At 43.0% G+C, this 52,570-nt stretch overlaps 1 protein-coding gene across 1 annotated transcript; it reads left to right on the forward strand.

Moving 5' to 3' along the window:
- Positions 1 to 13,033: 13,033 nt before the first annotated feature.
- On the forward strand, positions 13,034 to 41,754 carry LOC311108292 (potassium channel subfamily K member 10-like; the record flags this gene model as incomplete). The annotated part of the gene is made up of 7 exons (XM_084150920.1): positions 13,034 to 13,088; positions 15,423 to 15,808; positions 28,627 to 28,744; positions 31,728 to 31,888; positions 38,922 to 39,114; positions 40,593 to 40,735; positions 41,077 to 41,754. The coding sequence occupies 7 exons, from the start codon at positions 13,034 to 13,036 to the stop codon at positions 41,752 to 41,754; spliced, it is 1,734 nt and encodes a 577-aa protein (XP_084007046.1).
- Positions 41,755 to 52,570: the final 10,816 nt, after the last annotated feature.

The following is a 52,570-nucleotide window of genomic DNA, read 5'->3' on the forward strand; positions in this document are numbered from 1 at the left end:
ACAATTCCTGACATTTAATCCTAGTAAAAATTCCCTGTCTTAGGTCATTTAGGATCGCCACTTTATTTTAAGAATGTGAAATGCCAGAATAATAGTAGAGAGAATGATATATTTCAGCTTTTATTTCTTTCATCACATTCCCAGTGGGTCAGAAGTTTACATACACTCAATTGGTATTTGGTAGCATTGCCTTTAAATTGTTTAACTTGGGTCAAACGTTTCGGGTAGCCTTCCACAAGCTTCCCACAATAAGTTGTGTGAATTTTGGCCCATTCCTCCTGACAGAGCTGGTGTAACTGAGTCAGGTTTATAGGCCTCCTTGCTCGCACACACTTTTTCAGTTCTGCCCACATATTTTCTATAGGCTTGAGGTCAGGGCTTTCTGATGGCCACTCCAATACCTTGACTTTGTTGTCCTTAAGCCATTTCTCCACAACTTTGGAAGTATGCTTGGGGTCATTGTCCATTTGGAAGACCCATTTGCAAACAAGCTTTAACTTCCTGACTGATGTCTTGAGATGTTGCTTCAATATATCCACATAATTTTCCTTCCTCATGATGTCATCTATTTTGTGAATTGCACCAGTCCCTCCTGCAGCAAAGCACCCCCACAGCATGATGCTGCCACCCCCGTGCTGCACGATTGGGATGGTGTTCTTCGGCTTGCAAGTGACCCCCTTTTTCCTCCAAACATAACGATGGTCATTATAGCCAAACAGTTCTATTTTTGTTTCATCAGACCAGAGGACATTTCTCCAAAAAGTACGATCTTTGTCCCCATGTGCAGTTGCAAGCCGTAGTCTGGCTTTTTTATGCCAGTTTTGGAGCAGTGGCTTCTTCCTTGCTGAGAGGCCTTTCAGGTCATGTTGATATAGGACTCGTTTTACTGTGGATATAGATAATTTTGTACCTGTTTCCTCCAGCATCTTCACAAGGTCCTTTGCTGTTGTTCTGGGATTGATTTGCACTTTTCGCACCAAAGTACGTTCATCTCTAGGAGACATAACGCGTCTCCTTCCTGAGCGGTATGACGGCTGCGTGGTCCCATGGTGTTTATACTTGCGTACTATTGTTTGTACAGATGAACGTGGTACCTTCAGTTGTTTAGGAATTGCTCCCAAGGAAGAACCAGACGTGTGGAGGTCTTGTTTTTCTGAGGTCTTGGCTGATTTATTTTGATTTTTCCATGATGTCAAGCAAAGAGGCACTGAGTTTGAAGGTAGGCCTTGAAATACATCCACAGGTACACCTCCAATTGACTCAAATGATTTTCTGGAATTTTCCAAGCTAAAGGGACAGTCAACCTAGTGTATGTAAACTTCTGACCCACTGGAATTGTGATACAGTGAATTATAAGTGAAATAATCTGTCTGTAAACAATTGTTGGAAAAATTACTTGTGTCATCCACAAAGTAGATGTCCTAACCGACTTGCCAAAACTATAGTTTGTTAACCAGAAATGTGTGGAGTGGTTGAAAAATGAGTTTTAATGACTCCAACCTAAGTGTATGTAAACTTCCGACTTCAACTGTATATGTATGCATGCATATTTTTCTGCAGGGAGAAAGAAATAGCAAATTATAACTAGCAATAATGAATTTACATGCACACATAATTAGGTTATTAAATGCTATAATATTAATAAATTGCAATGTGAATATACAATTATTAAACATTACAATAGCAATATGCAAAATGCATGTAATTAAGAAATAAAAAATATAGCAACACAATAACAATATAAATGCTAAAAGTGGGGTGCAATATCATCGTGTGGTAGGCCAAAATTAGAGTACGCTAAATTGGCAGTGGCTATTTAGCGTTGCATATAACAATAGATACAGCTCATAAAGCCAGTAGGCTTTCCAACAGTATTAACTAAAACCAGGCCATAATTTGCATAAAAAACAAGTGCATGAAAGGTGCAAACAATGACATGTGTCAATTAACAATTACATGTAGCATCAAGAAAACTGATCAATGAATCAAAATGGCTCTTTGTCTTGGACTATTAACATTAACGGCTTTAATGCTACACAAAACAAATGTTTTTATTGCATGAATTCCTTTTTGTTTCATTCTTCATCGTGATAACATTTTGTACTCACATTTTCATTGGCAAATACTTTCTTGGATTGTTTTGAAGAGTTTCATCTGAGCGTTTGGTGTGCTCTCACTTTACTGGGTTTGTGAAGGATCCGAATAATAATTATTCTTCTTCGATGAGGTTTAACGGCGGTTGCCATCCAATAAATGTTGCATTACCGCCATCAACTAGACTGGAGTATAACTCCCTTATACTTTGCTTGAAAAAAAATATATATATATATACAAATAAATCAACAAATACCCTACCATCTAACCCTACACTCACTAAAAACCCACCACCCTACTCCACTATTTAAATCTATCTAGTCCTACCTCAGGCCAACAGCCTGAAAGGATGGGACACCACCACTCAACACACCCTGTAACTCTTCTGACGTCAAGTCTCGTACACCCAAATACCTCTCTGCAGCTGCCACCACAACCTCAATTTTCTGCGACTTACATTCCATCCCTGCAGTAAAGTTGATAACCATTGCTATAAACGCCAAAAATCAAATCTTACTGAAGCATATATCACTTGTTGGCCTATCCCTCTGTACTGGTACCAATCTACTACTCAAACCACTCCTCTCAGGATCACTCCCCCTTGACCCATCTTCCGCTACTTTCTTCACTGCCTCAGCATACTTTTGCACTACTCTAACCCTGGAAACCTCAAACTGCCTCTCTCGCACCGGACATTTCTGATCCCCAGCCCCATGGGAACCCCTACAATTAACACATACCACTACTTTCCCCAATGCTACACATTCCTTAGTCTCATGCCCTTCTGCACACTTCTCACACCTAGGAAGCTGGTTGAGAGAATGCCAAGAGTGTGCAAAGCTGTCATCAAGGCAAAGGGTGGCTATTTGAAGAATCTAAAATCTAAAATATATTTTGATTTGTTTAACACATTTTTGGTTACTACATTATTCCATATGTGTTATTTCATAGTTTTGATGTCTTCACTATTATTCTACAATGTAGAAAATAATAAAAAATAAAGAAAAACCCTGGAATGAGCAGGTGTGTCCAAACTTTTGACTGGTACTGTGTATATTTAGTCTTTCTGTTTCATAATTTTCCTTCAATTCGCAAGAGGCTGAATGTATCTCACAGGAGAAAGCATCCGAGCGAGCAAAACAGCGCCCCTCTGTCTCTCGACGTGTAGGCCAGCTATCTGATTCTGTCTGGTCCAAACAAGTATGACATTATTGCCGCCCGTAGCACTGAAGGCAAGGAAAGCCAGCGAGCATTTGCCCTCCCTTGATAAAAAAGTATCGAAATTTGGCCAATCAGCGTTGAGCTCAACTTTGAATGGTCCTGGCGCACAAAAAAAAAGTGTCAAGGGAAGCCAGCTTGGGATTCTGGCGTCACTCCTATCAAATCCCATTGAGAGCATACGTCATTCACAGAAAAACTTGAATTGCTGCATCTCGTTGTGTTGTTGTCCTCCGGTGGCTGGCTAGCTAGCTACAATTGTCCCTTTCCTAAATTAGCCATGGCTTTCCCAGTGATTTTACCCACGCACTGCTACTGGTAACAACATAATGTATTCGGCATAAAAGCTTGTACGGGATAACTTATATATCCAAACATCACTTTGTCGGGCAAAGACTCAACATCAAAACTCAAAAGAACAGACTCGTTGTTTCACTACCCACGCCACCCTGTCTGCATCACACCAAACGACGAGCATCACAAACACTGGGAATCTTCCCTTTCAGTTGGTCAACTTTCACATTTACCGCTACCCCAGTAATCACTCCTTTCAATGGCACCCTTTTTTTGAGAGCAAAACAATTCACATCTCTTGTCCCCATTCGTTTAACACGGAGCGCCTGCTCCCTCTGACCAGCAGAAACACAAACAATTATCACCAGACCACTTCTGGTTACCTTCACTTATTCCACAGCACTCAACTCTGTTTTCACCCACCCTGAAACCACAAATGGATCAGCCAAAAGGCAAAATGTCACTCCTACCGTCACAGACGCATCTTTATCCTGACCCTCGGCGCAAGCCTCGGAGTCTGAGAACTTCACCACACCTATCCCTTCCGATACATCGCCCTCACTCACTTCCATTTCTCCTCCTGTCTTCGATCCTGAATATACCTCACTCTGCTTACGCTTTCTACCATTCTTCTTCAGCAAACCATCTCCCTTCTTTCCGCAATTTTTAACCAATTCAAGCTCACCCTCTTCCTCCCTCTCTCTCTTTGACCTCCTCTGCCTCTCTTTTTCCCTCCATTCCTCCTCCGTATTCCAAGTATACATCTCCTTATGATAATACTGCACTTCTCCTGACATACATCTTGTTCTTGCCCTCTCAAGGGACGCCATTTTCCTTCGTCCAGGAGAGGCACCTGCTTTTATATGTGACCATAGAGTTTGCTAGAGGGACGAACCTGCCACGAACGCCCTCTCTCCACATTCCGCACATGCTACATGGCTGTGTGGTTGAGTGGATAAAATTCCAAAGAAATTAGCTATCTTACTGCCCCAGCAGTTGGGGGTTCAATTCCAACTTTCTCTCCGTCTCTGTTTCTAATCTGTCTAAACATGCTCAGTGTATCAAGGGTGGTTCAGTACAACAGTTTAGCGTTGAAGACTGGATGAATGGACTAAGGCAGTCTTCTGACAAGCAGGAGACCTGGGTTCACATCCACCTTCTCACATGAATACCAGTGATGAAGGCCCACTTTTCAAATCACCTCAAGTTACTTCTGCTATAATTTATAGCCCTAAACATTTTGATTGTAACATTATTTATAATCTCACAATGGGCCTGGCAACTCTAACCTATAATTAGTGCCAATGTCTACCCTAGGAAAAGTATTTAATTCCCAGTGTCTTCTTTAAAGTGTTAATCAAAATATTGACTGAAAATCAATCAATTGTTATGCTATAAACCATTTGTAGTTTAAACCATTTGATTGTATGAGAGACACAGTCTGCCAACATATTATTTTTGTGTTTTCACAACAAACACATTTTTTTTCACAACACTCTCTTAAAAACACAATTATTCAGATTGAAGAACCACTTTGGGTGTTTTAGAGTACTTCCATTCTGTTTCGAAATACATTCAGTGTATCATAACACTTACATTGGGTTTAGATTCAAACACCCTCCAAACACCAGATCTCACCTTAAGTGCACTACTTTTCATGGTTTTACTACACAATTGTGTTATGATTCTTTCTATTTTAACAGTGTACTTCAAATCATTTTAATTACAACAAAATGCAAATTGTTGCTGAGGTTGCTAGAATATCCTTACATTATGAAGTGTGGACGCAATGTATTTCACATGGCATCCCATTATTTTTTAGCCAATATTATGCATAGGCTACTGCTTATGATGAACAGTGTAGCAATGCATGAATGCAACAACATTCTATAGGCCTACATTTATCAACTGGATTGTGTTTCGGAATTATATAGCACATTGTCAATGTAATTTCTTAACAGTAGGCTTTCGCCGTTGTAGTTTAAAGACGATTTAACTGATAAAGTTCAAACAAAGTGTAATGAATACTCAGGGAGAAAGAACATATGTAAAATGGAGCCGTGAAGGCAACTTTTTATTAAAATGTTTCTTGTACTGGTTGACCTGAAAAAGAAAAGAAGTACCGCTTCCATATGTGAGACTCATAAGAGGACTGTAGAGGCAGATTAAATAAAGTAGTGAAAAAAACTGATTTGGGGTAAGGAGGAGTGAAACTACCGTTGAATATTTTTGTGATCATTAGAATTTGGCTAAACACATGACTGCAAGGAGTGTCTTCAAATTGAGGAGTGTTTTTTTTCCTTCTCTGACGTGTTAGAAATAGCGTAATTCAAATCTGGTATTGGAATAAGAGAAAACATAATGAATAAATTTATTATATGCAAAATGTATGTATGATAAGTATGATGGTTCGTATACGGGCTCACTGAAATACCACGCAGGGCAGACAGAGAACTGATCCATTGTTACAGGCTCTTCTTCAAATACTCTGACAGAGATAGTTCCCGCTCCCTGCTGGCCAATCAGAGTAGAGACTGAGCGTGGTTTAGACTTACTCAGCCTATCCGTTGGCGCACAGGCTGGTCCCAGCCCCTTGGCACTTCACTGTTGCCACGTGTCTAGTTGTTTTGCAACTTATCCAGAAAGTCAGCACTTTTTGCAGTACACATGTCCTTGAGTATGATGGTTTAACAAAGAGGCAGTGTGTATGTGTCTGTGAGAAATACAAGTCTTATCTCATCCTACCCCCTAACGTTCCTCACATGAATCACAGCTTGTTATGTGAAACAATTTATATCAGTACAGTACAAACCCTTTATGTTTAATCATTAATGCATTATTTCTATGCTAGGCATCACATCCAGTTACAAGAAAATAGATCCCCACAATCCCCCTTTTCACACCCACTGGGTGTGAACCCAAAATAAGAAAACACAGGGTGTCACTCATTAAAATACAATACAAACAAAAATAATCACACTTTTATTAATAGGCAATAATGATAATAAAAAGACATTCAGTCCTTTCATCCACACCTAACTTGTACTAGGTTGGCTACCCAGACACCCAGGAACTTCAAACCTTCACATAAGGAAAGACAAACATTCACAATGGTTAACTTGATTAATAAAGCATAAAACACAGGATTAATAGAACACAAAAAACAAGATTATTAAAACATAAAACACAAACAGGGAAGTACATTTTGGTCCCCTTTAGACACCCTCTAGGGTGTCACTCCAACAAGCCTGGTAGGTCATATCCTTCATTCCTTAGGTCGGAGTCCGGGATTGGGCCGTATCTCACCATCTGTTGGGAAACCACCTTCTCCATCGCCTTTCTCACCAACCCTCGGACACAGGGAATAAGACAACATCCACAAAGAACAAGTATACCCATAGAAGCTATAACTTCACCCAGAATAGTTACAACAATAGTTTTCCATTTACCAAATATGTTATCAAACCAACCGTTTAGGGAGCTATCAATACCAGAGTTCTCAGCCAGTTCATTCGCCAGCGTGGTGAGTCCCTGAAGCGCTTTGGTCACGGACCCGTACGGTGCTGTATTGTTGGGGATGAAAGTACAGCACATAGATCCAAACAGAACACAAACTCCGCCCCGCTCAGCCAAAAGCATATCTAAAGCTATTCTATTCTGCCATGCCATTAAGCTAGTTGCCGCTGTCTGCTCAGCCAATCCCTTTATTGCATCACGAGTGTGGTTTATAAATCTTTGCTGGTTATAGTAAATATAATTTATCCAATCTACGTTTTTATTAATTGTTGACCACCAGAAAAGACTTGATTCAAACCCAGCTGCGATCTGATTCCTAGCTTTGAATTCTTCTGGAACCCCTCGAGGTACTCCTATCCCATCAATATATATCCCTTCATCAAAGGATCCCGGGAGGAGGTCCCACTTTCTACGTGACAACTCACCAGTCTCTGACACGTTTGATTGTTTGCGTATGTAGGTGAGTACACAATCTGTCATCACCACACAACCATCAGATGTCAGCACGGGCCTGGTTTTGGTTCCTAAAATCCTCTGGCTGCAACAAAGAGGAGAGATTAGTCATGGTCTCTTTAGTTGTGACATTCTCTGTGTGGGAGCAGGAGCTAAGATGCCCTACCCTGTATCCTATCTTATTAGTCCTAGAAAAACAATAATAAGAAACCCCTGAGACTTCAAACGGAGGCAACCTAGGTCGGGGTGACTTTGTTATCGGGGGATACAGATAGTGCAAGTTACTACAAGACTCCTTCACCACATTCCCAGGTGGCTTGAACAATTTAATCATGGAGGATAAACCTGACAGAGAACTAAAGCCTGTCAAGGGGAACGGAGTAGTTGTTAACCTTGGTTTGGCTGTCCCACAGGCATAACAGTCCTCTTTAGACATAGTTCTTGCCGTATACTGAATCCATTCCAACCACAGGTTAAGATCTCTATACCCCGTCTCCACCTGTACTACTTCCTTCAGGTCTATAGTTTGCACTATCTTCACCACAGCCCCGGTCTCACTACCTCCCTCAGAGAGGTTTACTCTATAGGGTGCCCCAGTTGAAGACGATATCTCACTTGTCAGGTCTGTAACCTGTTTTAGCGTAATTCAGACTTTCAGACAGTACCTACCTTTATATGGGTCGCACTGCCATTTCTGATAATTCCCTACTTTCACAATACTACACCTGTCCTTAAACTATGTATGGAGATTGACATATCCCCCCCCCCCCCCCCCCCCCCCCCATTAATAAAGAAATAAATACTTATTTCCCTCATTAAAATGCTAATCAATTTATAACATTTTTGACATGCGTTTTTCTGGATTTTTTTGTTGTTATTCTGTCTCTCACTGCTCAAATAAACCTACCATTAAAATTATAGACTGATCATTTCTTTGTCAGTGGGCAAACGTACAAAATCAGCAGGGGATCAAATACTTTTTTCCCTCACTGTATATATATATGTATGTATATGCGTAAATGTATGTATGTGTATGTATGTGTATATATATATATATATATATATACAGTGGGGAAAAAAAGTATTTAGTCAGCCACCAATTGTGCAAGTTCTCCCACTTAAAAAGATGAGAGAGGCCTGTAATTGTCATCATAGGTACACGTCAACTATGACAGACAAATTGAGGAAAAAAAATCCAGAAAATCACATTGTAGGATTTATTATGAATTTATTTGCAAATTATGGTGGAAAATAAGTATTTGGTCACCTACAAACAAGCAAGATTTCTGGCTCTCACAGACCTGTAACTTCTTCTTTAAGAGGCTCCTCTGTCCTCCACTCAATACCTGTATTAATGGCACCTGTTTGAACTTGTTATCAGTATAAAAGACACCTGTCCACAACCTCAAACAGTCACACTCCAAACTCCACTATGGCCAAGACCAAAGAGCTGTCAAAGGACACCAGAAACAAAATTGTAGACCTGCACCAGGCTGGGAAGACTGAATCTGCAATAGGTAAGCAGCTTGGTTTGAAGAAATCAACTGTGGGAGCAATTATTAGGAAATGGAAGACATACAAGACCACTGATAATCTCCCTCGATCTGGGGCTCCACGCAAGATCTCACCCCGTGGGGTCAAAATGATCACAAGAACGGTGAGCAAAAATCCCAGAACCACACGGGGGGACCTAGTGAATGACCTGCAGAGAGCTGGGACCAAAGTAACAAAGCCTACCATCAGTAACACACTACGCCGCCAGGGACTCAAATCCTGCAGTGCAAGACGTGTCCCCCTGCTTAAGCCAGTACATGTCCAGGCCCGTCTGAAGTTTGCTAGAGTGCATTTGGATGATCCAGAAGAGGATTGGGAGAATGTCATATGGTCAGATGAAACCAAAATATAACTTTTTGGTAAAAACTCAACTCATCGTGTTTGGAGGACAAAGAATGCTGAGTTGCATCCAACGAACACCATACCTACTGTGAAGCATGGGGGTGGAAACATCATGCTTTGGGGCTGTTTTTCTGCAAAGGGACCAGGACGACTGATCCGTGTAAAGGAAAGAATGAATGGTGCCATGTATCGTGAGATTTTGAGTGAAAACCTCCTTCCATCAGCAAGGGCATTGAAGATGAAACGTGGCTGGGTCTTTCAGCATGACAATGATCCCAAACACACCGCCCGGGCAACGAAGGAGTGGCTTCGTAAGAAGCATTTCAAGGTCCTGGAGTGGCCTAGCCAGTCTCCAGATCTCAACCCCATAGAAAATCTTTGGAGGGAGTTGAAAGTCTGTGTTGCCCAGCGACAGCCCCAAAACATCACTGCTCTAGAGGAGATCTGCATGGAGGAATGGGCCAAAATACCAGCAACAGTGTGTGAAAACCTTGTGAAGACTTACAGAAAACGTTTGACCTGTGTCATTGCCAACAAAGGGCATATGACATAAGTATTGAGAAACTTTTGTTATTGACCAAATACTTATTTTCCACCATAATTTGCTAATAAATTCATAAAAAATCCTACAATGTGATTTTCTGGAGAAAAAAAATCTAATTTTGTCTGTCATAGTTGACGTGTACCTATGATGAAAATTACAGGCCTCTCTCATCTTTTTAAGTGGGAGAACTTGCACAATTGGTGGCTGACTAAATACTTTTTTTCCCCACTGTATATATATATATATATATATATATATATATATATATATATATATATATGCGAGAAAAAAGAAAGAAAACATATGGGGAATTGGAAGTGATGCAGACAATTACATTGATGGAAGTTAGAATCTATCTGCAATATTAAAGCTGATCTACCCCCTATTTATTTATTACATTATGCGCAAAAACAGTATGTTAGGTGTTCAGCATCTTTATTACATTATTGGCAATTTATCACATTATCAGCATTTATTACATTATAAATGCAAAAGTTACAAAAGTTATTCACATCCCGGACGCTTACATTGCTAAACTCTTGTTAATTTTTTATTTATTTATTCTTGGAATTATTTGTGTATTAGTAATGTACTGTTACTGCACTGCTGGAGCTAGAAACAAAAGCATTTCACTGCACCTGATTTAACATCTGCTAATCTCTATACACAACAAATACACTTTAATTTGATCTTGGCAGTTATTACATTATCAGTTGCTGAATGATAGAATTTGGACATGGAAGTGTGTGAAAAATAAAAAAGGTTGCAATTGACCACAAGAAGAACCCCTTTACCTCCCTCCTCCCTCCTCCCACAATCCCAAACCTCCCCAGCTCCCACCCGCCAGGAAGATAGTGAGACCTCTCCTAGCTGTCCCACCCATCCCACCCACCCCCCAGTATTGAATCACCACAGATTCATTTGCACATTATAGCACTGAGTTGAATAAAACAATTGCAAAACGTACAATATATTACCAATTTGCAAAATGTATGACATTTTACAAATTCTAGCTAGTAGGAGTTAGGGTTAGGGGTTAGGGTTAAGGTTAGGAGTTTGATTAAAGGGTTAAGGTTAGGGTTAGGGGAAGGGTTAGCTAAAAGGGTTAATGTTAGGGTTAGGGTAAGGGTTAGCTAACATGCTAAGTAGTTGCAAAGTAGCTAAAAAGTAGTAAGTAGTTGAAAAGTTGCTAATTAGGTACAATGCTAAAGTTCTCTGTGATGAGATTAGAAACTCGCAACCTTTGAGTTGCTAGAAGTTGGCGTTATACGCCCACCCATCCAACCACCCTACTTTCGTTTTTGCCTTAAGGTACCATCTGTCTTTTGTAACCACAACAAACGTAACATATGATACTAATTTGAGTCTCCTGGATTTACGTGTACTATGTTACATCTAGTCTATGAGACCAGGTTGCTGTGCTTGGCATTATTCATGCAAACTTCCTTGTCTCCCAAGATATTTGTATTCGAAGTATTCATAAGTCTTATAAGCTATTTAAAGACTACAAAGAATATTGAATGAAAAGCCCATGGTTCTGTGTAGTGTGTGTGTGTGTGTGTTTGTATGTGTGTGTGTAGAGAGAGAGAGAGAGAGGGGGAGAGAGATGAGGAGAGATATGATGAGAGAGAGAGAGAGAGAGAGAGAGAGAGAGAGAGAGAGAGAGAGAGAGAGAGAGAGAGAGAGAGAGAGAGAGAGAGAGAGAGAGAGAGAGAGGTGTGAACTATGAAGGTTCCACCTCAACACGTCACTCGCCCAGTGCCTGGAGGAGCTGTCCCTGGTGCTGAAATCATGCGGCTGCATGTCCAGTTCAAAGAGTGCTCATATTCGGTGTTTTACTAGGCACATGTCAGTATACATTCATGTATTTACAGTTACAATATAAAATACGTTTTCAAGTCATGAATGTATTAACATTGTGGGTACAATCAATGGCGAATATAGTCTATGCAATAGGCCAATAATTTAACAAAAGGCTCTGTAACTTTTCTTATGCTTGTGCCTCCACTACACATCAAAAGACAAAACGTTGTTATAGGCACATGGAAAAACAATCCAGTATTTTCGGATCACAATACCATTTAAAAAAAAAATTGACTTCCAATTATTTGCAACACGGGAATATGAGTCATGCCAATGCATTGCCTGACACACCAAAACAAACGTTTTAAGCCCAAAATGTTAACGTAACAGTACAATTTAAGAAGTGGAAGAGGTGGGCAAGGATACCCATATGTGATTGATTTCTTCTGCATGTTTGGATGATGTAATGACGTGTCCAGAAGCACAGGTTATTATGATAAAGCTTTGCGGCAGGGACCACTATCTGCCAGTTACCTGGGGGCTCCCGGCTTCCGCATTCAGCCTCCCTTATAACGAACCTTTATTTCGTGAGTCTCATCCATTAAAAGCCTATAGTCTATAAGTGTCAGGTTTTTTGTAGGATGGCACACATGACAAGCTGTATTAGCCAATGCCTTGCCCGTCAAAAATGCTAGCAACCCCGACTTCTCCATGCTGGACTTTGGCTGCCATATGCCTCTTCGATTTGGAGTGCTGTCATAAGAATACGTCATACGCCACCTCGCACTTGCTGAACTCTTTGCTGCAGCGGTCAAGAGCAATTATTGAACATGTAATCGTGAAGTTCGTCAACGCTGTTGGAGCTCCGACTCCTCCTGCGTTTTGTTGTTTAAAAAAGGACAGGCGTGGACTGTGGTGCAACGAGCAATAGTGGGTGTGCGCTGTGCTGGTATTCCTACTAGAGGCAGCTGCGGGGAGAGGAGAGCTCATAATTACCTTTTTACCCGGGTGTGCACCTCGCTCTCACTGACAAGAGCAAAATAAGACACGGATGATGTGTTTTTACTCCCTACCGTTCTCCATTCTCTCTCGGTTAAAAACAAAGGATTCCATAGAAAGGGCGTTGAAAGATTTTACATAAAGACAAGGCTTTTTTCTTTCCAGTCAGTTTTTTTCGGCAAGGGTTTGGTCCATTGTGGAAAACCGAAAATCAAGATGAAATTTCCCACGGAGAACCCAAGAAAACCAGGGAATCCTAACCCTACGCCAGGTTTGTATTCGAACGTTTGGAACGTTTGTCGGTAATCAATGAAAGCAGATCGATTGAGTTAAATGCTTCCAATATTAACGTAACAGTCTATTATAGGTTATTTCGCTTAATTGTATATACTTGAAGTAACCTTTATATCATTGGACCATAGGTGAAGTTTGAAATGTATTGATAAACATACATTGATGTTATTGACATAGGCTAAGTCAATTTATAACTGCAGTGATTGAGTGCAACACACACATGAGCATGCATTGCATGACCACTATCCAACGAGGAATGGCGCATACCACAACTGTTTTCCCTATTATGAATAAAGCCTACCTATAATCCCACGTAGAGCCACATGTTGGCTATGGCTCTGATCCCACCCCTAAAGAATGTAATACATTTATTGTTGATGTAGATACTACATTTGGTGGGCACTGATGTGTCTAGGGAAACTGTGCCTGCAATCCACCAAAGCAGCATATATCTTTGTCCAGATAGATAAAGTAGGAGCCATGGAGAGGGATAAGGCTACCTGCCATCTTAATGAGCTTTATGCATTCAACTTGATTTAGAGAGTGCATGGCTGTTTTGGTGATTGACATTCCCATCAGATTAGGTCCAGGGATAGGCACGACTCCTTGCATCTAGCCTACCTCATGCTGATAGCATGTTTCCTATTGGCATTTTATGTATAAATATATGTTAACACAATTTAGCCACTAATAAAGGTCTGATTCCTCGTTTATGTTCTTTTTAAGGGGAATTGACAATGGCCGCACTCTAGTCCAAAACATGTCTGTTGAGGTGAAGGCTAAATGGCCAATGTGAACTGTCAGTCGGTAATAGAATGTCATAAAGGAGCACTTTGTATGTTACAGCTGCTGCAGCATAGTGATGCATTGAGAGCTGGGGTAAAAACACATTGCCTCATCGGATTTAGGTAGAGCTGTAGCTTTGCATGGGTAGTTCCCGCCAATCCTGCATGCATGGCAGGTCAATGCGGCTGCCCTATTCTCGCGCACGATCACATGTTTACCCAGCCGCCACCAGTGCAGCAGGTGACTATACGTTTTCATTGGTATGACCTTCTGGGAGGAATGTCAACCGTGTTTTATGGTCTACATGCAGCCAGCAAAGTGTTGCTCATCAAAATTCATTGCGCCTGCCAGACCAGTGTAGTGAATGTTTTTCCTCACAGTGTGGTTGAATGGTTACATAAATCACCAGCACTAATTAATTATATTTGTTTTCATAATCAAAACCTAGTATACTTTGTACAATGGTTAGGTACATGAGATGTGCCAGAACTGTGACGATTCTTAATATTACATCATGTAATATTGAAAGTAAGCACCTTGAAGGTATAAGCATGAAATAGAAGCAATGCAGCTGAAAAACATATTTGGATGCTTTGGCTATGAATTATGGATGTTTATAACTACAAAGGCATATCACAAGGGGACAAACAGAAAATCAACTCCTGGTTTTTCTTTCAAATATCATTCAGACAGTACAGCATTAGGAAATTGTTTATCAACCAAGGATTTATTCATATATAAAGGCTCACTTTTTAATCCATAAAAAAATTGCATTCTCAGCCTGTTCTTGGGGCTGCCAGCCATACCAGGCCAGAGTATGTGAATCCACTGGCTGATGGAGTGTGCTGATGGAACACTCCATGCCACTGCTCTGAGATGCCTGCTCATAAAAATGGCATCCAAGAGGTCATCTGACTCTGGGGAAGCAGATAAAGGGCCTCATTGCCAAAATCACGAAGTATCCCTTCAACCATAATGGGTTTTCAGAAAGCCCACAGAACACATTAGAGATTCTCTCTCTCTCTCTCTCTCTCTCTCTCTCTCTCTCTCTCTCTCTCTCTCTCTCTCTCTCTCTCTCTCTCTCTCTCTCTCTCTCTCTCTCTCTCTCTCTCTCTCTCTCTCTCTCTCTCTCTCTCTCTCTCTCTCTCTCTCTCTCTCTCTCTCTCTCTCTCTCTCTCTCTCTCTCTCTCTCTCTCTCTCTCTCTCTCTCTCTCTGTCTGCCACCCTGTGCTGCTCAAACCTTAAGCATCAAGACACACTCCATTACTATTTCATTGTCATACTCCTGGGGCTGATAGACGGAAATAAATTATAAGCCCAAACTGCCCAAAAACATCAAGCCCAGTTCCATGTGGTAGTCGTACCCAGACAATATATTCAACTTATTTACATGCTGCAGGGTGGTAGGGTTCTGTTTTATCCCACCCCTTTGCTTACATCTGGATTGTGCAGTATATGACTACACATTCACTTTTCCTATATTGCAGCACCTTACAATAACGTTTCATCATGTTTTTCTCTGCAGTGGCGGTCCAGACCAAACTGTTCCCCCCCAAGAAGGTCCAGTCAGGTATGATGAGTGCCAGCCTGGTCCAGGCCAGTGTGGCCACCATGCAGAACCCCATGGGCTGCACCGTGCCCCGGCTCTCTCCATCGCGACCCGCCAGCATGGTGGCCAGCATGGAGGCGGTGGGCGAGGATGGCTCACCCCTGTTCACGGTCATGAAGTGGAAGACCGTGGTAGCGGTGTTCGTGGTGGTGGTTGCCTATCTGGTGGGGGGAGGCCTGATGTTCCGGGCGCTGGAGCAGCCCTTCGAGAGCAACCAGAAGGTGACCATCACCGCGGAGAAGGCAGCGTTCCTGCAGAAGCACCCCTGTGTCTCACCGGCAGAGCTGGAGGTGCTTATCAAGGTAAGGAAAGACAGCAGCAGCCACTAGGTCAGTATGTAGTCAATACTGGAGCTCTCCTGTCTCCTCCAGCTCTGTCTGGGGTCCCTAGTGGGGACTCAGGTCTACTGAAACTTGAACTCCGTATCGATCCAATGCTATTTAAGCCCCACACACACATACACTATACAGTAAACACTGCCAGCCATCCTGAAATTGGATACGAACCACAATAAACAGGGTAGTATATAAACATAACTATAGAGTCTAGCTGTGTGTCAGATTGAATTGAAGGCGACCACTGACCACCACGTTGTGGGTGACTGTGTACGGCACTGTGATTGATAAACAGGATACATGTGTGTTATTTTGACCAGCATGCCCAGCAGCCTGAGTGCCAGCATGTGACGTCTTTCAGGCCTTGGCTGCCACTGCCAAACTCTCCTCACTGTGATGCCTAAGACACACGTTATTGCTAGCGCCTCACAGGGAATATGGTTGGCATAACAATGGCTCAGAGACGCGACTGAGGAGAGGTGGAGAATAGAGATCAGAATGGACAAATGCCAATTCCTATGGATGTGTAACAGAGGTGGTTTGGAGAACCACGCTTTATTGAAAATAACCCTGAATCTTAATCTTGAAGATTTGTGTTATCTCCCTAACTGAATGCCTAGGTTTTAGCTCAGGAGGCTAACACAGTATTGTGGCACACCGGAGGCTTAGTTTTGAACCCCGGTCTGTCACAAATGCATGGCAATATTTGTAAAAAAAAATTATTTTACCCCCTTTTTCGTGATATCCAATTGCGATCTTGTCTCATTCCCAAAGGGCTTGGGAGAGGCATGCATCCTCCGAAACATGACCCGCCAAACCGTGCTTCTTAACACACAAAGGAACCTAAAGACTCTCAGACCATGAGAAACAATATTCTCTGGTCTGATGAACCCAAGACTGAACTCTTTTGCCTGAATGCCAATCGTCACGTCTGGAGGAAACCTGGCACCATCCCTACGGTGAAGCATGGTGGTGGCAGCATCATGCTGTGGGGATGTTTTTAAGTGGCAGGGACTGGGAGACTAGTCAGGATCGAGGGAAAAATGAACGGAGCAAAATCCAGAGAGATCCTTGATGAAAACCTGTTCCAGAGCGCTCAGGAACTCAGACTGGGGTGAAGGTTTACCTTCCAACAGGACAACAACCCAAAGCACACAGCCAAGACAATGCAGGAGTGGCTTCTGGACAAGTCTCTGAATGTCCTTGAGTGGCCCAGCCAGAGCCCGGACTTGAACCCGATCGAACATCTCTGGAGAGACCTGAAAATAGCTGTGCAGCAACGCTCTCCATCCAACCTGACAGAGCTTGAGAGGATCTGCAGAGAAGAATGGGAGAAACTCCCCAAATACAGGTGTGCCAAGCTTGTAGCGTCATACCCAAGAAGACTTGAGGCTGTAATTGCTGCCAAACGTGCTTCAACAAAGTACTGTGTAAAGGGTCTGAATACTTATGTAAATGTGATATTTCCATTTAAATTTTTAATACATCTGCAAAAATTGTATCCCTTTTACATTAAGTAATTCTATAGATTTCCTTATTTAGATTCACCTTGATCAATTTGACTTGCAAGGGTATGCCTGTCACGGATTCAGCCGAGGCTGCTCCTCCTCCCTGCTCGGGCAGGCTTCGGCGTTCGTCGTCCCCGGAGTACTAGCTGCCACCGATCTATGTTTCGGTGTTTGACTTGTTGTGTCTGATTGTGTACACCTGTTCCCCATTATGTTGTATTGTATTCCCTATTTAACCCTCTGTCGTGCATTGTGTGTTGTGTGTTATTGTTTTGTGTCATCGACAGTGTACCGGTTGTTAGTTTTCTCCGTTGTTTGGAGACTGTTTATTTCACTGGCGACTTTTATTAAAGTACGATTTCCAGTAGCTCCGTGTCCTGCGTGTGACTTCGCCTACCGCATTTCACTGTCGCCGTTTCTGACAATGCCTGCCATTTCTTTGAGTCCTACTCCCTTTTAGTCGATATTGAAACAAACTTCTCGGACCCAGCTCAAGATAGCTTCCAGAAAACAATCGTTGCTACAATCTAAGGTTTCACCTCCTGAAAAAGAAAAACAGGAAATAAATTAATCTGGATAGGAGGAACATCATAAACTGTGCTTTATTTGATTTGTACTGTAGTACTCTCACTTCTGCAAGGGTCATCAGGGTTTTCAGGGCCAAATGCTTCCAGCTCCTCATAAAACAGCCAGAGTAACACTCAAGAGTTTGGATCAGCCAGATATTGACCACTCAGCCGTGAAACCCTGGATGATAATGGACAGGATAATGTAAGCAAATGCAGGCCACAGTCCCACCGGTGTAGGGAAACCCAACTACAGGGTATGGCACCAAGCCAAGTTTCTCCTGGTCGGCTCGCCAACAATACACAGTGAAACACATGGGTGCCAGTGTGAATTTTAATCATGAATGAATTGGAAACACTTTGCTCACAATAACTCAAGGATCTTGGGCTTGGGCAATGATTGGAGGTGAGAGGGTTTGTAATTGTTTTTGTTTGAACTGTTTGAACTGTTTTAACTGGGAAACAAGAGGTGGTCATTTATCTTAGATACAGTACAACTCTGAAGCAGTAGAGACATGGGCTAAAGCAGAGGGCAATCAAGTTTAGGAAAATTCCTCTCTAGAAAAAGGTGCTGGGGAATAGAGGGATGCCAATGCACTTGCTAAGGCTCACCGCCTTCGTAGGGCCATGTTGGGGGCCCGTAATGCTTGTAATGTAGAATGGATCTTTTCCTGCAGAGAACCCGAGACAAAATAGGCAATTCAGCACTAATTCGTTGACAAACAGTGCATTCGGAAAGTATTCAGACCCCTTGACTTTTTCCACATTAGTTACAGCTTTATTCTAAAATTGATTACATTGTTTTAAACAATATACCCCATAATGACAAAGCAAAAACAGGTTTACGAAATTTTTGCAAATGTATTAAAAATAAAAACGGAAATATCACATTTACATAAGTATTCAGACCCTTTACTCAGTACTTTGTTGAAGCACCTTTTGCAGCGATTACAGCCTCGAGTCTTCTTGGGTATGACGAAACAAGCTGTATCTGGGGAGTTTCTCCAATTCTTCTCTGCAGATCCTCTCAAGCTCTGTCAGGATGGATGGGGAGCATCGCTGCACAGCTATTTTCAGGTGTCTCCAGAGAATTTCAATTGTGTTCAAGTCCAGGCCACTCTCCCATAAAGGCCTGATTGGTGGAGTGCTGCAGAGATGGTTGTCGTTCTGGAAGGTTCTCCCATCTCCACAGAGGATCTCTGGAGCTCTGTCAGAGTGTTCATCGGGTTCTTGGTCACCTCCCTGACCAAGGCCCTTCTCCCCCGACTGCTCAGTTTGGCCTGGCGGCCAGCTCTAGGAAGAGTCTTGGTGGTTCCAAACTTCTTCCATTTAAGAATGATGGAGGTCACTGTGTTCTTGGGGATCTTCAACGCTGCAGACATTTTTTGGTACCCTTCCCCAGATTTGTCCCTCGATACAATCCTGTCTCGGAGCTCTACGGACAATTCCTTTGACCTCATGGCTTGGTTTTCGCTCTGACATGCACTGTGAACTGTGGGATCTAATATAGACAGGTGTGTGCCTTTCCAAATAATGTCCAATCAATTGAATTTACCACAGGTGGACTCCAATCAAGTTGTAAAAACATCTCAAGGATGATCAATGGAAACAGGATGCACCTGAGCTCAATTTCGAGTGTCATAGCAAAGGGTCTGAATACTTATGTAAGTAAGCTATTTCTGTTTTTTATTTTTTTATAAATTATCAAAAATATTTTCTGAATGCCCTGTATTTTAGTGCATTCAGAGCATCTGCAATCCAAAATGCGTTCCCCCCTAAAAATACAGCACTGACATTAGCTGACATAAGAATGTCAGACATAGATGTACTTTTCTTCCTGATTGGATCTTTGTGACTCGTATGCTGCAGCATTCAAGGTATTTTGTAATCTAACAGCTAACATGGGATTTCTCATTGAACCATCATCTTTTGAGTTCTTTACGTTTGATAAGAGTCTCCAGGCGTGTTCGGCGTTGGTTAAAGAAACAGTATCCCTTCTGATATATGCAGTAATAATTGTGCTGTGCTGCCAATAATTGCAGCACAGGAAGGCTAAATCGAGCTGTAAGTCTTAAAAGCATCTACTGGGGAATCAGTAATTCTTTAGGGACTATAGTTCTGAAGGACCTACGGTGGATGGAGGTGTGGCTGGGGGAATGTCGACTGCTCCTCCGGGACTCTACTCTGGTGTGATTACTGCTGCTTGGGATAAAACAGAGTACTCATTACAGTATCTTGTCCATTAGTCCTTTAAAGTCCAGTAATGTGCCACATCATGTTATAAGCGTAGCTTGATGTACTACAGTACCCACAACAATCAAGGTCTTTCCATCACACTGATTCTGGAGGATCAATATACCATTTTTTCATCTTTACTGAAGCCATTGGGTAACTTGGCCTTCTGAGTCATTGTTTGGGTACTGGATATTACCAGATCATATTGTTGTTAGCGACTGAATCAGTCTTGTCAAACATAAGGCAGGTTGCAGCCTGTAGTGTAGACTGTAGCAGGCTGGGGGACTGTCAGGGGGAGGGTTTGGTGTGTTATTGTGTGTCACTCCATCCCACTGAGGTCCTACCATGGTGCTTTTACTAATTACCCAACACTAGGGCCATGATTCAGAGGTGTGGAGTGTGTCTGTGCGAGTGAGCATTGACTCACCTACTCACTTCCGCTTCCCCCTCTACCCCCTCTCCTTCTCCAGCCTGTCTCGCTTGAGGATACATTTATTCTTGGGTTTTCATGCGACTGCTGACACATTCCCTCTGCTGACACAGTTATGAAAGTTGCAAAAGGCCTTTAACATGGGGGAGAGGAAACCCAGCAGGCAAAATATGTCCCATGACTTCTAGTTGTCTGATTGAGAAGATATAACCAAATTACAACTGCTCTTTGTTAAAGATATATTTTTCATGACAAGATCAATACTTTATGGGAAATATATCATATTTTGGTTGTTATCTGGTCAGATAACCAGATTACAACCAGATGAAGACTCCCCCCCCCCCCGGTTGTTAAGAATATATTAACAAAATGTCCTTATACAACCAATATACAACATGACCATAACCGTTATGGCATAACCGTTATGGCATAACGTCATAAAATACGTCATATTGATGTAATTGCAACCAGTTTTGCCCGCTGGGCAGGGCCCAGACTTCCTTTTGACTGTATTATAGCTCATGAACACTTTAAATATTCATTTTGGACCTGCATTCATATTAATGAAATCTCAACCTTCCTATGTCCTCGGCTTAGGGCTCGATTCAATCCGTGGAAGATCTGCATTGTATCGCGGTTTAGATGTAAAGGTTCTTTCCGATTGAGCCGACATATGCAGCGTTTACTGTGAATGCAGTCTCTGCGAACGCGGAAACATTGCCTTTAAATGTCAATTGCGCTATAACGCTGATCTTCTGCACTATGGATTGCATCATGTCCTTAGTTAGTTTGAAGTTTTGTTGACATTTGTCATAATAATAACGTGCAGAGATCCTGCCCAATTTCAGCTAAGATATACAGTATGTACATATTCTAATCATACAGTATATGTAAGAATAACAAAGCACCATGAGGCCTCCTATTTAATGTGAAAGGTGATTATTCTGTGGCAGAGAAAAGGGCAGATGATAAGAAGTGCTGGGACATGTGCCAACCTGCCAAGCTGCCAGGCTGCTGCTTTAGTGTCTTAGCCCAGAGGTACAGCCTATTGGACAGGCAAGGCATGCCATGGCAGTGCAGGGAAGAGCAGGGCTTCAGCCAGACTACTGGTTGGAGATGTATACTTATCTCCTCAGCATTCTCTGTCAGTTCTGTGGCGACGACAGTGATAGACTCCTCCTGTGAAATCTCTGGAATAGTTTTTCCTCAGCTGTTTATGGGGGTAGGGAGTGACTTTGAGTATCCATCCACTACAGAATAAAGTCCCCCTGTGCCAAGTCATGTCTAGTACTTGCACAAGTGTCAATAACATAATTTAACAGTATAACCATTTGCCAAGTTAGCTTGGCAGGCTTGCATACATTACTGCATGTGGTGTCAATGGGTCCTGACAATAAGTATGTGGCATGTATTGGTTTACTGAGAAGGCCCTCCACAAACAGAGAATGTTCAGCAGAGGAATGTACATGCAAGTACATTAGGAGAGAATGATTGTTATGAATAGGAGGTTACAGAAGCAATGCAGAGAAGCCATGTGGTTGAACATGGCTGAAAGATCAATCAGATTATCAGATCGTTCATACTTTAGGATATATTTTAAATTAATATTTCAGAGTCATCCTTGATGGTGTTGGCTGCTTCTGAGGAGATTATATTCATATTTTTTTGGGGAACTCATTCTGGGTGTTCTGAAGCAAAACCCATTCAGATAGAAATGCTGAACACCTTTTATTATTCTTGCATGCTGCTGCACTGCCCCAGTGCCAACTCTTCACCAGTCCTCTGATTCAGGATTTCCCCAACTCGGTCCTGGGGCCCCCCCTGGGTGCACGTTTTGGTTTTTGGCCTAGCATTACACAGCTGATTCAAATAACCAGCTCATCATCAAGCTTGGATTATTTGAATAAGCTGTGTAGTGCTAGGACTGAGTTTGGGAAACCCTGCTCTGATCCATGCAGGATTTTCATTTAAACGTAAATAATGAGCTGGGGAACAGGATGGGGCTCAGGGAAAGTAACACTGCCGCTATCTCGCTCTCCAACCAAGGTGCATGAATTGAGGAGCAAACTGAAGTGAAGAGGAAATTCAGCAAATCTTGGAGGACAGTGGAAGTTGATAAAATGCATGTTTGTTGATAAAGGCCCAGTGCAGTCAAAAACGTGATTTTCCTATGTTTTATATATATTTCCACACTATGAGGTACAGTGGCTTGCGAAAGTATTCACCCCCCTTGGCATTTTTCTTATTTTGTTGCCTTACAACCTGGAATTAAAATGTTTTTTTGGGGGGTTTGTATCATTTGATTTACACAACATGCCTACCACTTTGAGTCTGCCTACCACACCAAAGTCAATACTTTGTAGAGCCACCTTTTGTAGCAATTACAGCTGCAAGTCTCTTGGGGTATGTCTCTATAAGCTTGGCACATCTAGCCACTGGGATATTTGCCCATTCTTCAAGGCAAAACTGCTCCAGCTCCTTGAAGTTGGATGGGTTCCGCTGGTGTACAGCAATCTTTAAGTCATACCACAGATTCTCAATTGGATTGAGGTCTGGGCTTTGACTAGGCCATTCCAAGACATTTAAATATTTCCCCTTAAACCACTCAAGTGTTGCTTTAGCAGTATGCTTAGGGTCATTGTCCAGCTGGAAGGTGAACCTCCGTCCCAGTCTCAAATCTCTGGAAGACTGAAACAGGTTTCCCTCAAGAATTTCCCTGTATTTAGCACCATCCATCATTCCTTCAATTCTGACCAGTTTCCCAGTCCCTACCGATGAAAAACATCCCCACAGCATGATGCTGCCACCACCATGTTTCACTGTGGGGATGGTGTTCTCGGGGTGATGAGAGGTGTTGGGTTTGCGCCAGACATAGCATTTTCCTTGATGGCCAAAAAGCTACATTTTAGTCTCATCTGACCAGAGTACCTTCTTCCATATGTTTGGGGAGTCTCCCACTTGCTTATTATTTTCTTTAAGCAATGGCTTTTTTCTGGCCACTCTTCCGTAAAGCCCAGCTCTGTGGAGTGTACGGCTTAAAGGGTTCCTACGGACAGATACTCCAATCTCCGCTGTGGAGCTTTGCAGCTCCTTCAGGGTTATCTTTGGTCTCTTTGTTGCCTCTCTGATTAATGCCCTCCTTGCCTGGTCCATGAGTTTTGGTGGGCTGCCCTTTCTTGGCAGGTTTGTTGTGGTGCCATATTCTTTCAATTTTTTTATAATGGATTTAATGGTGCTCCGTGGGATGTTCAAAGTTTCTGATATTTTTGTATAACCCAACCCTGATCTGTACTTCTCCACAACTTTGTCCCTGACCTGTTAGGAGAGCACCTTGGTCTTCATGGTGCCGCTTTCTTGGTGGTGTTTCAGACTCTGGGGCCTTTCAGAACAGGTGTGTGTACAGTGGGGAAAAAAAGTATTTAGTCAGCCACCAATTGTGCAAGTTCTCCCACTTAAAAAGATGAGAGAGGCCTGTAATTTTCATCATAGGTACACGTCAACTATGACAGACAAAATTAGAAAAAAAAATCCAGAAAATCACATTGTAGGATTTTTTATGAATTTATTGGCATATGATGGTGGAAAATAAGTATTTGGTCAATAACAAAAGTTTCTCAATACTTTGTTATATACCCTTTGTTGGCAATGACACAGGTCAAACGTTTTCTGTAAGTCTTCACAAGGTTTTCACACACTGTTGCTGGTATTTTGGCCCATTCCTCCATGCAGATCTCCTCTAGAGCAGTGATGTTTTGGGGCTGTCGCTGGGCAACACAGACTTCAACTCCCTCCAAAGATTTTTTATGGGGTTGAGATCTGGAGACTGGCTAGGCCACTCCAGGACCTTGAAATGCTTCTTACGAAGCCACTCCTTCGTTGCCCGGGCGGTGTGTTTGGGATCATTGTCATGCTGAAAGACCCAGCCACGTTTCATCTTCAATGCCCTTGCTGATGGAAGGAGGGTTTCACTCAAAATCTCACGATACATGGCCCCATTCATTCTTTCCTTTACACGGATCAGTCGTCCTGGTCCCTTTGCAGAAAAACAGCCCCAAAGCATGATGTTTCGAACCCCATGCTTCACAGTAGGTATGGTGTTCTTTGGATGCAACTCAGCATTCTTTGTCCTCCAAACATGACGAGTTGAGTTTTTACCAAAAAGTTATATTTTGGTTTCATCTGACCATATGACATTCTCCCAATCCTCTTCTGGATCATCCAAATGCACTTCAGACGGGCCTGGACATTTACTGGCTTAAGCATTGGGACACGTCTCGCACTGCAGGATTTGAGTCCCTGGCGGCGTAGTGTGTTACTGATGGTAGGCTTTGTTACTTTGGTCCCAGCTCTCTGCAGGTCATTCACTAGGTCCCCCCGTGTGGTTCTGGGATTTTTGCTCACTGTTCTTGTGATCATTTTGACCCCACGGGGTGAGATCTTGCATGGAGCCCCAGATCGAGGGAGATTATCAGTGGTCTTGTATGTCTTCCATTTCCTAATAATTGCTCCCACAGTTGATTTCTTCAAACCAAGCTGCTTACCTATTGCATATTCAGTCTTCCCAGCCTGGTGCAGGTCTACAATTTTGTTTTTGGTGTCCTTTGACAGCTCTTTGGTCTTGGCCATTGTGAAGTTTGGAGTGTGACTGTTTGAGTTTGTGGACAGGTGTCTTTTATACTGATAACAAGTTCAAACAGGTGCCATTAATACAGGTAACGAGTGGAGGACAGAGGAGCCTCTTAAAGAAGAAGTTACAGGTCTGTGAGAGCCAGAAATCTTGCTTGTTTGTAGGTGACCAAATACTTATTTTCCACCATAATTTGCAAATAAATTCATAAAAAATCCTACAATGGGATTTTCCGGATTTTTTTTTCTCAATTTGTCTGTCATAGTTGACGTGTACCTATGATGAAAATTACAGGCCTCTCTCATCTTTTTAAGTGGGAGAACTTGCACAATTGGTGGCTGACTAAATACTTTTTTCCCCCACTGTATATATACTGAGATCATGTGACACTTAGATTGCACACAGGTGGACTTTATTTAACTAATTATGTGACTTCTGAAGGTAATTGGTTGCACCAGATGTTATTTACGGCTTTCATAGCAAAGGGGGTGAATACATATGCACGCACCACTTTTCCGTTATTTATTTTTTAGAATTTTTAAAAACAAGTTATGTTTTTAATTTCACTTCACCAATTTGGACTATTTTGTGTATGTCCATTACATGAAATCCAAATAAAAATCCATTTAAATTACAGGTTGTAATGCAACAAAAATTTGAAAAACGCCAAGGGGGATGAATACTTTTGCAAGGCACTGTATATCATTAATTTATAAGTCAAAAGATTAATGTAGCAACTAAGGATTCTAGCTTTAAACATATTTTTACCAAATAAGTTGACTGAGAACACATTCTCATTTACGGCAACAACCTGTTGTAGGGGAGAGGAGAGGGACTGAATGAATACCAAAGTCTTACCAAATAAAAATAAAAGCTATTTTAAAGTTTAGCGTGTCCAAAGAGTCAGAGTTGTTGCATTATATAAGGACGATACAAACACAATGTGGGGCAGATGTAAAGTAGATGAATGCAGTAATGGTTCTTCAAACTTACCTATGATTAGACTCTCAGTTTGAAAAGTGGAGCTGATTGCATGTGTAACCAACCAGAGTTCAAACCCGGGTCTCCTGCGCATCCCAATAATGTGTTAGCCCGCTGTGCTAAAGCCAAGGCATTTGCTCAGAGAGTTAGCGCAAGTCTTAAGGTTTCGGGCAAGGTTAGTCATCACTCAAGCATGGTTTGCCGAGCCACCTCCGTTACACATGCACCCATCAACTATCAGCATGGTCTGTGATGATCAGATACAATCAGGTCCATCTGAAGCTCTCTCTCTGTACTCTACAACTGGACTGTCATGGCCTCTCCTCCTCTGCCCTTGTTTACTTGCCCTTCAACCGCCTCCACACACCTATCCCACCATCCCTCACACCCTGAGCTACTTCCTGTTGCTCGCCACTCCGAAGCTCCATCTGGCGTGTCGGCTTCCTGCCGGGTAGACTGGCAGACAGGCGCAGAGTGTGAGGGCTGCTCAGGGCATCGTGGGCACCATGTGCCCCGCCCGCCCCATGGTACCTCTCTCACAGTGTGGCACTGTCATGATGATTCACCGTGCAGAGGCGTCATCAGCGGTAAGCTACACAGCAGTCATATGTTACGCAACTGGCTGCTTTATGAAATCACATTGGAAAGTTTGATGGATCCTTATGCGGAAGCCCCCCTGAGAATTCAGCTATTCAAAATGTAACTATAGGATAACTAATAGACAGACTCTCAAGAGACTCTATGCCACCAAACAATGCTGCAATTTTGTACACAACGCTAGCATCTTTATCCGTTTGATGTAGTCTATTTCTTATGATCTGTTGAATGTCTTTGTACAGTGGGGGAAAAAAGTATTTAGTCAGCCACCAATTGTGCAAGTTCTCCCGCTTAAAAAGATGAAAGAGGCCTGTAATTTTCATCATAGGTACACGTCAACTATGACAGACTAAATGAGAAAAAAAAATCCAGAAAATCACATTGTAGGATTTTTAATGAATTTTTTGGCAAATTATGGTGGAAAATAAGTATTTGGTCAATAACAAAAGTTTCTCAATACTTTGTTATATACCCTTTGTTGGCAATGACACAGGTCAAACGTTTTCTGTAAGTCTTCACAAGGTTTTCACACACGGTTGCTCGTATTTTGGCCCATTCCTCCATGCAGATCTCCTCTAGAGCAGTGATGTTTTGGGGCTGTCGCTGGGCAACACGGACTTTCAACTCCCTCCAAAGATTTTCTATGGGGTTGAGATCTGGAGACTGGCTAGGCCACTCCAGGACCTTGAAATGCTTCTTACGAAGCCACTCCTTCGTTGCCCGGGCGGTGTGTTTGGGATCATTGTCATGCTGAAAGACCCAGCCACGTTTCATCTTCAATGCCCTTGCTGATGGAAGGAGGTTTTCACTCAAAATCTCACGATACATGGCCCCATTCATTCTTTCCTTTACACGGATCAGTTGTCCTGGTCCCTTTGCAGAAAAACAGCCCCAAAGCATGATGTTTCCACCCCTATGCTTCACAGTAGGTATGGTGTTCTTTGGATGCAACTCAGCATTCTTTGTCCTCCAAACACGACGAGTTGAGTTTTTACCAAAAAGTTATATTTTGGTTTCATCTGACCATATGACATTATCCCAATCCTCTTCTGGATCATCCAAATGCACTCTAGCAAACTTCAGACGGGCCTGGACATGTACTGGCTTAAGCAGGGGGACACGTCTTGCACTGCATGATTTGAGTCCCTGGCGGCGTAGTGTGTTACTGATGGTAGGCTTGTTACTTTGGTCCCAGCTCTCTGCAGGTCATTCACTAGGTCCCCCCGTGTGGTTCTGGGATTCTTGTGATAATTTTGACCCCACGGGGTGAGATCTTGCGTGGAGCCCCAGATCGAGGGAGATTGTCAGTGGTCTTGTATGTCTTCCATTTCCTAATAATTGCTCCCACAGTTGATTTCTTCAAACCAAGCTGCTTACCTATTGCAGATTCAGTCTTCCCAGCCTGGTGCAGATCTACAATTTTGTTTCTGGTGTCCTTTGACAGCTCTTTGGTCTTGGCCATAGTGGAGTTTGGAGTGTGACTGTTTGAGGTTGTGGACAGGTGTCTTTTATACTGATAACAAGTTCAAACAGGTGCCATTAATACAGGTAACGAGTGGAGGACAGAGGAGCCTCTTAAAGAAGAAGTTACAGGTCTGTGAGAACCAGAAATCTTGCTTGTTTGTAGGTGACCAAATACTTATTTTCCACCATAATTTGCAAATAAATTCATTACAAATCCTACAATGTGATTTTCTGGAGTTTTTTTTGTCAATTTGTCTGTCATAGTTGACGTGTACCTATGATGAAAATTACAGGCCTCTCTCATCTTTTTAAGTGGGAGAACTTGCACAATTGGTGGCTGACTAAATACTTTTTTTCCCCACTGTATGTGTGCCCAGCACTCTGTAGATGCAGTGAATGCTGGGGTCAGCCCGATAGGAGACACATCCTATAACTCCAGTCACTGGGACCTGGGCAGTGCCTTTTTCTTCGCTGGAACCGTCATCACAACCATAGGTAATGGTTTTAGTATTGGATTAGGATTACATACACCTGCTACTACATTGGTCACCATTATCGAAACTCCATTAAGGCCTATGTGATCTATCATAACTGTTACTTGTTATTCTTTACCATCCATTCAACCCTTTATTTATAATGGTCCTTTCAGGAATAGGCAATAGATTGTTCTCGCTGAAACAATGATAATAGTAGTGGCAATTCACCTTATTTAAACTGCGGCCATTGTTCATTGACCAACGTGAATTTCTTAATGTTAAAGGTTTTTTTTGCAGGGTAGGAAGTGAAGTGCTCCGTTGAAACCAATTTAAAAAAGCTTTCTTAAGTGTGACCTGTAGATTAAAACCACTGCACACCTACACGGTAAAATGATATTTGATTTGGGATACTCAGAAAAAAATTGCTAGAGTATTGTCATTGTCATCGGCCATGATTTGAAAAGACGGGACCATTTATTAGCTACCCACGTTAGCTGGTAGAACGTTCAGCTGTGAATAGGGTCTATACCTGCAAACTGTTTTTTTTATATGAGATAGATCTGGAATTGGTATGTGAGTATGAGTCATCTGTCAGATAAAATGTAGTGAGCTGCTCCACTCCTAGGAATAAGGGGGTGCTGAGAATGTGTTGTTGATGCACTACAGATGGCTATATCGGTCCGCTAATACAGGATTAGTAAAGGCCCAGTGCACTACTTTATTTTTTTATTATTTTTTAATACTGTATATACAGTGGGGAGAACAAGTATTTGATACACTGCCGATTTTGCAGGTTTTCCTACTTACAAAGCATGTAGAGGCCTGTAATTTTTATCATAGGTACAATTCAACTGTGAGAGATTGAATCTAAAACAAAAATCCAGAAAATCACATTGTATGATTTTTAAGTAATTCATTTGCATTTTATTGCATGACATAAGTATTTGATCACCTACCAACCAGTAAGAATTCCGGCTCTCACAGACCTGTTAGTTTTTCTTTAAGAAGCCCTCATGTTCTCCACTCATTACCTGTATTAACTGCACCTGTTTGAACTCGTTACCTGTATAAAAGACACCTGTCCACACACTCAATCAAACAGACTCCAACCTCTCCACAATGGCCAAGACCAGAGAGCTGTGTAAGGACATCAGGGATACAATTGTAGACCTGCACAAGGCTGGGATGGGCTACAGGACAATAGGCAAGCAGCTTGATGAGAAGGCAACAACTGTTGGCGCAATTATTAGAAAATTGAAGAAGTTCAAGATGACGGTCAATCACCCTCGGTCTGGGGCTCTATGCAAGATCTCACCTCATGGGGCATCAATGATCATGAGGAAGGTGAGGGATCAGCCCAGAACTACACGGCAGGACCTGGTCAATGACCTGAAGAGAGCTGGGACCCCAGTCTCAAAGAAAACCATTAGTAACACACTACGCCGTCATGGATTAAAATCCTGCAGCCCACGCAAGGTCCCCCTGCTCAAGCCAGCGCATGTCCAGGCCCGTCTGAAGTTTGCCAATGACCATCTTGATGATCCAGAGGAGGAATGGGAGAAGGTCATGTGGTCTGATGAGACAAAAATAGAGCTTTTTGGTCTAAACTCCACTCGCCGTGTTTGGAGAAAGAAGAAGGATGAGTACAACCCCAAGAACACCATCCCAACCGTGAAGCATGGAGGTGGAAACATCATTCTTTGGGGATGCTTTTCTGCAAAGGGGACAGGACGACTGCACCGTATTGAGGTGAGGATGGATGGGGCCATGTATCGCGAGATCTTGGCCAACAACCTCCTTCCCTCAGTAAGAGCATTGAAGATGGGTCGTGGCTGGGTCTTCCAGCATGACAACGACCCGAAACACACAGCCAGGGCAACTAAGGAGTGGCTCCGTAAGAAGCATCTCAAGGTCCTGGAGTGGCCTAGCCAGTCTCCAGACCTGAACCCAATAGAACATCTTTGGAGGGAGCTGAAAGTTCGTATTGCCCAGCGACAGCCCCGAAACCTGAAGGATCTGGAGAAGGTCTGTATGGAGGAGTGGGCCAAAATCCCTGCTGCAGTGTGTGCAAACCTGGCCAAGACCTACAGGAAACGTATGATCTCTGTAATTGCAAACAAAGGTTTCTGTACCAAATATTAAGTTCTGCTTTTCTAATGTATCAAATACTTATGTCATGCAATAAAATGCACATTAATTACTTAAAAATCATACAATGTGATTTTCTGGATTTTTTTAGATTCCGTCTCTCACAGTTGAAGTGTACCTATGATAAAAATGACAGACCTCTACATGCTTTGTAAGTAGGAAAACCTGCAAAATCGGCAGTGTATCAAATACTTGTTCTCCCCACTGTATATGTTTTCTTCAGATTTTTCAGGAGGTGCTGCAGCACCCTCAGCACCCCTACTTTCCACAGCTATGGTCGTTACCAGGCAGTGTAGGTGTAGTTCAAGTCAAGTGCAAGGGCTGATGAAACATTCTGACATTTCACCTGAGGTAATGTTGTTTACATAGACTAGAGACAATCAAGACGTTAGGAGCCAGTTTCCCAGACCCAAACTAAAAAGCATGTTAATGGACAATATCTATTGAAAGTGCTTTTTAGTCCAGCAATTTGTTTTATTAATCTGTGTCTGAGAAACTGGCCTTATAGGTTCTGTGTTGCTCTGGCTCTGTGTTATCTGTGTGGAAATCACAGCATCAATCATAGCATTGTCTTCAAAAGAACCTTCCAAACCATTAGCACCCCTGACTACTGGATGTCTTCAGATTGATGGATGGCGGACAGAAGCTTTTTCCACTGCAAGCAGTGGAAAAAAGGGACAGAAGCTTAGCTAGCAGACCGTATGTTAGCCTTTTGTAGATAGCAGGATGTGTGTAAGTCTATGGAGGAGAGGAGATGGAATTGCTATCCCACTGTGGTTGTGTCTGTCATTGATAGGAAAGAGGTCTCATCACATCCAGAAAACATGCCCTTCTCTTTCTCTGTCCTTCCACAGGGTATGGTAACATTGCTCCCAGCACTGAGGGAGGGAAGATTTTCTGTATCCTATATGCAATATTTGGCATCCCTCTGTTTGGGTTCCTACTAGCCGGTGTGGGGGACCAGCTAGGGACCATATTCGTGAAAAGCATCGCCAAGGTGGAGAAAATGTTCAGGGTAAGTTCACAGCATACGGTAATCCACAACAATATGACAAATATAAACAATAAGTACAGTGAGGGAAAAAAGTATTTGATCCCCTGCTGATTTTGTACGTTTGCCCACTGACAAAGAAATTATCAGTCTATAATTTTAATGGTACGTTTATTTGAACAGTGAGAGACAGAATAACAACAAAAAAATCCAGAAAAATGCATATAAAAAATGATATAAATTGATTTGCATTTTAATGAGGGAAATAAGTATTTGACCCCCTCTCAATCAGAAAGATTTCTGGCTCCCAGGTGTATTTTATACAGATAACGAGCTGAGATTAGGAGCACACTCTTAAAGGGAGTGCTCCTAATCTCAGCTTGTTACCTGTATAAAAGACACCTGTACCACAGAAGCAATCCATCAATCAGATTCCAAACTCTCCACCATGGCCAAGACCAAAGAGCTCTCCAAGGATGTCAGGGACAAGATTGTAGACCTACACAAGGCTGGAATGGGCTACAAGACCATCGCCAAGCAGCTTGGTGAGAAGGTGACAACAGTTGGTGCGATTATTCGCAAATGGAAGAAACACAAAAGAACTGTCAATCTCCCTCGACCTCGTGGAGTTGCAATGATCATGAGAACAGTGAGGAATCAGCCCAGAACTACACGGGAGGATCTTGTCAATGATCTCAAGGCAGCTGGGACCATAGTCACCAAGGAAACAATTGGTAACACACTACGCTGTGAAGGACTGAAATCCTGCAGCGCCCGCAAGGTCCCCCTGCTCAAGAAAGCACATATACATGCCCGTCTGAAGTTTGCCAATGAACATCTGAATGATTCAGAGGAGAACTGGGTGAAAGTGATGTGGTCAGATGAGACCAAAATGGAGCTCTTTGGCATCAACTCAACTCGCTGTGTTTGGAGGAGGAAGAATGCTGCCTATGACCCCAAGAACACCATCCCCACCGTCAAACATGGAGGTGGAAACATTATGCTTTGGGGGTGTTTTTCTGCTAAGGGGACAGGACAACTTCACCGCATCAAAGGGACGATGGACGGGGCCATGTACCGTCAAATCTTGGGTGAGAACCTCCTTCCCTCAGCCAGGGCATTGAAAATGGGTCGTGGATGGGTATTCCAGCATGACAATGACCCAAAACACACGGCCAAGGCAACAAAGGAGTGGCTCAAGAAGATGCACATTAAGGTCCTGGAGTGGCCTAGCCAGTCTCCAGACCTTAATCCCATAGAACATCTGCGGAGGGAGCTGAAGGTTCGAGTTGCCAAACGTCAGCCTCGAAACCTTAATGACTTGGAGAAGATCTGCAAAGAGGAGTGGGACAAAATCCCTCCTGAGATGTGTGCAAACCTGGTGGCCAACTACAAAAAACGTCTGATCTCTGTGATTGCCAACAAGGGTTTTGCCACCAAGTACTAAGTCATGTTTTGCAGAGGGGTCAAATACTTATTTCCCTCATTAAAATGCAAATCAATTTATAAAAATGTTGACATGCATTTTTCTGGATTTTGTTGTTGTTATTCTGTCTCTCACTGTTCAAATAAACGTACCATTAAAATTATAGACTGATCATTTCTTTCAGTGGGCAAACGTACAAAATCAGCAGGGGATCAAATACCTTTTTCCCTCACTGTATGTTTTAATGTTCTATGACAATAGTTATGAATGATTGTTTCTATCATCAAAAGTACTTTTAAATGTGAGGTATTGATAGGCTAGTGAGTAGACCTGGGTTTTCTCCCAGTTGAAAGCAGTGGTGTAGCCAGAAATGATTTTTTGGGTGGGCCTGCAGCAGCTAACTTCCTGCAATTTTACATATTTAACCATGGGGCAAAGAGAAAAACATGTAGTTTTAAAGCTAATCTTATGCTGTTCTACACATTTTCCCATCAGGCTGAGAGAAAATGTTGCTGTTTTCAAGCAAATGTCCTCCAATCCTACACATTTTGCTATGGGGCAGAGAGAAAATGTAGCGTTTTTAAAGCTCATTAAAGCTGACATATACAGCTCTGGAAAAAATTAAGAGACCACTGCAAAATTATCAATTTCTCTGGTTTTACTATTTATAGGTATGTATTTGGGTAAAAATAACATTTTTGTTTTATTCTATAAACTACTGACAACATTTCTCCCAAATTCCAAATAAAAAGATTGTCATATAGAGCATTTATTTGCAGAAAATGACAACTGGTCAAAATAACAAAAAATATGCAATGTTGTCAGACCTCGAATAATGCAAAGAAAATAAGTTCATGTTCAAACAACACAATACTAATGTTTTAACTTAGGAAGAGTTCATAAATCAATATGTGGTGGAATAACCCTGAATTTCAATCACAGCCTTCATGCGTCTTGGCATGCTCTCCACCAGTCTTTCACATTGATGTTGGGTGATTTTATGCCACTCCTGGCGTAAAAATTCAAGCAGCTCGGCTTTGTTTGATGGCTTGTGACCATCCATCTTCCTCTTGATCACATTCCAGAAGTTTTCAATGGGGTTCAGGTCTGGAGATTGGGCTGGCCATGACAGGGTCTTGATCTGGTGGTCCTCCATCCACACCTTGGTTGTCCTGGCTGTGTGGCATGTTGCATTGTCCTGCTGGAAAAACCAATCCTCAGAGTTGGGGAACAATGTCAGAGCAAAAGGAAGCAAGTTTTCTTCCAGGACAACCTTGTACATGGCTTGATTCATGCTTCCTTCACAAAGACAAATCTGCCCGATTGCAGCCTTGCTGAAGCAACCCCAGATCATCACCGATCCTCCACCAAATTTCACAGTGGGTGCGAGACACTGTGGCTTGTAGGCCTCTCCAGGTCTCCGTCTAACCATTAGACGACCAGGTGTTGGGCAAAGCTGATAATTGGACTCATCAGAGAAGATGACCTTACTCCAGTCCTCTACGGTCCAATCCTGATGGTCTTTTGCAAACCTCAGCCTGGCTCTTCTTTGCTTCTCATTGATGAAGGGCTTTTTTCTAGCTTTGCACAATGTCAGCCCTGCCCCTAGGAGCCTGTTTCGAACCGTCCTTGCTGTGCACTTCACCCCAGCTGCCGTTTGCCATTCTTTTTGTAGGTCACTTGATGTCATCCTACGGTTGTTGAGTGACATTCAAATGAGTTGGCGGTCATCCCGGTCAGTAGAGAGTAGTTTTCGCCCTCTGCCGGTCTGTAGCTTTGTTGTCCCCAATGTCTGCTGCTTGACCTTGTTCTTATGAACCGCCGTCATTGACATTTTAAGGATGGAAGCAACCTGACGCTCACTGTATCCCTCTGCCAGTAAAGCCAGAATTGAACCCTTCTTTTCCTCACTCAAAACTTTCCTTTTCAACTCTTTTGGCATGGTCAATAGTTATTTTTTGATTAATATTACTTTAGAGGTACTATTAACACTGTTTTTGCCATCCAGCTGGTCCTATTGCAAGAGGATAGTGATGACCACAGCAGTGGTTTTTATACTTTTCCTTGTTAAATAAGATTTGGTTCAGATGATCACCTAATCAGTACCTAATTCAGTAGAATGAGGTGTGCCTGTGTTGGAATTCAACAGACACTGGAATGGAATGGCTGTTATACAGTGAGGGAAAAAAGTATTTGATCCCATTTACATTTACATTTACGTCATTTAGCAGACGCTCTTATCCAGAGCGACTTACAAATAGGTGCATTCACCTTATAGCCAGTGGGATCACCACTTCACGATGTTTATTTTATTTTATTTTATTTAATTTTTTTACATTTTTTTTGGGGTGTTGGGGTTTGGGTTGGGGTAAGGGGGGGGTAGAAGGATTACTTTATCCTATCCCAGGTATTCCTTAAAGAGGTGGGGTTTCAAATGTCTCCGGAAGGTGGTGAGTGACTCCGCTGTCCTGGCGTCGTGAGGGAGCTTGTTCCACCATTGGGGTGCCAGAGCAGCGAACAGTTTTGACTGGGCTGAGCGAGAACTGTGCTTCAGCAGAGGTAGGGTAGCCAGCAGTCCAGAGGTGGATGAACGCAATGCCCTCGTTTGGGTGTAGGGACTGATCAGAGCCTGAAGGTACGGAGGTGCCGTTCCCCTCACAGCTCCGTAGGCAAGCACCATGGTCTTGTAGCAGATGCGAGCTTCAACTGGAAGCCAGTGGAGTGTGCGGAGGAGCGGGGTGACGTGAGAGAACTTGGGAAGGTTGAACACCAGACGGGCTGCGGCATTCTGGATGAGTTGTAGGGGTTTAATGGCACAGGCAGGGAGCCCAGCCAACAGCGAGTTGCAGTAATCCAGACGGGAGATGACAAGTGCCTGGATTAGGACCTGTGCCGCTTCCTGTGTAAGGCAGGGTCGTACTCTCCGAATGTTGTAGAGCTTGAACCTACAGGATCGGGTCACCGCCTTGATGTTAGCGGAGAACGACAGGGTGTTGTCCAGGGTCACGCCAAGGCTCTTCGCACTCTGGAAGGAGGACACAACGGAGTTGTCAACCGTGATGGCGAGATCATGGAACAGGCAGTCCTTCCCCGGGAGGAAGAGCAGCTCCGTCTTGCCAAGGTTCAGCTTGAGGTGGTGATCCGTCATCCATACTGATATGTCTGCCAGACATGCAGAGATGCGATTCGCCACCTGGTTATGCTGATTTTGTACGTCTTCCCACTGACAAAGAAATGATCAGTCTATAATTTTAATGGTAGGTTTATTTGAACAGTGAGAGACAGAATAACAAAAAAAAATCCAGAAAAACGCATGTCAAAAATGTTATAAATTTATTTGCATTTTAATGAGGGAAATACGTTTTTGACCCCATCTCAATCAGAAAGATTTCTGTCTCCCAGGTGTCTTTTATACAGGTAATGAGCTGAGATTAGGAGCACACTCCTTGTTACCTCAGCTTGTTACCTGTATAAAAGACACCTGTCCACCGAAGCAATCAATCAATCAGATTCCAAACTCTCCACCACGGCCAAGACCAAAGAGCTCCCAAGGATGTCAGGGACAAGATTGTAGACCTACACAAGGTTGGAATGGGCTACAATACCATCGCCAAGCAGCTTGGTGAGAAGGTGACAACAGTTGGTGTGATTATTCGCAAATGGAAGAAACACAAAATAACTGTGAATCTCCCTCGGCCTGGGGCTCCATGCAAGATCTCACCTTGTGGAGTTGCAATGATCATGAGAACGGTGAGGAATCAGCCCAGAGGATCTTGTCAATGATCTCAAGGCAGCTGGGACCATAGTCACCAAGAAAACAATTGGTAACACACTACGCCGTGAAGGACTGAAATCCTGCATCGCCCGCAAGGTCCCCCTGCTCAAGAAAGCACATATACAGGGCCGTCTGAAGTTTGCCAATGAACATCTGAATGATTCAGAGGAGAACTGGGTGAAAGTGTTGCGGTCAGATGAGACCAAAATGGAGATCTTTGGCATCAACTCAACTCGCTGTGTTTGGAGGAGGAGGAATGCTGCCAATGACCCCAAGAACACCATCCCCACCGTCAAACATGGAGGTGGAAACATTATGCTTTGGGGGTGTTTTTCTGCCAAGGGGACCGGACAACTTCACCGCATCAAAGGGACAATGGACGGGGCCATGTACCGTCAAATCTTGGGTGAGAACCTCCTTCCCTCAGCCAGGGCATTGAAAATGGGTCGTGGATGGGTATTCTAGCATGACAATGACCCAAAACACACAGCCAAGGCAACAAAGGAGTGGCTCAAGAAGAGGCACATTAAGGTCCTGGAGTGGCCTAGCCAGTCTCCAGACCTTAATCCCATAGAAAATATGTGGAGGGAGCTGAAGGTTCGAGTTGCCAGAGGGGTCAAATACTTATTTCCCTCATTAAAATGCAAATTTAATTCATAACATTTTTGACATGCGTTCTTCTGGATTTTTTTGTTGTTATTCTGTCTCTCACTGTTCAAATAAACCTACCATTAAAATTATAGACTGATCATGTCTTTGTCAGCAGGCAAACGTACAAAATCAGCAGGGGATCAAATACTTTTTTCCCTCACTGTACATGTAGAGATGCTGATTTAAGAAACATTTGCAGTGGTCTCTTAATTTATTCCAGAGCTGTAGATGTGTTGACTGTGATAAAGGCACTGGATTATGAGCTGTCTTCTGTGCTAAATGAACAAATGAAGTAGGCAGTGGCATGGTGCATATAGCCATAGAAGCACAGTGACATATGCCTCAATGCAGTCATATTCGTGGCTTATTGGGGGTGTGGCTTTCAGTTAGTTATTCTTGGCAACCCATCCTGTTAAAGTGAATGTCATTCCAGTTCATCTGTTCTGTTATATTTCATCAAATCTGACTAACCCAGTGCACTGCTTGCTATGAATTATATCTGATGGTGTTTGCATGTTTAGGTAAAAATACATAATGTCGCGTTTGGAACATTGATATGTAAAGAGCATAAAAAATTAATGATAATAAAACAATTTTTTTCTCAATCTGATTGGGTGGGCCTGGCTCCCCACCCGTCCCTATGCACCAGGTTGAAAGTAAAAGTGTTCTGTACTGAGTGAGGTGTTATCATCTACTAATGATGTGTTTACATTATGGGTTGTTAATGAGCATGGGGCGATGGCTGTCGTGCTTTATTCTGATTGGCCCAACAGTTACCCTCCGCTCTGTTCTGGCCTGTGGGGTATTATAGTGTAATAATAATAAATTAGTGTAGCAGTCAAACAGGAACACCTACGGTGAGAGCTGTACTGAGTGAGCTGTGCCTCTGTGACAGCCCACAATCACAACCACCATTACGCCTCGTTTGAGCTAATCATGAATCTTATGCATCTTTAGCTCATCACCAGGCAGTATCAATGTGTATAAATACTGTAGAAACCACCTTGTCAGAGTCACAACTGTCATCACTCGAACGCAGTAGGGACGCCACCACAGAATGGCCTTGGCCTTATGGCCTCCATAACTCACACTGTGTGTGTGTGTGTGTGTGTGTGTGTCTGTGCCTGTTTGTCTGTGTGTGTGTGTGAGCGCGCTGTGTTTGTTTGTGTGTGAGTATATGTGTGTGTCTTCTTCTCCTCTCCCAGCATAAACAGAACCAGATCAGCCAGACCAAGATCCGAGTGGCCTCCACGTTACTCTTCATCCTGGCGGGTTGTATCCTCTTCGTCACCATCCCAGCTGTCATCTTCAAACACATAGAAGGCTGGACGGGACTGGAGGCCATCTACTTTGTTGTCATCACTCTGACAACTATTGGAATAGGAGACTATGTGGCAGGTGAGAGCTAGATTAATTATTAGTTCATGTTCAGTATAAAAATGTATGCACTCACTAACTGTAAGTCGCTCTGGATAAGAGCGTCTGCTAAATGACTAAAATGTAAATGTAATGTTTCTGTTGTGAATAATGCCATAATGAGATGATTATCTGAAAATGATTCTGACTAAATAACAGCCATGTTGAGTCAGTTTTCTACACTAAGACATCATAAAGGCTCATACAGTACATAATAACAACTAATACATCGTTTTAATGAATGTGTTACCAAAATTGTTATTATAACAACTGTTGCGGCCATTCATTTTGCTTCAAAATCTATTATGGTTGGAGGCGATGGCGTCATGCACCCCCAAAATCTGAGGGGGCACAAAGTACATGAGGATGGCTGCGGGGTGGTTGGAGAATTTAGCATTTTTCAAACACCTGAAACAGCGATTTCCTGCAATCTAGATCCATAATAATTATTCTTAATTCTATATAAAAAATATGCATATTTTTCTGCATATTTAAGCATACCTCTTGAGCTGTCTGTATCCTCCTGGTGATTCTTTTTATAAATAAACTAAATATGCTTCTTTGGATCTCTGCAAAAATCTGGGTAAAATAATGTGTCTTATTCAGTACATTTAGTTATTGCTTGCTTTTCTAAAGTCTACCAACCTTGCCAGCAGGCATGCCAGCTAAGATAATTAGACAAGCTAGCTACTCTAACTTGATTGATAGCTTGAAATGGCTTCTTGGTAGCTAGTTATGAGGTTGGGAGATTGGGAACCTATTGAGAAGCTAGCTAAAGCCAACTTCATCAAATTGCTAGGTGGCTAGTAGTACTACAGACAAAAATCAACACAATAGTTATTTTTTAAACAGGACAAATCTGAGGGAGCAATTGCCCCTGTGCCCCCTATTGGCATGACACTACTGTTTGGAGGAGCTACTATTCAAACGTTTTCCTACCACAACTTGGCACCTTGTTCTGTGCCATTATTACTACGGCTCAATATTGATCATTAATGGAGGTGTCTTTATGGGCGTGGAAGGTGCTGATAATGTGAAATGCAGTTTGTTTATTGTCTTAGTGAATTGAAGTCCATTAGGAGGCTCTCATAGCTTGATCTCACTGACCGAGCTGCTGCCACACTGCACTGATGATTTATTTCCCAATCACTCTTTGACACACAAGCACTTGTCTGAGAAATTTAGCTTTGTTCGTTTCTGTTCTCTGGATTTTAGCCCATCAGCTTAAGATATTCAGGTAGAAAATGTGCCAATAGAATCAGTGTATATCAGGGTCATGTTTAATAGTCACCAAACGGAAGGAAATGGACTGATACAGGGAGGGATTACCTGCACTTATCCAATAAGAAACACACATTTTTGTTAACAGTTTAAAAATGTTTTGCTATGGTTAGCCCTTCTGAACACGACCCATGTCTCTCATCATGCTGAATGTTTCATTGTTTCTTTATATCCTATAGGAGGGGACCGGAGGGTCGAGTATCGTAATTGGTATAGACCACTGGTGTGGTTCTGGATTCTGGTGGGGTTGGCCTATTTCGCTGCTGTACTGAGCATGATCGGTGACTGGCTGAGGGTCCTGTCCAAGAAGACAAAAGAGGAGGTAAGATTCTTTACGTGTGGGTGGCATTATATGACCATATATACTACTACGGTATAGAGCTGTAATGGTGTAGTTGAACACTACATGGGCTTAGCAGTTTCTCAAGTATCCCATTAGAAGAACATTAAAGGATTAAAATAGACATTCAAATTGTTAAACCATGAAAATAGTTGTTGTTTAATTTCTAACCTCGAAAGGAGAGACTGCAATCTACGCTTTCGTTTTGTTTACCTACTGTAGCTACTGCCACCAATTCTGTAATTTGATTAACTATCCAATTCTCATGCGTTATAGTATTTTATGGTGTGGAATTACCTTGGTTTTATCTTTCCGTGCTCCAGGTCGGAGAGATCAAGGCCCACGCGGCCGAGTGGAAGGCCAACGTCCGCGCCGAGTTCCGGGAGACGCGGCGGCGCCTGAGTGTGGAGGTCAGCGACAAGCTCCAGCGGACCGCCACCATCCGCAGCATGGAGCGCCGTCAGCTGGGCCTGGACCAGTGGGCCGTCTCCATGGACATGCTCTCCCCGGAACGCCGTGCTGCCTTCAACAGCCTGGACACTAACCCCTACAAGACCTCGTCTCAGGAGAGCATCGACACGAAACTCAACAACCTGCGTCTAAGGGGGGCAGAGTGTGATCCGCGCCGGTCCGACAGTGTGGCCTCCTCTGACGACAACATCTTTAATCGCCTGGGTTCCGTCACCAAGCTGGCCAAGAGGAACAAGAACCGCGAGCTGAAGAAGAATATCCCAGATGAGCTACAATGCAGGCCCTATAGTACTCCACCTATGGAGATGGGGAAGAGGAAGGAGGAAGAGGAGGAGGAGGAGGAGGAAGAGGAGGGATTAGACAAAAAGTTCAACACCAGCCTGTCCGATCTGCCGCTGTTCGTTGAAGTGTGCAAGCCCCAGAATGGTTTCACAGTACCATTCATACCACTACAGACCAAAGAAAAAAAGACTGAGGGGGAAACACTTGAACTTGAAGAAAAGGAGCTGCGTATCAAGATGGATCCTTAAAAATGTTGATTGTTCTTCTGTGGTAAAGGAGGTTTTAAACCTCACCACCGTATGTGCCTTACATCTCTCTCACTCCTTTGTGTGCTTGATATTGGGGGAACTGTTGTGTCCCTGTGTGCTATGTAATGTTATTCAATATTCACTGTGCCCTAATAACCTGAAGAAAATACATTGACATCATACGTTTCTACAATCACCTGGTAAAAGATTGAGATTGGAGGTACTTGTGGTACAGAACAACGAAAATGATGGAGTTTATTTTGAGTGAACGAGAAGATGGCTGCTATTCAGAAGAGTCGATAATAAAGCAAGTAAGATGCTTTGATGTCTCTTTGGGGGGGGGGGGGGGGGGGGGGTCTGTGACTTTTATGCACGTGGTGGACTTTCGACGAGACGGTGCTGGTCCTAAATAAAATATCTGAAGTCATTTTAGGACAAAAGAACTGAGCTGCTGAGAATAGAGCAACAATGGAATAAAAAAAACAACAACTGGAGAGTCACCCGGATTTGGTTATTGTGAAATGTACGACCTTGTTCTCATTCCATCACAACACATAAACTCTGAAAATTGATGAAAAAAAGTTATAAAAAAACAACCATAATGTTGTCTGTGCATGGTCCTAGAGCTAAACTGTTCAAAAAGTGTGTGATTATGCTATTTAGTTCATGAACTTTCTTTAACACAATCTCAGGGCTTGTGGTCCTAATGTTGTCGTTGAAATGTGTCTAAAGTATACTGCATTCACACTTTGTAGCATTAGAGGAGCTTTGTTTGCACTTAGAATTGCTTTCTGAAGATGACAGCTTATGACAATGGAACGGAAGGTAAGCCATAATGCAGGAAGGAAAAATGTCCCTAATTGCTTAGACAGGATACTGTCAAATTTGAGAATTTGGGAGAATGAGGTTTTTTGGAGAAAATGTATATGATACATCGATACAATGATTTGCTTGAATACAGTGTGTTACTGTTAGCTGACATCTTTGTTATACTTGTGTACCATGTAACGTCTATGAAGTACATTTATATGTTCATATTACAGAGGAGAGATGGTGACACTGAGAACGTGCATGAGTCAAATGTACACTTTGTATCTTGATTGTGGGTTACTAATTGTATTACAACAATGTCATTACAAACCCTTTAAGGTGCATGGGTTAAATAACAATACCTCTCTTTGTATCTCTCACTCTCTCTCTCTCTCTCTCTCTCTCTCGCACACACGCAAGAAATGCAACATTCAAAGCATAAATAAGATATAGAACTAAAAAGCATGATATTTTACATATAGATTATCATGCTATTTGGTATTGGTTGTATACCACGATGCTTAGCATAGCGTTTTCTAACTGCCCATGTTGAGGTAGCATGGGCAACACCTGCTCAATATTTGGACGTTGTTCACAGTATTACTTGTGCCATCTTTACATTAAATGTAGTGAGTGCCTTTTGGAAATAAATATCACTGCTATTGGAAGTTGCTTTTTTCCCCTCTGAGTGCAGAGTTATTGTGTTGCCAACATCTCTGTTTCTCAGTCTCTATCTTATCAGAGGTTTTCATCAAGCCGGAAAAAGGATGTTTCCAGCCATGTATCGCTTTCGCTCTCATTGGCAATGACCTTGTTGACACTGAAACAAACCATACACTTTTGCAGCCATTTTTATCTGTGTCTGTCTCAAGACACCGTCTGTTTCACCTCCAGGGCTGTTTCCTGCTGTAAAACCCTGTATAGACACTTTAAAAAATATAAAATCCACACTCTTTTATAATGATCAACACCTTCTGTCCCAGTTAGAAGATGGGATTATTCATCTAAAACTAGAGGATAGAGTACTGTAGAATAGCGTCTTCGAAGGTAAAAATAGTGCTAGAAAAAGTAAAACACCAGACTACATTATTCTTGATTGATAGATTTTATTTTGCCAGTTAAAAAAACATATACACACAGTACATACATTTTGTAAGCATGACAGGGACAACACAAAGTCAGACTTATTTCCATTGTGGTCTCTAAAAATAAAATGTAATTACAAGAACAGTCTCAAAGATTCTTTAAAAGAGCAAAAACAAGAATCAAGTAAATTGATAGTTCATGGGCTGCATGGACAAAGATCTTCCACAGAGGTGATTCGGACTCGGACTGTCTCCACTTCACTATCTGAGCGCACAGTCATCCGCCTCACAGTCATCTGTGCCTGCTGACAGATGAAGCAGGCTTGAGCAGGGGGGTGGGTGGTCACCTCCAGCAGGGGGGAAAGACAGGAGGAAAGGTCAGGAGCAGTTGTTCAGGGCACCCCATCACCAGTCGCTCTATGTAGACTCCGTGATAAACCACTCCTAAAACGTTGTGTAGCACCCACATTGGTGATGGAAATCGCTACTCCAGCGTCAGAAGCTTACTGCACATCAATAACAGGACAAGTCCACCTTGGCGTAAACACTTTAGAGATCACATCACTTTCGACATTCATCTGCCATCTCCAAGCCTCTGACTGCCACTTATTCTTATTCCAAATAAAAACAACAGCTAGCTAGCTTATAGCTAGCCTTTCAGCTGTTTTAGCGAACCAACTGGCATGCAGTTTGTGGATCGATATATATATACAGTACCAGTCAAATGTTTGGACACCCCTACTCATTCCAGGATTTGTATAAATGTTTTACTATTTTCTACATTGGAGAATAATAGTGAAGACATCAAAACTATGAAATAACAAATATGGAAACATGTAGTAACCAAAAAAGTGTTAAACAAATCAAAACATATTTTATATTTGAGTTTCTTCAAAGTAGCCACCATTTGCCTTGATGACAGCTTTCCACACTCTTGGCATTCTCTCAACCAGTTTCATGAGGTAATCACCTGGAATACATTTCAATTAACAGGGGTGCCTTGTTAAAAGTTAATTTGTGGAATTTCTTTCCTTCTTAATGCATTTGAGCCAATCAGTTGTGTTGTGACAAGGTAGGGGAGGTATACAGAAGATAGCCCTATTTGGTAAAATACCAAGTCCATGTTGTGGCAAGAACAGCTCAAATAAGCAGAGAGAAACGACAGTCCATCATTATTTTAAGACGTGAAGGTCAGTCAATCTGGAAAATTTCAAGAACTTTGAAAGTTTCTTCAAGTGCAGTCGCCAAAGCCATCAAGCACTATGATGAAACTGTCTCTCATGAGGACCACCACAGGAAAGGAAGACCCAAAGTTACTTCTACTGCAGAGGATAAGTTCATTAGAGTTACCAGCCTCAGAAATTTCAGCCCAAATAAATGCTTCACAATCAAAAATGAGCTCCAAAAGATGTTCAGTCAATGAAGCCTTAACACAAATTCTGGACTGTGAACGTGAAATAGAAGAAGAGGTTTCAGAGACAGAGGACATTTCAGAGATAGAGGACAATGCTGTTGATGATCCAGATTGTGATTTTTTCTTTGGTGAAGAGGATTCAGCATGTTTAAACTGTGCGGGTCAATCTGACCTATACCACAATGGACGTAATTATTTTTCAGCAAAGCACCAGGGCTAAACAACACCAATAATAAGAAGAGACTTGCTTGGTCCAAGAAACACGAGCAATGGACATTAGACCAGTGGAAATCTGTCCTTTGGTCTGATGAGTCCAAATGTGAAATTCTTGGATCCAACTGCTGTGTCTTTGTGAGACGCAGAGTAGGTGAATGGATGATCTCTGCATGTGTGGTTCCCACCATGAAGCATGGAGGAGGAGGTGTGATGGTGTGGGGGGTGCTTTGCGGGTGACACTGTCGGTGATTTATTTAGAATTCAAGGCACACTTAACCAGTACGGCTACCACAGCATTCTGCAGCAATACGCCATCCCATCTGGTTTGCGCTTAGTGGGACTATCATTGGTTTTTCAACAGGACAATGACCCAACACACCTCCAGGCTGTGTAAGGGCTATTTGACCAAGAAGGAGAGTAATGAGTGCTGCATCAGATTACCTGGCCTCCACAATCCCCCGACCTCAACCCAGTTGAGATGGTTTGGGATGAGTTGGACAGCAGAGTGAAGGAAAAGCAGCCAACAACTGCTCAGCACATGTGGGAACTCCTTCAAGACTGTTGGAAAAGCATTCCAGGTGAAGCTGGTTGAGAGAATGCCAAGAGTGTGCAAAGCTGTCATCAAGGCAGAGGGTGGCTACTTTGAATAATCTAAAATCTAAAATATATTTTGATTTGTTTAACACGTTTTTGGTTACTACATGATTCCATATGTGTTATTTCTTAGTTTTGATGTCTTCACTATTATTCAACAATGTAGACAATAGTAAAAATTAAGAAAAACCCTTGAATGAGTAGGTGTGTCCAAACTTTTGACTGGTACTGTATATGAAATCAATACTTTAGATAAAATCAAAAGTTAATTTCTTTTTTTAATATATTTTTTTAAACTTTAAAACAACAAAATATTTACTAATTTACAGGAGCTCTCTGCTTAGGCTGCTACTAGGGCGCCATTGCAACTACGTTATTATATCTTAAAGTAACTGTCCAGTGTTTCCAGATGTATTTGAAATATGACCTGTAATAGTTTTCCTTCCAATGTTTAAAAAAAGCTTGTAAGTAAGCATTACACTGTATTCGGCGCATGTGACAAATACAATTTGATTTGATAAAAAAAAATGTTTTGCTTGCCTGATAGTGGTCAGGCAGATCAACTCATATACAGCTTGAGTGGGCAAATTAAGATGCATTTAAAAGTGACATTCTTAAAAAATGTATGGGTATATATTTGAAAGATCGAAAAGGGATGTAACTATCTCAGTTGGTCTTCAGGGCATATAGGGTTGAAATTAACATATATTCAAGATGTGATAGGAGTTTTTGTACCCATTTCAGACAGATCTCACACTGGCAATTCTCAAAGACACACATCCTCCTATGTCTATCCCAATCAACAGTTACAGAACTGTGGTAACACCAACACTGTTTCAAGAACATCACATTTACTGAACTTCAGCTTTTTTCCTGTGAAGTAAATGGTTGCTAGAAATAGGTTTACAGATTATAGCCGAGGACTTGGGTGAGACATTCAATGATCAGTAATTGCGGCTGTGTATTATGATGTAAACCTGGCTGGGTGATTATAACAGGAATGGAAAGAAACAATAAAAAAAGTTGTGATGATATAAGCTTTGCTGTATTTTATCCGCTTTTATAACGGTTGAGCTGTTAAACATGTACTTTTGTACAGTATGACAAACCATCAAACCTATCAAATTTTCTATGTCTCCAACATGGAATATACATTTACATTTACGTCATTTAGCAGACGCTCTTATCCAGATTGACTTACAAATTGGTGCATTCACCTTATAGCCAGTGGAATAACCACTTTACAATATTTTATTTTTATTTTAATTTTTTTGTGGGGGGGTGGGATAAGGGCGGGTAGAAGGATTACTTTATCCTATCCCAGGTATTCCTTAAAGAGGTGGGGTTTCAAGTGTCTCCAGAAGGTGGTGAGTGACTCCGCTGTCCTGGTGTCGTGAGGGAGCTTGTTCCACCATTGGGGTGCCAGAGCAGCGAACAGTTTTGACTGGGCTGAGCGGGAACTGTGCTTCCGCAGAGGTAGGGGGGCCAGCAGGCCAGAGGTGGATGAACGCAATGCCCTTGTTTGGGTGTAGGGACTGATCAGAGCCTGAAGGTACGGAGGTGCCGTTCCCCTCACAGCTCCGTAGGCAAGCACCATGGTTTTGTAGCAGATGCGAGCTTCAACTGGAAGCCAGTGGAGTGTGCGGAGGAGCGGGGTGACGTGAAAGAACTTGGGAAGGTTGAACACCAGACGGGCTGCGGCATTCTGGATGAGTTGTAGGGGTTTAATGGCACAGGCAGGGAGCCCAGCCAACAGCGAGTTGCAGTAATCCAGACGGGAGATGACAAGTGCCTGGATTAGGACCAGTGCAGCTTCCTGTGTAAGGCAGGGTCGTACTCTCCGAATGTTGTAGAGCATGAACCTACAGGATCGGGTCACCGCCTTGATGTTAGCGGAGAACGACAGGGTGTTGTCCAGGGTCACGCCAAGGCTCTTCGCACTCTGGGAGGAGGACACAACGGAGTTGTCAACCGTGATGGCGAGATCATGGAACGGGTAGTCCTTACCCGGGAGGAAGAGCAGCTCCGTCTTGCCGAGGTTCAGCTTGTGGTGGTGATCCGTCATCCACACTGATATGTCTGCCAGACATGCAGAGATGCGATTCGCCACCTGGTTATCAGAAGGGGGAAAGGAGAAGATTAGTTGTGTGTCATCTGCGTAGCCATGATAGGAGAGGCCATGTGAGGATATGACAGAGCCAAGTGACTTGGTGTATAGCGAGAATAGGAGAGGGCCTAGAACTGAGCCCTGGGGGACACCAGTGGTGAGAGCACGTGGTGCGGAGAAAGATTCTCGCCACGCCACTTGGTAGGAGCGACCGGTCAGGTAGGACGCAATCCAAGAGTGAGCCGCGCCGGAGATGCCCAGCTCGGAAAGGGTGGAGAGGAGGATTTGATGGTTCACAGTATCAAAGGCAGCAGACAGGTCTAGAAGGACAAGAGCAGAGGAGAGAGAGTTAGCTTTAGCAGTGCGGAGAGCCTCCGTGACACAGAGAAGAGCAGTCTCAGTTGAATGACCAGTCTTGAAACCTGACTGGTTTGGATCAAGAAGGTCATTCTGAGAGAGATAGCAAGAGAGTTGGCTAAAGACGGCACGCTCAAGAGTTTTGGAGAGAAAAGAAAGAAGGGATACTGGTCTGTAGTTGTTGACATCAGAGGGATCGAGTGTTGGTTTTTTGAGAAGGGGTGCAACTCTCGCTCTCTTGAAGACGGAAGGGACATAGCCAGTGGTCAAGGATGAGTTGATGAGTGAGGTGAGGTAAGGGAGAAGGTCACCGGAAATGGTCTGGAGAAGAGAGGAGGGGATAGGGTCAAGCGGGCAGGTTGTTGGGCGGCCGGCCGTCACAAGTCGCAAGATTTTATCTGGAGAGAGAGGGGAGAAATAAGTCAAAGCATAGGGTAGGGCAGTGTGAGCAGGACCAGCAGTGTCATTTGACTTAACAAACGAGGATCGGATGTCGTCAACCTTCTTTTCAAAATGGTTGACGAAGTCATCCAAAGAGAGGGAGGAGGGGGGGGGAGGGGGAGGAGGATTCAGCACGGAGGAGAAGGTGGCAAAGAGCTTCCTAGGGTTAGAGGCAGATGCTTGGAATTTAGAGTGGTAGAAAGTGGCTTTAGCAGCAGAAACAGATGAAGAAAATGTAGAGAGGAGGGAGTGAAAAGATGCCAGGTCCGCAGGGAGTCTAGTTTTCCTCCATTTCCGCTCGGCTGCCCGGAGCCCTGTTCTGTAAGCTCGCAATGAGTCATCAAGCCACGGAGCAGGAGGGGAGGATCGAGCCGGCCAGGAGGATAGGGGACATAGAGAGTCAATGGATGCAGAAAGGGAGGAGAGGAGGGTTGAGGAGGCAGAATCAGGAGATTGGAGGGAGAAAGATTGAGCAGAGGGAAGAGATGATAGGATGGAAGAGGAGAGAGAGAGCGAAGGTTGCGACGGCGCATTACCATCTGAGTAGGGGCAGAGTGAGTAGTGTTGGAGGAGAGCGTGAGATAAAAGGATACAAAGTAGTGGTCGGAGACATGGAGGGGAGTTGCAGTGAGATTAGTAGAAGAACAGCATCTAGTAAAGATGAGGTCAAGCGTATTGCCTGCCTTGTGAGTAGGGGGGGACGGTGAGAGGGTGAGGTCAAAAGAGGAGAGGAGTGGAACGAAGGAGGCAGAGAGAAATGAGTCAAAGGTAGACGTAGGGAGGTTGAAGTCACCCAGAACTGTGAGGGGTGAGCAATCCTCAGGAAAGGAACTTATCAAGGCGTCAAGCTCATTGATGAACTCTCCAAGGGAACGTGGAGTGCGATAAATGACAAGGATGTTAAGCTTGAATGGGCTAGTGACAGTGACAGCATGGAAATCAAATGAAGAGATAGACAGATGGGTCAGGGGAAAAAGAGAGAATGTCCACTTGGGTGAGATGAGGATTCCTGTGCCACCACCCCGCTGACCAGATGATCTCGGGGTATGCGAGAACACATGGTCAGACGAGGAGAGAGCAGTAGGAGTAGCAGTGTTTTCAGTGGTAATCCATGTTTCCATCAGCGCCAAGAAGTGGAGGGACTGGAGGGTAGCATAGGCTGAGATGAACTCTGCCTTGTTGGCCGCAGAACGGCAGTTCCAGAGGCTGCCTGAGACCTGGAACTCCACGTGGGTGGTGCGTGCAGGGACCACCAGGTTAGAGAGGCAGCAGCCACGCGGTGTGAGGCGTTTGTATAGCCTGTGCGGAGAGGAGAGAACAGGGATAGACAGAGGCATAGTTGACAGGCTACAGAAAATGGCTACAATAATGCAAAGGAGATCGGAATGAAATGAACTAAACATCTGGGAAAGGAGAGAGCGGGGCCTCCCTCACTTACGTTTCACTGAAACACCCAAATATAACTCCAACTTCCACCTCAGAAACTATAATTGTTGTAAACTACAGCGGTTCAATGTTTTCTAGGAATAGACTAACTTAGTTTATTCAGCTAGCTAGCTTGGTACAGTATTCTTCCGTGAAAATTGACCAGGGCACCTAGTCATTTGACGCCACAGCCAACTAGCATGCCGGACTCCAACAACACGGTTTAGCACCAATACTTGGCCACAACAAACCACCAGTGTGTCAACACGCCAAGCAGATCATTTGTGTCCGTGTCTAACGTTGTGGGTTAGTCCCAACAGCTTGAGCGAGTCCGTCGTCAACTTATTCAGCCAGCTAGTTAGCTAGAATAGTTAGCATACTAGCTAGCCATTGCTTTCAGACAAAGAAGAAACCCCTCCTCCCACGGCACGAACACACAGAGAGAGCCAAGTTAACGTTAACTAGTCACCCATGTCCCGAATTCCCTTGAACGACTCTGGCTACCAGTATGTAAAAACAAAACACAAATGTAGGTTATAACTTACCCCTAGCAGCTACTGTTAGCTAGCCAAGTGCAAAGCTAGCCACTGAATTGACTCAGCCAGTTCGCGTCTTTTCGCTAGGTCGTTCCAGCTATTGTTTACTAGTAGCAATCCAGGTAGCAACAAGCTAGCTAAATTTCAAGCACAGTAGCCACTTACTACCTAACGTTAATGCTTCAGACAATGAGGTTAGAAAAACAGCTGAATGGTAGGCATTATTGTATGTAATTATTGTAGGCAGCTAGCTGGCGTAATTACAGGCACTCTCAGGCGTGAAACAACTATCCACAGTTGCTAATAGTTACCAGTAGCTACCCGCCAGCTAGTCCAGGTAGTGGGTTAGCTAGCTTCGTGCTTCACCGGGCTCAGCCGAATACAATACTAACCTACAATAATTACATACAACAACCCACGATAACTACCTACAATACCTAACTACAATCTAAAAACATAGTTTAAGCTTTACTCGACAAAGCCCAAACTATGTATATAAGCCATATAAGCCAAGCTTACCTCCCGCCAGAGAGAGACACAACCTCACCCGACGACGACGAACCAGAACGTTTCACTGAAACACCCAAATATAACTCTCCCAACTTCCACCTCAGAAACTATAATTGTTGTAAACTACAGCGGTTCAATGTTTTCTAGGAATTGACTAACTTAGTTTATTCAGGAATATAAATTATATATCTGTACAGGTATTACTGTGTTTCATTACAGACCTGTCATTGCCTTGTCTTCAGCCACAGGAACACAGCTAGATAGCTTATTGCAACAGACATGACAAATGGAGGAAAATCACAGGTTATAGGAGATGTGTTGTTGAACAAATCACATAATCCTCAGCCAGCTAAGGACAAATCCGTACAGGCAATCACATCTAATAGAATATTTGTCCTCAGTAGGATGATTGAAAGTGTTGCCGAACTTCACCGCTCCTGCTACCTAAAACAGTCCTCTCGCAGGCTCACTGGCCACATTTTCAGTCTATCTGTGACTACTATAAATGTCCTGCAAGTCAACGACCGTGACTTCCTGGGTGTTCTCCTGGGTTCCCCTGAGTACCACACAGAGGTATTGCCTTGGCAGTGTGTCTGAACTCCCACCCCAACTGTCACAGTGAGCTAAGGAGGACAGGCAATGACGCAGGGTCTCTGAGGACAGAGGGAATGTCACTGAAAATTAAACACACACGGGGACACACACTGTGGTGAATTATTATTAATGAACTGTAGAGTTTTAGTGTATTGTGAGATGCAACTGGGTTAATCACGACCATAAAGTTAGAATTCTTTGTTACTGGACCAGGAATTGTATTGAGTCATTTAATTTCACTGTGTGGGGGGGTAGAGAGGGAATCTGCCCTAGGGTCAAATGGCTTGCTCTTACTTAAATCCATGACTGTCTTATCTGACGAGAGACTGAAACTAGCTTGTGGCCTTTTGTCTCTCTCTTCAACCACCGTGAAGGGAGCGGCACCAGGGTTGAATGGAGATTGGGCTAGACCTTTGTCTCCTTGGTATCTTCTTGATTGATTACAGCATGATGGGGTGGGGTTTGTGTATGTTTCAAGGATTTAGGGCCTTGTCATGTTTAAACTAAACATGAGTGTGTGTGCAAGACAGGGGAGTGAGTGATTGGTTGGAGTACTATGTGCATAATTAAAGTCGAGTTTAGCCGCCCTCAGAGACAAAGGAAGTGGGCGTGGAGTGGAAAAGAGCGGGAAACTGTAGGAGGAGGGATTTTAAGTGAAGAGAGAGATGGAAGGGGGTATATATAGAGGGAGAGCAAAAGAGAGGTGGGGCTACTCTGCAGACCGGCC

This window comes from Coregonus lavaretus (genome assembly GCF_964263955.1).
Source record: "Coregonus lavaretus genome assembly, chromosome: 33".
Lineage (NCBI taxonomy): Eukaryota > Metazoa > Chordata > Actinopteri > Salmoniformes > Salmonidae > Coregonus > Coregonus lavaretus.